Source organism: Tasmannia lanceolata, unplaced genomic scaffold, assembly GCF_043159265.1.
Source record: "Tasmannia lanceolata isolate RefF3 unplaced genomic scaffold, GAP_Taslan_0.1 ptg000011l, whole genome shotgun sequence".
Lineage (NCBI taxonomy): Eukaryota > Viridiplantae > Streptophyta > Magnoliopsida > Canellales > Winteraceae > Tasmannia > Tasmannia lanceolata.
In genome coordinates this window covers 15,517,056-15,589,144 of record NW_027518688.1, presented here as the reverse complement: position 1 = coordinate 15,589,144, position 72,089 = coordinate 15,517,056, and the positions used below count along the sequence as shown (strand labels likewise).

At 39.8% G+C, this 72,089-nt stretch overlaps 1 protein-coding gene and 1 pseudogene across 2 annotated transcripts; one reads left to right on the top strand and one right to left on the bottom strand.

Moving 5' to 3' along the window:
• Window positions 1–22,563: 22,563 nt before the first annotated feature.
• LOC143885923 (xyloglucan endotransglucosylase protein 6 pseudogene) lies at window positions 22,564–23,537 on the bottom strand (annotated as a pseudogene).
• A 4,775-nt stretch (window positions 23,538–28,312) lies between these two features.
• On the top strand, window positions 28,313–39,096 carry LOC143886478 (uncharacterized). Of its 2 annotated transcripts, none has more exons than XM_077390454.1 (3): window positions 28,313–29,071; window positions 37,484–37,801; window positions 38,192–39,096. In XM_077390454.1, the coding sequence occupies exons 2-3, from the start codon at window positions 37,487–37,489 to the stop codon at window positions 38,828–38,830; spliced, it is 954 nt and encodes a 317-aa protein (XP_077246569.1). In that variant the 5' UTR covers window positions 28,313–29,071; window positions 37,484–37,486; the 3' UTR covers window positions 38,831–39,096. The 2 variants fall into 2 exon arrangements, with proteins under 2 accessions (XP_077246569.1, XP_077246568.1); XM_077390453.1 differs by having other exon boundaries at window positions 28,318–29,071; window positions 37,484–37,804.
• The last annotated feature ends 32,993 nt before the right edge of the window (window positions 39,097–72,089 follow it).

The window sequence follows — 72,089 nt, the reverse complement described above, 5'->3', positions numbered from 1 at the left end:
TGCTAAGTACCTTTCTCGCTTATATTTGGTCAATCTGGATTGTGAAAAAAATTCCTAGGAATTTCTTTTTGTTTCCTAGATTTAGAGGAAAATGATAGTTAAGGTTTTAGCTTACGTAGAGGGACATCATTATAAATTAAAGGTCCCCCGTAAATCAAAGTTGAACTCGAATTAATAAGGGCCCGTTTGGATACCTCATATTTTGTATGTGGATTTGGAATTGAGTTTTGAATACAAAGTGAATAGATCCGCCAGCTCATGTTGAGGGCGGGGGGGGGGGGGTGTGCGCACTTTCTAGTGGAGGGGAGAGGTTGAGGAGCAAAGAGGGTAAAGGAAACTGCTAGATCTGTGGATTTCTAATTACTCATTTCCACAATATATTTAGAAATCTGATTTTTTCCACATGAGTCGCTGAATTGGAAATCCAAGAATTTGATCCGGAACCAATTTACAATGCAAAAGGGCTGCAAACGTGAGAAATCCAAATCAAAATCCTCTTGGCATCCAAACGGGCCCTTAATTTATTTGGGGAAACGATATCCACACTGCTATGTTTTGATATCTCCATGGAAGTTTCTTCTCTATTAGTATTTAAAGGGCTGTCAAAAAGCTATTACAGTCCCAGAAGCTCTTTAAACAGTGTGAGGTAGGGATGGCAATGGTTCGGTTTCGGTTTGTTTTGACCCCTAAACCGAACTGAAAATTCGATTTTGGTTCGGTTCGTTCCGCCAACTTTGCCACCCCTTACTCATAATCATTGGAAATATTTGGTTTCGGTTCGGTTTGATCCCCAAACTGAAATTTGAATCGGTTTGGTTTGACCAAACCGAAACCGAATTTTCGGTTCGGTTCCGGTTCGGTTCGGTTCGGCCAATTTTGCCACCCGTAGTGCGAGGGTATACTTTAAAAAGTGAAATTACTCTTGGTTCTTTTTTGGGCAAATGATGAAAAAAATGCAAAGCTTTTGTGAAATTGTGAATGAAGGGTGGGGTTTTAAAATTCAGCAGAAAAGGGCTGTTACGTACGGTTGGGAGAGGAAGTTTACTAAAATACCCTTTCATCCATTTAACCTCTCGTTTTACACTTTCACCATCTTTTACAATTTTGCAGTCGTTTTATACATTTTTCACTCGTTTTTTTCAGTCGTTCTCTCCCTTTTACCTCGCCGGAAAATACTATTGTTGCCGGAAAGGTTGCATACGCGTCGGAAAGTTAAGCTTGCCGCCGGAAAGTGTAGCTCCTCTTGCCAAAAACAGTAGTTCAACTCTCCCAAGGTATTTTTTAAACCATTTAATGTAGGGTTTCATTTTTTGGGTTTTCTTCTTGGGGTGTTGGATATGAAATAGTTGGAACCATTATTGAAATTTTATAAGGCTATAATTAGTTCCTGTGTTAGGGTTTGAAAAGGTTTGACTTGATTTCTAGTTTATCCATGGTTTGCAAATGGTTTGATTTTGTTGATTTTCATTTTTTTAGGGTTTCAATGGATTGAAAGAAATAAATTTTAGAAACCAAATATTTTCTTAGTTTCCATGTATTTGACTATGGTTTCGAAAGGGTTCCATTTGTTTTAAAAGATGTAACTGTGGTTTGTTAGGATTTCATTTAGGATTTGTAGGTTTTGAAGGGTTTTATTTTGGTGGGCAAGGGTTTTATTTTTGTTTTCAAAGGGTTTCAATTCATTTTGTTGGGAAAAGGACCATTATCGATTTTGTTTTGCACTCTTTTGAAAGAAGGAAAGAGGCATAACCATTTATTTTGGGATTTTTGAGACTTTTGAACCCTTGAAACCAGTAAGTATGGTTCGAACGATCCTTGTAAGCAGTGATTTTCATTCCAACTGTCTAATAGTGTGTTTCCGTAGTGGTTACGAGGTATAAAATGTGGTTCCGTAGTGGTTGTGGGGTATAAAATGTGGTTCCGTAGTGATTCCCGGGTATAAAATGTGGTTCCGTAGTGGTTGAGGGGTATAAGATGTGGTTCCGGTGTATAAAATGTGGTTCCGTAGTGGTTCCAGGGTAGAAAATATGGTTCCCTAGTGGTTCCGAGGTATAAAATGTGTTTCCGTAGTGGTTCCGGGGTATAAAATGTGGTTCCTGAGTAGTGATGGGGTAAAAAATGTGGTTCCCTACTGGTTCTGGGGTAGAAAATGTGGTTCCGTAGTGGTTATGCGGTATAAAATGTGGTTCCGTAGTGGTTCCGGGGTATAAAATTTGGTTCCCTAGTGGTTCCGGTGTATGAAATGTGGTTCCGTAGTGGTTCCGGCGTATAAAATGTTGTTTTGAAGTAGTTCCGGGGTGTAAGATGTGGTTCCCTAGTGGTTCCGGTGTATAAAAAATGTGGTTCCGTAGTGCTTCCGAGGTATAAAATGTGGTTCCCTAGTGGTTACGAGGTATAAAATGTGGTTCCGTAGTGGTTGTGGGGTATAAAATGTGGTTCCGTAGTGGTTGTGGGGTATAAAATGTGGTTCCGTAGTGGTTCCCGGGTATAAAATGTGGTTCCGTAGTGGTTCAGGGGTATAAAATATGGCTCCCTAGTGGTTCCGGGGTATGAAATGTTATTCCGTAGTGCTTCCGGCGCTCAAAATGTGGTTTGGAAGTGGTTCCGGGGTATAAGATGTGGTTCCCTAGTGGTTTCGGTATATAAAATGTGGTTTTGTAGTGGGTAGAAAATATGGTTCCGTAGTGGTGCTGAGGTATAAAATGTGTTTCCGTAGTAGTTCCGGGGTATAAAATGTGGTTCCCGAGTGGGCATGGGGTAAAAAATGTGGTTCCCTACTGCTTGCAGGGTAGAAAATGTGGTTCCCTAGTGGTTCTGAGGTATAAAATGTGGTTCCGTAGTGGTTGCGGGGTATAAAATGTGGTTCCCTAGTGGTTCCGGTGTATAAAATGTGGTTCCGTTGTGGTTCCAGGGTAGAAAATATGGTTCCGTAGTGGTTCCGAGGTATAAAATGTGTTTCCCTAGTGGTTCCCGGGTATAAAATGTGGTTCCCGAGTGGTCATGGGGTAAAATATGTGGTTCCTTACTGCTTGCGGGGTAGAAAATGTGGTTCCGTAGTGGTTCTGAGGTATAAAATGTGGTTCCGTAGTCGTTCTGAGGTAACAAATATGGTTCCCTAGTGGTTCCGGGGTTGAAAATGTGGTTCCCTAGTGGTTCTGAGGTATAAAATGTGCTTCCGTAGTGGTTGCGGGTTATAAAATGTGGTTCCCTAGTGGTTCCGGGGTAGAAAATGTGGTTCCCTAGTGGTTCCGAGGTAGAAAATGTGGTTCCCTAGTGGTTCAGAGGTATAAAATGTGGTTCCGTAGTGGTTGCGGGTTATAAAATGTGGTTCCGTAGTAGTTCCGGTGTATGAAATGTGGTTCCCTAGTGGTTCCAGGGTAGAAAATGTGGTTCCCCAGTGGTTCCGAGGTTTAAAATGTGGTTCCGTAGTGGTTGCGGGGTATAAAATGTGGTTCCCTAGTGGTTCCGGTGTATGAAATGTGGTTCCCTAGTGGTTCCGGGGTAGAAAATGTGGTTCCCTACTGGTCCCGAGGTATAAAATGTTGTTCCGTCGTGGTTGCGGGTTATAAAATGTAGTTCTGTATTGCTTCCGGGGTATAAAATGTGGTTCCGTAGTGGTTATGAGGTATAAAATGTGGTTCTGTACTGGTTCTGGGGTAGAAAATGTGGTTCCCTAGTGGTTGCGAGGTATAAAATGTGTTTCCGTAGTGGTTCCGGGGTATAAAATGTGGTTCCCGAGTAGTGATGGGGTAAAAAATGTGGTTCCCTACTGGTTCTAGGGTAGAAAATGTGGTTCCGTAGTGGTTATGAGGTATAAAATGTGGTTCTGTAGTGGTTCCGGGGTATAAAATTTGGTTCCCTAGTGGTTCCGGTGTATGAAATGTGGTGCCGTAGTGGTTCCGGCGTATAAAATGTGTTTTTCAAGTGGTTCCGGGGTGTAAGATGTGGTTCCCTAGTGGTTCCGGTGTATAAAAAATGTGGTTCCCTAGTGGTCCTTGAGTAGAAAATTTGGTTCCTTAGTGGTTCCGGAGTACAAAATGTGGTTCGTTAGTGGTTCGGAGGTATAAAATGTGGTTCCGTAATGGTTCCGGGGTATAAAATGTGGTTCCGAGGTATAAAATGTGGTTCCGAGGTATAAAATGTGGTTCCCGAGTAGTGATGGGGTAAAAAATGTGGTTCCCTACTGGTTCTGGGGTAGAAAATGTGGTTCCGTAGTGGTTATGAGGTATAAAATGTGGTTCTGTAGTGGTTCCGGGGTATAAAATTTGGTTCCCTAGTGGTTCCGGTGTATGAAATGTGGTGCCGTAGTGGTTCCGGCGTATAAAATGTGTTTTTCAAGTGGTTCTGGGGTGTAAGATGTGGTTCCCTAGTGGTTCCGGTGTATAAAAAATGTGGTTCCCTAGTGGTCCTTGAGTAGAAAATTTGGTTCCTTAGTGGTTCCGGAGTACAAAATGTGGTTCGTTAGTGGTTCGGAGGTATAAAATGTGGTTCCGTAATGGTTCCGGGGTATAAAATGTGGTTCCGAGGTATAAAATGTGGTTCCCTAGTGGTTCGGAGGTATAAAATGTGGATCCGCAGTGGTTCGAAGGAATAAAATGTGGTTCCAAGAGTCTAACTTATTGTTCCAATTGTGGTTCTAACATTCTAAAGTGGTTGTATCATTGTAAATGGTTGTTCATATATTAGTTTGTATTCAAATTTTATGAGGGTTTAATAATGGTTCATATCCTAATAGGGTTTGTGAAAATGGTGGAAAGAAGGGCGTCTTTTATGTTACACGTTGATGGGTACTTGAAGGATAAAGTATCATTTGAGTATATTGGCGGGACGAAGATGTCTTTAATTGTGAATCGGCATATAAAATTTTCAGAATTTGAGTCTCTAGTTCACCAAAAAATTCATACCACAGCAACCGGTATCTCACAATCTATAAAATGTCGATATGTCGTGGATCCATATCAAATCGTGTTGTACGACATTCGAAATGATGATGACCTAGCTATGGTGATGATGCTTTTTGAGAATAGCCTCTTCAATTGTATGAGCCTGTACATAACCAAAGAGTACAGAGTTGGAGGAATTAGTTCTGCACCGATCTCCATCCGGAGGTAAAATATTCAGTCAGGTGGAAATTTTCATTTTTTGAACTCTCATTCGATTACACTATTAGGTGATGTGAAATTTGTCATTGCTCAGGAATATGAGGGATGGAATTCAACATTATGAAGATTCTATTTTATATGGAAATATTTGTGAACCTTCTTCTCGTCCTCTTGAACCGCCATTGAACCTCATCAATAAATCCATCCGTGCAGCGTCAGCAACACCTAATCGAAATGACGTTGGTGGTCCGAAGAACATACAAATATTGGGCAAAATCCGAGAAGATACCAATATTCCTCGGAATCCGAAAAGATATTCAGTGGACTTGAACCAAGACTATGAGGACCCTATTTTTAATGAGACAAAGGAAAATACAACTCAACATATGAGCACTGCCATGTAATCTTCTAATTACTAATTACATTTACTTCGCCAGTTCTATGTTTCTCTCATACAATATTCATTCTAACGTACTCCCTACTGTGCAGGCACGATGTAGAGTTCAGCAGGGATTTCCATAGTGATATGCATGTTAGTGATGGCATTGAATGCAATGATGGAAACAGTATAAAGGGTGATGATTCATTTGGTGATGATGACTTCGTTGAGGACAGTGTGCGCGAAAGTGACTTTGGTAAGGAATGGCAATGCGAAGCTGTACGCCCCCTCGTTGGTCTACAGAACGTTGTGGGCGACCCGTTGTGTAATACGTATAGAAGGGAGCGGTTGGAAGTAGATGAGATGGTTGTAGATGAATTAAATGAGGGACGTATGTTCCATTATTACTCACTTGATATGATTTTTCTATCAAACCCATCATTTTATTGATTGTTGCATGTTTTTCTTTCCGGTGTCTCATTCGCACCTCCTTTCTTTGCTTAGGGATGGAGTTGTTGGTTTGTTTGTACAAAGTGGCATTGATTTTGGGACTCTTCATACTGCACATAAATATTTACTCACACAGAATTTGTATAAATTAATTAAACGTTATTATAGACTTATAGTATTACATTGGCTGTACAGCTGACCGTGACTGTTGTAAAAGTTATCATTAATGTATCATTGGTGTTGGCAATATCATTACAATGGACTTGTTAGAATGAATATTGTATGAGAGAGGTATTTACGTTTTGGGCTCCACTCTCCTCTATTTGTAGTTGCAAAGTAACATAATAGTCTTCAACCCTCTCCATCTGAAGGCATATAGACACGCTATAACATTGATGTCATTGATTAAATATATTATACAACTCACTGGATCTCATTTGCACGACCAACCCTATTCCCATTTATCTATTGATCATATACTCATTAGATGAGATTTTATATGGTGTAAGCCCTTAGTCCCGTATTTTTCAAAAAGGACTGCACGGACCATGTCATAGGATGATCTAAACCGTCAATGTGATGGGCCATAGTGTAAATATTTTGTGCCCAAAAAAATCATTTCCATAGGATGATCCCAGCCCTCCGATCTATAGAGAAATATAGATTGGAGTGCTGGAATCATCCAATGGAAATGATTTTTTGGGCACAACCTATTTACGCTGCTTTAACTTCCTCCTTTCTTGTTTTCACTCATCAGATATGGCAGAAGAATCATCTGAACAACATGTTTTTAAATCATACTACTTTTGAATACATGCTATAATATTTGTTCTTCGAGTGGATCCCAGCCAAGAACATGTTGATACCACTTGGAGAGGCACTATGCATGGTTGGGTGGGCCCATTATTGAAATAATTCGTCATGTGGGCCACTGGAACAGCATTTCACTCATTGTGGTTGGTACTTGGCACTTGGCTCTTGTAATGTGTGTGGGAGAGAGATAAAGCTTGTGGAATGGTACCATGGAAATCAATAAATATATTAGATAAAGCTTGTGGAATGATACCATGAAAAGCAATAATTTTATATTTGCCTACAATTATAAACAAAGTTCTAGAACCCAGCGTTGGACTTCCTAATGACGAGAGCGGAAGCGCAATATCACTTCTTTCCCGTCCGGACTTCCGACTAAACTCCGGTATAGTTCCCAACTCTACTGGATTTCCATCGGACATCCGAATATTGGTTCGGAATTCCGCCTCGGAATTCCGAAGCCATATACGGACTTCCGATGTAAGTCCAGTAGAGTTGGGAAGCTACTGGACATCATTCGGAAGTCCGACCCTTGGTTCGGAATTCCATATCGGATATCCGAACCAATCTTCGGAGTTCCGATGAAAGTCCAGTAGCTTGGCAACTATATCGGAGTTCAGTCGGAAGTCCGGACGTTGGTTCGGAATTCCGACTCGGAAATCCGAACCAAGGGTCGGACTTCCGAATGATGTCCAGTAGCTTCCTAACTCTACTGGAGTTCCATCGGAAGTCCGTTTATGGGTTCGGAATTCCGAGGCGGAAATCCGAACCAACGTCCGGACTTCCGAATGATGTCCAGTAGAGTTGCCAACTCTACTGGACTTCCATCGGAACTCCGAAGATTGGTTCGGATTTCCGAGACGGTTAAAGGTTAAAACCTAAACTAAGGGTTTTTTTGTCTTTATACATTTTCTCTCTCACCTCACACCCTTTTTTAATAATTTACAAATTACTACCCTTTTTTCAGAATTTCGAATAAACATTGCATTTTTTTCATCATTTGCCCTTCTTTTTTTAGGTTAAGAATTTTTTTTTTCGTTAAGAAGAGAGCGGTATTTCCGTTAATTTCTTATTATAAACGGGACTTTAGTTACGAGACCGGGAAAGATCTCGAAGGCTAACACGTGTCCGTCTCTTTTATTTATAATAATATTAATTAATATATTTAATATATATATATATATATATATATATATATATATATATATATATATATATATATATATATATGGGAATTGCCAGCGTCCATCGCAAAAGGTTTTCGCGGCCTCATCCCAGAGCATACTGTTTTTTCGCTCTCTCTTTGGATTCCCTCTTTTTCTCTTCCGATCCTTCAAGGTGGTATGTATCCATTTAGTCTTTGATTATTTTTTAGATCTATTTGTCTGTGTTTTAGAATCTCATGTTTAGGTCTATTTGCTTTGCGTTTTGTAGTTTCTCGGACTCGTTTTTTTTTCTTTTTTGGATTCATGGTGTTCTAGGGCTACGATATCTAATCTGTTTAGTTTTCTATGTTTTTTTTTCGTTTGGATCTGTGGTTTGAGGTGTTCTTTCTGCCATGTATGTATGCTGAGTTGCTTGGATGTTATTGAATGAAATAGGGTTTGTCCGTTTGTGATCTTTTCCGTTATTTCTCATGTTTATTTGGAGCATTTTAGGGTTTTCTGTTTACTGAGATTAAGGCATATTTCCTAATCTTTGACTCAGTATTTTATAATGTTTATTGTTTTGATGTTGACGAATAAACTAGGGTTTGTCTGTTGATCTATCTGTGATGCGTTTTTTGGTGTTCTTTTCCCTTAATTCTCATGTTTGTTTGGAAATTTTTAGGGTTTTCTGGTTGCTGAGATTAAGTAATTTGTCTTTATCTATGACATCATATTTTATAATGTCTGTTGTCTCCTGAAAGCTGATCGTTGATGCGAGAGGTTTTTTTTTGTTGTTGTTGGCTCTTGAACGTAAATTTTGCTTCGGGCTCGGTGGCTTAGGATAGGGACTTCTTGTGTTAAATGTGGTCTATGGCATGTTCTGTATTCAAATTGTAGTTCGATTTCCTATCTTTTTTGTTGTACTGTACTAGATTATTATTCATCGTCTTTCCAGGGGTTTGATTATTTATATTTATCACTCTTGTTGTCCTTGATGTTTTTGTTGCAAAAAAATTAAAAATGTTATGTTGAAGATTGTTTGTTCCAAGATTTAGAAATTTGCATTTCATGTACTTCAGTGGGTTAAAGATGTATTATTGTTTCGCCGCATCTTGATGCTTGTGTTTTAAAAAAAATCGTTATGTTCAATATTTTTTCTTCTTAGGATTTATCAGAGGGTTATAGTTGAAGTAGAATTTAGAGATTGGTGAGAAGAATGTGGTAGAGAATGCCAAGTAGAAGAATATAGTAATAAAAGAAAGTTGCAAGAGAGTTTGAAAGGAGAAGTGAGTGGGAAAATAAGGCTTAGATGGGTTTATATAGAGGTAGGGGCTTGCTGATGTCAAAAGACAAAAAAAAAAAACCTCCCAACGACTTTCAAACGATAAATAAAGTAAAAAATGTGAGTACAATTGTTAAAAACCAAAACTAGCCGTTACAGAGGCAAAATTATAATGTTTTGAAAAAAGTATTTCGTCCGAAGTGGACATAACAGAACCCGTAATGAATCTTTAAATACACCGTTTCCGTCCCATAACGAAATATTTTGTCCATTTCGGACAAAACGAAATGAATTTTATAACTTAGGGCTTTTATTAAGAGGTTCGTAGGAGGGGGAATGAAGTCGATGTTCGAGGGTGGAGAGTCGGGGTGCTAGGGGGGTTTTATTAAGACATGACATGTGCTTTTATAAAAAATGTTAAGCAGAAAAGGCGTTTATACAAGATTCACATTTTTAAAAAGGCAATGATGTGTCGTATTTATCAGGAAAAATATGATTCGTGCGGAACACGGCTACGATAAGAATCTAACATGGATTGCGCATAGGGCGCAAAGAATCCCACACGAATCCATGTCCAATTCACATGCCGAAACATGTCGACACGGATTGCGAATAGGATGCAAAGAATCCATGCAACATAGGTTGCTGATGATAGTCATGTTTGGGACATCATGCACAAAGTTTTAACCTATTTATTTGTTGGGGTCTTGAGGCAAAATTGGTGGATTGTTTTGCTCTTTGGCTGTGGCAGAAGGCATTGAAAGGGTAATTTCTGAGACAAACTATGTGTGGTTATTTATGTTTTTGGATTGGAATTTGAGGAGGAAATCTTTTGATCGTTGAAGGATAACATGTCCTTAATCATTCCATTCACGACATGCTTTCAACTTAACTTATATGCTAATAAAATAGGTCAATGTGGTTACTTTCTTTCTCATGGATAATGTAAGAGTAGATATGTCTATCGGATCGGATTTTACGTGGCCGATGTACTCAACAAGTGGTAGTGGTTGGAACGGTCGTCGTTTCATTGCGGTTGGAGTGATCGTAGGTGTCATTTTGAGGTCATGGGTAGAGCAAGGTTTTAAATTTTGGTTTCGGTGTTGGTTTTGGCCACCACCAAATCGAAGTTTTGGTCAAAATCATGTAGAACTAGTGTAGTGGTTTTATTTTTTTTATTTCGACCGAAATGTCAAATTTTAGTGTAAATTTCGGCTACTTCGATGGAAATTATAACATTTGGGTCAGCGGACATTAAAAATTTCGTGGAAATTTTGTAAAAAGGCTGTTAACTAACCAACTTCTCCAAAAGCTTAAGCTGTTGGAGAAAGGCGTTATTTATCTTTTATACTTTAACACTCCCCCGCACGTGTGGCCCACTTGGCAAACACGTGGCACATGTGGTCCCACTTTGGGCTGACCATCGCATGTGGATTTTTGCTATCTGGGAGGTTTGAACTCGAGACCTTTGGCTCTGATACCATGTTAACTAACCAACTTCTCCAAAAGCTTAAGCTGTTGGAGAAAGGCGTTATTTATCTTTTATACTTTAACAAAGGCTAAAAATGAAATTTCGCTGAAATCTTGTAAAGAAACTACTTCATCAAATCCGAAACTGAAATATTTCGTCCGTTTCGTTTTGTTTCGGCCGAAATTTAAAACTATGGGCTAGAGTGCTCGTTGGAGGTAGAAAATTTGTCCGAGAAATTCTTGTTCGAGGTAGAGCTTCGCACTGAGGTTGGTCTGAGTTTGCGGTAAAGTCGAGTTCTACCCACTTGAATATTGACATTTTTGACAGAAATGCTAGTTTTACCCTATGGCAGATGAGGGTGAAGAAATCCTTATTCGATAGGGCCTGACTTAGGCGTTGAAGGGAAAGGATCGAAAGCCATAGACGGTGACGGATGCAGAGTTGGAAGATATTGAGTCGGAGGCGGTCAACATAATTCTGCTATGTTTTTAATGTTATGGAGGAAGAATAAATGCCTAAATTATGGAAGAAGTTGGAAAAGCTTTACGTGCGAAAAGGCTTGGCCAACCAATTTTTATTTGAAGTGGCAGTTGTACGGGTTGAAGATGTAGGAAGGTGGGAATCTTTTGGAATACATACTGTTTTCAATGGGCTTTTGGATTAGCTCCACAAGGTTGATGAGAAGTTAAGGGAAGCATAAGACGCTTTTGCTTCTTAGTTCGCTATGAGATTCGTATGACAACCCGTTAATGACTCTATTATATGGTAAGGATACTGTGAAGTCAGATGAAGTCACGTCGTTTCTATTTTTGAATGAGCTGCAGAAGATACCGGTTCTTGACGGGGGAGTAAGAGCATGGGCTGGTTATTCATGGTGAAAAGTGACAAAAACGCCCATGACATAAAAAATGATCATAATATCGCAGATAAGGAATACACGATAGTCATGGAAAATTACTAAAATACTCCTATATCGAGTTTAAATGACCAAAATATTCCTAGTCATGAACAATGACGGAAGTACCCTCATAACAATATCATGATCGAAAAAAACGCCCATGACATAAAAAATGATCATAATATCGCAGATAAGGAATACACGATAGTCATGGAAAATTACTAAATACTCCTATATCGAGTTTAAATGACCAAAATATTCCTAGTCATGAACAATGACGGAAGTACCCTCATAACAATATCATGATCGAAATTCTTCATATCGAGTGAAAATGAAAAATGACTGGAATACCCCTGGGTCTTGGAAAATGACTAAAATATCCCTCTAACTCAACTCAACAAAGCCTTTGTCCCAAACTAGTTGGGGTCGGCTAAATGAATCCTTTAGAAAAATTGCATGATTTCATGAAGAGTTGTGGAATCTTGGACAGCGATTCAAGATATCTGAGACAAGTGTAAGTTTGAGTGAAGCATTGTGATTGAAGTCTTGCCAAAAAACTGCCAGACTCCTCGACAAAAGCATTCAAAGTCTTTGAACCTTAAGCAAAATAGCTTGCACGTCAAAACACCAGGAGGTTATCCTTGGACATTTGAGCTGTTATAGCCAAAATCCTAATATTATAAAATCCTTTTGTGAACCTTTTGAGCCAAAATCTAAAATCAAACATTTCTTTCAAACACATTATAAACCGGGGGTATTATGCACCCGAACTACGCGGACCTGATCCCCATCTCTTCAGGTGTACATAGGCAGTCTGATTAATTCAGATTCGGTCAACCTTGGGATAAAATCCCTTTTCTATCTTTGAAGGTTAAAGCTAAACCATTCTTTGATAAACCCCAAAAAGCGAACTACGTGGATCTGATCCTCCATTTTTGGGGTACGTAGGCAACCTTTCACAGGAATCTTTCACAAAATTATCAACTAATATTATCAACTATCAACTAATTAGAATGGTTCATTATTAGACCATGGTATTTGATTCGCCAAATACATCATTATTGTATACTCTTTCATATTATGAGAAGGGGTCATTCGAGCGTATGTAAATAGATACTATGTTTACATATGGATCCCTACGTCGTTACATTCCATTTAGGATTAGAAATAGGGGTAATCGGACCTGCTTTTTACATATCTATCGCGAGCAGGTGTGGACGAAGCGGAAGCGAGAATGTCGGCTTGAGTAACGCAAACATTGGTGAGAATCCAATGCCCCGAAAACCTAAGGGTTCCTCCGCAAGGTTCGTCCACGGAGGGTGAGTCAGGGGGCAGTCTGGCAAGACCAAATTCGGTTCAAATCGTTTGAACCAAAGATATCCTACCATTTTGAACCCAAGCCTACCTAGAAAGTCCGTCTGGTGAAACAAGCAAAGGTTCAAGGCGTATGAAGCAAAAACAGAAAGAAAAGAAAAAAATGAGAGTTTGAAGACCCACTTGGTTGAAAACCCGAAAGGGTGACCTAGACCAAAGTGACAGTCACGTACTTGCTAAGTCAACAACTAAAGGGATTGGCTTATGCAAAGTAAGGTTAGTGATTTGCTGGATTGAAAACTTGAAGAGACAATCTAGTTAGGGGCAAGGACTTCTCATGAAGAGAGTTGATGAGATGTAGAATGAGTTCCTCAGTTACGAAGAACTCCAAAGTTTGAGTGCAAGTAATGCAATCAAAAGCTTAGACAAGTGGTCTTTTAGACCGAAAGCTTGGAAGAACAATAGTTGTGACTTCTTGCGAAGAAATAAATCAAAGAAATGGAGAAGCAATTTCAAAACAGGACAGGATCCTGGAATCCGAGTAGTGTCGGCAATACTTGCTTTGATACCCTTTTAAATTAGGGGCAGAAACTGAGCAATCCAAGGGGGGTAATAACCATGACGGAAGTCCTGATGGAGAAAATTAGAGCATCTTGACATGGTTTTCGAGAGTACTCCAAGAGTGGCTAGCCTAATCATAAAAAATAATGCATTTGATCTAAGGGTGAATAAAAAATGAGTCAAGTCCTTTGAATAATCTGAGTCTTCTTTGATCGAGTCCTTGGAAGTCTGTTCCTCGTTTATATCTGTTTTTCTCTCAAAGTCCAAAGTGCCTGGCACTGGAAAAGCGGAAGTACACCTTTCGAAATGCGAAGAAAATTCAAAGTAGATCCTGGTTTAGGAATCAAGGAAGAGGCAAGACACATTTTGTTCAAACTTGCCAGAGACATCAAAGCCTCAAGTAGTGAGCAGTGAAGTGAAAGAAAAATTGCAGACTCAGCCATTGTGGATATCTTTTTACCCATATACCAAAGAAATAACCCATGCAAGCTTAAACTTTTCTACCTACCCTGGTTTTGCTCTCCTATGAATCCTGTCATGAAAGTACATCATACTAGGGGCATCTTTTATGACTTGCGTCATAAAAGATATCAAACACAAGATAATTGAGATAGATATTCTCGGCAGATAGAAACCAGAGAAGCTTGAGTATATTTTTATGAGCTAAACTTCCAAATTCCTCAATTGAATTCACTCTTTGAAAGAGTCAAAGTTTCAGAAAAATACAGTCTCCAACGGAGTCTAGAATTTACTCCTACAGTTTTCAACCTTCAACAAAATGCTTTTCCCTTGTTTAAAAGAGTCAATACTTGAAAATCATATCAATTTACTTGCGTTTAGTCTTCAGCAAAGATCATGCACTCCCATATATTCTCGGTAGGAGATAGCTATTCCACCAGTGAAATCGATAAAGATCGATAAACTCATCAATCATGTTTGCAAGGCCTTTGGGCCTAAAAAAAACTTTTTCTTCATTAAAACCCGAACAAGGGGCATTTAAAAAAAAAAAAATTTGATGGCTAGTCGGTGAAGTGCCAAAAAGTGGTTTGTCTAATTGTCATTTGGTGAAAAGTAGTTTCGTTGTGATATGAAGAGGTGAGAGAAAAGTAGTTTCTCAAGGTTAAAGAAGAGAGGAAAGTAGTTTGTCAATGGTATGAAGATTTTGGAGAAAAAGTAGTTTCTCATGGAGTGAAGAATCGAGAAAAGTAGTTTCTCGTGCAGTTGAAGATTGGGCGAAAAGTAGTTTCCCCGAAGTGTCGAGGATTGGGTGAAAAGTAGTTTCCTCGAAGTTTCGAGGATTGGGTGAAAAGTAGTTTCCCCGTGGATTTGAAGAGTGGCCGAAAAGTAGTTTCCCCATGATTTGGAAGATTGGGTGAAAAGTAGTTTCCCCGTGAATGGAAGATTGGGCGAAAAGTAGTTTCCCCTTGAATTGGAAGATTTGGCGAAAAGTAGCTTCCCCTTTGATCGGAAGATTGGGCGAAAAGTAGTTTCTCATGATTTGGAAGATTGGGCGAAAAGTAGTTTCCCTGTGATTTGGAAGATTGGGCGAAAAGTAGTTTCCTTGTGTAGTTTCCCCTTGAATTGGAAGATTGGGCGAAAGGTAGTGTCCTCTTAGAGATAGTGTTTTTGGAGAAAAGTAGTTTCTCAGATATAGAGTTTTTGGAGAAAAGTAGTTTATCAGAGATCGAGTTTTTGGAGAAAAGTAGTTTCTCAGAGATGGAGTTTTTGGAAAAAAGTAGTTTCTCATATATTGAGTTTTTGGAGAAAAGTAGTTTCTCAGAGATTGAGTTGTTGGAGAAAAGTAGTTTCTCAGAGATAGAGTTTTTAGAGAAAATTAGTTTCTCAAAGATAGAGTTTTGAAGAAAAGTAGTTTCTCATGAATAGAAATTTTAGAGAAAAGTAGTTTCCCATGAATAGAGATTTTGGAGAGAAGTAGTTTCTCAGAGAAGAAAATGGAGTAAAATAGTTTCTCAAGCATTTAAAGGATTGGAGAATAGTAGTTTTTCATGGAATGAAGAGAGAAAAGTAGTTTCGTAGGCATATAAAGGATGGGAGAAAAGTAGTTTATCATGGATAAGAAGATTTTGGAAAAGTAGTTTCTTGTGGTTATAGTGTTTGTGTGAAAAGTAGTTTCCTTTTGGTTTTGAATGTTTGTGTGAAAAGTAGTTTCCTTATGATTTTGAATGTTTGTGTGAAAAGTAGTTTCTCTTGATTTTGAATGTTTGTCTGAAAGTAGTTTCCCTATTGTTTTGAATGCTTGAGGTGAAAAGTAGTTTCACCAAATATGATATACTTTGTGGAATTAAGAGTCAGAGAGAGGGTATCTCACCAATGTTTGTATAGTTTAGGTCTTGCTGAAGTCATTTTGCTATTTTACCTTTGTAAATACCGTTTTTAGAGTAAAAAAAATCAAAAATTTGTTTTGTTTTGGCCTTTTTACTATTTTACCCTTGTGAGTATCATTTCAAAACCAAAAACTAAAATTTGCATTATTTTGATATCTAATCGGCCAAAATGTGTTGTCTTGTCAGCTTTGCCATTCACGCGATAAGCACGCTCTGCCAAAGAGGGGCATCTGTAGACACCCCATTTTTACTGAACCCTAATAACTATGTTTGATTGAAAATCTTATAAATAGGTGAATTAGAGTCCCAAATTGTACCTTAGGGTAGTTTAGGATCCCAAGTAGGTCCCTTTAAAATTTCGTTTAAATCCGTTGAGGTTTGCCTAGCAAACGAGTGTAGTTTGTGAGATAGTGTATATATAGTGTAGCAGAAGGGGGGTGATTTATCTGGTTTAAGGGTAATCTAGTTGGTGTATATTGCAGCAGAGGGTTGTCCTTGGGTACCTTAAGGGGGCATGAATTTATCCTTTATGTTTTCATTAAAATTTTTCAAAAGACCACTTTTTCTTACTAAAACAAAGTGGAAATACAACAAGAGAGGGTGTCTAATAACATTATGGGGGATAAAATTATGCCTTACGCCTATAAATAGAAGCTTGAGATTCTCTTACAAGCTAAGACAAAAAATCAGGGCCTTCTTTTGTTTCCCCAAATCCCCACGAACGAGAGTGAGAGAGAAATCTGAAAACCCTAGTTGAAACCCTTTCTTCTCCGGCTAGAATTCTGGCCAAGCTTCTTTGTTGCCTAATTCATGTCATCTTCCGCTTCTTCTTAGTATTAGTTGTGGTGATCTCTAGATCGAAGCCTTCTTCTCAGCCTTAAACTCTAAGCTTACACCTTTAAACTCTAGACTTGTGTCTTGTTCAAAATCATAGAGTTAGGTTTAATTTTGGCTTTGAAGTTTTCTGGAATGTGAAGATTGAAAGCTTTTTGGAATTTTTTGGTAATTTCTTTTAATCGGCAGCTCGGACCTTCAATTCGGTTAGTATTGAGTTTCTTGTTTTAAAAGGAACCTAAAAAAAGTAATCTGTAGGATCATGCCCTGTTTTGAATTTGATATCTGATAGATTAATCATATTGTTAGATTGATGCAATGTTTTGAATATACATATGATTGATTTGAATATATTATGAATTATGAGTGAAGAAAATCTCAGATCTGCTTGTTTATAGACCTGTTGTGTTTCTTTGTAAATGAACATCATATGATTTTGGAAATCTTTGCATTTTTAATGTCGTTTTTTTTAGAAGGTTGCAAAACCTGCTTGTCCATAGGTCTGCTGTGAATTTTCGTGGATGTACATCACATAATTTCCGAAGCTTTTGTATTTCATCATCATTTGTTTTTAGAAGGCTATAAAACATGCTTGTTCATAGGTCTGCTATGAGTTTTTGTGGAGGCGCATCGTATGATCTTTGAAATTTTGCATCTCTTCATTTGCTTTTTCAGAAAATGATTAAACCTGTTTGGTTATATGATTGTTGTGTGCTCTCTAAGGATACTGACTACATCATCTTTGAAATTTTGTGCTACTTTATCAATTTTGTTTAGAAAATAGGAGATCCGGTTGTTCACAAGCTTGAAAAGTTTTTTTTAAAAACAAGAGTGAAGAAAGAATTAGTTTTTTTAGATATAAATAGAAAAGATAGTGATTTCCTTTTTAGTGCAAAAATTTTGTTGGAAAGAAAGTTGGTACAGGTTAATGTATATGCCAAAACATTGCTGTTGTTACATTGTGCAGTTTCATTTGTTTTTTCAATTCAGTTAACCTGTAAATGTTTTGAAATCGTATTTTGGTAGTGTTATGAACAAAAGAAAGGGAGCAGATTTGCGTTTTTATTAGGTTGTAAACTTGTCCGGTTATTCAGTGTTGTATTGTGCTGAAACAAATGGATAGTGCAGTCATTAGCTACTGGTTTCATTTTCCTTAAGGAATTAGGGGCAAATGGAAGTCTACATTACCATGTGTATGCTTGATTTTCAGTTCAGCTGTGTCTATAATATCAGGCATATGCTCGATTTTCAGTTCAGTTGTGTCTTCATTATCAATGTGTATATTCAATCTCAGTTCAGCTACGTCTCTATCATTGTGTGTATTCCTGTGACCAAAAACAGAGTGGCAATGGTGTTTTATATGTGTATTTTTTTCTGTCCAAAACAGGGCAGCAACATAGTGTTTTGTTTGTGCCCAAACAGGGCAGTAGCATGGTGTGTATGTATATGTATGGGTGAGTGTGTAGTTATGTGTGTGAATGTATATGAGTGTAAGTGTGTGTGCATGTGGCTGTGTGTGTGAATGTATGTGAGTATCTATGAGAGTGTATGTGTTTGTATGTGAGTGAGAGTGTGAGGATACGTTTGTATACATGTATGTGTATGTGTGTATTTGTGTGTGTGTATGTAGGTGTGTGTATGGTGTGTATATGTGTGGGTGTGTATGTGTGTGTGATTTTGGAAATGTAATCTCTTAGAAACATTAGGGTAGTAATAATGCCTTTGTGTTCTCATGGTTTTGATGTCTTGGTAAAGGTACAAAATCTTTTGTTTTGTATGTTTGACTTAATACAGTTCATCATAATATGAAATTAAACATCATAAAATGTATATACATGTTTTGTACCTATAACCCAGAAGAGTAGTTTTGTTGTTTGTGTATGTTGGTTTCATTGCGCGGCTTTAAGAACTAGTATAAAATATCATCAAGTTTTGATAGCTATGTGTAATCAGTTTGTTCGTTGAATGGAACAGTCATATTTGTTAGGATTCTATCTTATCTCTGTTTCTTGAAGATAGATAATGTCAGTGTAATTGTGTTTAAATAATTATATTAATTGATGGTGTTTTCCGGGGTATTGGTATTCTGGATTTGGTTGGGAACTTTTGTAGTTGTGGATAATTATTTTGATGATAGAAAAGTGAATTGAAGGTTACTGCGATCTTCTTTTACTTAATTGTTGTATAGAAAGGTATGGTTGGATGTTTGAGAAAATATGGGTGTAACCATAATCATAGATTTCTGTACAAACTATCTTGGCTTACCCTTGTACAATTGTTCACAGGTGATAACAAATCAGTTTTAATTTGGATTTCTGTATAAATAATTAAGACACATGGACACTGAACACGTCTAAAGTTTCATTTATATACATATATGTATATAAATCAATAGACCTATGTGATTCTGGTGTGTGATTGTGGCATAGACTTATTGTATTCTTAGGGAATTGCTTTTCCTAAAAACCTCTTTATAGGAAAGCCATGTAGAGGACCTGATTTTGTATTTATACCCAATTCATGACAGTAGGTTCAGGTTGCACACTTTACTGGGCATTTTTAAATGTGACTATTCATACAGGGCTGATCATTCAAAAGGCCTTGCAGCCATGTTTGAATAATAGCACTGAACTGATCTAGTGTCATTGTGGAAAAATAATATTAGCTCAACCATGCTTTGTGGTTACATGTTTTCAGCTTGAATTGGTTTAGATATTACTGTAATGTGATGGATGATAAGAGTTGAATTGCTTAAACTTTGTCCCCTGTGTTTTGAATGACTGAACTGTTGTTTAATTGTGTTTGGTGTAGCCTTCAAGTTTAGCATATTATTCAGATCAGCTAACACTTAACCTGTTACCTAACTTGAAACTAGCTAGCACCTAACCTGAACTAGTTGTCACACAACTTGCAATCAGGTAGCATAACCTGAAACCAGCTAGTACACAACCTGAAATCAGGTAGCATAACCTGAAATCAGGTAGTATAACCTGAAACCACCTAGTATATAACCTGAAATCTGCTAGCCTATAACCTGAAAATTAGTTGAGACAGAATCAGAAATTGGCTAGTTCAGAACCTGAAATTACTTGGCACAGAATCTGAAATTAGCTAGTTCAAAACCCGAAATTAATTACTTAGCGCATAACCTGAAATTATTTCATATATATATACCACAAATGGTGTGTACTAATTTCAGCAGTGGATGGTCTCCTTTTGGCTGGGTAGTTACTCATTTCATTTCTGAAAACTATCAACATTCATTTTTAGTGTGCTGAATTGGAAGATTTTATATCTTGTTTTCATTATGATAAATTCAAATTCATTGTATTGGTGTGTTAATTAGTAACAATTGGATAGTCATATATATAGTCTTTGACTTTTGTTTCTAACTATATGAGTGATATTTATTTGCCTGTAATTACCCTTCATTCCATTTATTATAGAGTTCTTTGGTGTAAAGATGTTACGACATTGTGACCTCAAGGTTATATGGTTGAGTGGTACATTGATTTGGTTGGGTTTTGCCCAAAATGTTTCAAGTCATAGCGTTGCTGGTTTATTTCAAGTTTCATAATATTATCCCTTGATTAAGTGTTTTGGACATATAAGGTTTTGTTACTTATTCATTGCAAGGGCGATGAAGGTGTTAACCCAAGCCAATCATTAGGGGAGACTTGCTTAAGTCCTATGTCCCATTCTCTTTCTGCATTTTAGGAGCCTTTTCAAGTCTTTCAGATATTCCCTTTAGACATTAGATTCCCTTGTCATTGCAAGACAAGGGCGATGAAGGTGTTAACCCAAGCCCTTCATTAGGGGACTTGCTTAGTCCTAGTAGCACTCCCCTATTTTATTTTTAGACTTACCCAGTCTTTTATATATCTTTGGAGTGTTAGTAGCCTTTCTTCATTGCAAGAGCAATAAAAAAGTCATCGAGAGCCCTCACTAGGAGACACACTCTGTCTCGATAGGCAATTCTCTTTGGAGACAAGCCTCATGTAGAGCCCACCTTTAGGGAGGTCACTTTGGTCATGTTATAAAGTTTATATCTTTGGAGTGTTAGTAGCCTTTCTTCATTGCAAGAGCAATGAAAAAGTCATCTAGAGCCCTCACTAGGAGACACACTCTGTCTCGATAGGCAATTCTCCTTTGGAGACAAGCCTCATGTAGAGCCTACCTTTAGGGAGGTCACTTTGGTCATGTTATAAAGTTTACTTATAGGAGGCTTGCGTCTCCTCATTTATAGAACCCTCTCTAAGTTGTACCCCAACTTGTACCCCCTATAGTTAGAAGACTAACTTACTCTTTTAGTTACCTTAAACCCTATTTATCATTGCAAGGGCAATGATAGGGATACTTGGAGTCCACCTTTGTGTCTAGGAAACTTGCTCAGTCTCACTAGCACCCTTGTTTATTCATTTTGGTAGCGTTATTAGCGAGTCTTTGACTTATTTGCCTCCCCTCTTAGTGGTACTAGTTTAGGAGTTTATCCTTTAGTTTAGGAGTTTGTTCTTTAATGTTGTTATCACTCCTCTTTATTAGAGACTAGCACAATCTTATTAGAGCTTTGCTTACTTGGGATCTTACCATGTTTGTTTTAGTTGGGACACTAGTTTGCTTGCTTGGGATCTTGGATCATTTACTTGTTTTGGGACATTAGTTTATTCGTTGTGAATCATTTCCTTTTGATACTAGTTGCTTGTTTGGGGTCTCCCCTTTAACTTCAGGGCTTTGCCCTAGTTTGTTGTTGTGTTTGCATGTTCCCTTTAAGGGTGAAAACATTTAAAAGTAAAAAAACATTGGAACATTTTTAAAACATAAAAAACATTGAAATATATTAAAATCACAAAAACATTAGAAATTTTAAAACTTAGAAACATTTGAAAACATCAGAAATTCAAAAAATTCAAAAACCTTTGAAAACTTAAAATTTTGGCAGTAGTTAGGAAAGTTTGTTTTCGAACTACGTTGGCATGATCCTCTTCCACGAGGTATGTAGGCAGCTTGGGATCCATATCCCAAGTCCAGTCAAATTTTGTAAATAAATCATTTAACCCTTTTAAAAATACAATTTTTTTTCATAAAACATGTTTTCGAAAAGATCTTCCTCTAGAGTTAGGAGTTTGTCCTAGATAGAGGGTGTTAAAGTTAGGAGTTTGTCCTGATATACTGTGTATTTTGTTTGTGTTTGTTTTATAGTTAAGAGTTTGTCCTAGCTAGGAGTTTGACACCTCTGTTCGGTCAGTTGGCGATCCACATCGCCGACTGATGACTAGATTTATGATGCTTTAGTCTGCCTATTATTTTCCTTAAGACACACAGCCTAGTTGCACATAGATTGTAGGAACCACCTGCATTAGCTTAGGGTTAAACTTGCATTTAGTTAGGGCATATAGGGTGTCCTAAAATTCACAATTCACTTGAATTTAAATAAACGTTAAAGAGGCTTTAAAAATCAGTTCGGTCTTTTAGGTCGAGTCTAGTTTAGTGGTCTAGATGTCTTAGGCATCATAATTTAGAATAGGCGTGTAAGAACTACATTGTCTTGATTCCTGTGAGGCGGGGATACGTAGGCGGCTTTAGATGAACATCTCAGACCATCCGAAGATTCGGGCGACAACGTTTATAGTCTTAGGGTTTGTTGTTAGTGTTTTAAAGTTTATGTTTGTGGTTATCATTGTTTCTTGTGTGTTTTCTTTCAGATTGAGATTATCTCCTTACTCACATGCTTAGTTGTAGTTTTCTTTGCAGTTCTTTATTGTTTTGATTATGTGTTTAACAGTAGTTGTTACTTGTTTACCTTCATTTATTAGTTTATTTCATTATTTTTTTGAATTTTATAAATTTTTACATAAACAACAAGTCTAACAAAAGCCCAAAAGAAGAAAAATAAAAAAAAACATTGAGATCATGTCGTTGTCTACCCATTTTTACAGTGTAACCCCCAATCAAAACCCACTACATCTTTATCCCCATGATAAGAACATAACCACAGCAACCATGTTCCTCTTCTTCCTTTTCTTGTTTCCTTCCTTCTCTTTCTCTCGTTGCGGGTCACAATCTGCAGGCAAGACCGGAAAGCGCTGAGAATCAGCACAGTAATCATAAATAAGTTGTTTGGCATGGACCCACATTAGCTGATGGCTCTGATGCACGCTCAGCTCCGTCATAACTGGCTGGTCCCACCAGTACCTCGCTCTAGTGTTACTGCACCGTTTCATATTCTCCTCAAGTGATGATGACATGGGACACTCACAACCATTGATGTCGAATCCACGGTAAGTAGATATGAACGGAGCGTGGGCCCAGTTTGTCTTCACTCTACCTCCCTGAGTAGCCCAATCATCCGCATTCCAAATCGAGCTATACACCCCCATTGGTTGGTCCTTTGGAAAGGCCAATCCTTGTTTTTCCTTGTTCGCGTGCACACGTATCGGAGTTTCATCCACGTAAAAACGACATGTTGCTGGTTCCAAAGGATGGAGTAGGAATGAAAATCGGTGGTAGGGTCGAACCAGAGGTTCAAGCGCTGTTCCCTTTTCCCAACCCCGTTCACGTACACATTGGTTTGAACCAGGTAGGGTTCACCTGTGGTGTTGCCTAGGAACTGAAAGTCAAACTCGTTCTGATTTGGACCGTCCGATGACATATAGAAGGCAGTAACAGTTCCAGCGGAGTCTCCCTCAACGAGCTTAATCTGGATCGTAGTTTTTCCAAACATGTACTTGTTTTTGGACGAGAATCCGGCACCAGAAGAGTTATCGAGCTTAAGCTTCAAAACCTCTCCTTCATACATCACATGATCCGAAGCCCAACTTGGCTGAAAGAGCTCGTCGAAGCTAGAAGAGCTATTTCCAGCAGCAAGAACAGCTACAGAGAAGTAACATATAACTAAAATAATACACCTCAAAAAAGATTGAGAAGCTACAGACAAGGCCATTTGAGCGAGCTTGGAAGAAAAAGAATGTTCCTTATATATATATATATATATATATATATATATATATATATATATATACATATATTTTATTGCTGCCTATGCAAGAACTGATATGAATTAGGGCGCTATGTGATGTCTTAATTTATATTTTATTAGGGCGCTATGTGATTCCCTAATTTATATTTCATTGAGGCACTATGTGATGCCTTAATTTATATTTCTTTAGGGTGCTATGTGATGCCCTAAGTTATATTTTATTATGTCTTTATCTGTTTATTATCTCTTGTTCATTCTTTACTTCATTTACTGTCTTCTCATTTTATTTCTTGATTATCTGTTTAGCTGTAATTCTTTACATACTTTCCAGTTTATTATGCTTTGTTTATTTGCTAGCAGTGGATTTTATCAGTTTATCATATCTTGTTTGTTTGTTTAGTTATGATTCTCCGCTTACTTATATTAATCACATGCTTAGTTGTAGCTGCTTTACTATTTTCTTGCTTATCATATTTCATTATACTTACTCCTTTATTTACCTTATACCTTTAGCTGTAGCCTGCATGTATTTGCTCACCAGAACTTAGACATCAATTAGGCATGACACTCATAACCTAGCTATGCTTAGGTGACACTTCTTTCATTTATTTTATGTATACTTATTATTTCTATCCCCGGGTCATGCATGCTTAGGTAGACGTCTTCTCGGGGATATATGATCCCATTTTATATGATTTTCACCCAAAACTCTTCAAAGTTAATAAATAAATAGCATAAGAGACCGAGTGCTCTTCGGACTTTCCTCATTCATAATCAGGCACGGACCCATATATATTTCTGGTTATCCATTGCACATAGGATTTGTTTTTTTTTTTTTTTTTGTTTCTTGGCCTATCCATGGGTGGCGACTTTGAGTTATTTTAGGTACGTCTTAGTTTCGAGCCCTGGCTCCGGATCAAGATTTTTATCGCCACTCGTGCTATGCTATAAGGGTGGCAACCGTTTTGAGAGTTCCATGGTAGAGCTCTCCTTCACGTGGTTGATCTAGAGACCGTCGGAGGCTCTTCCCTCGGCATCTTCTCGGATCGGGGTCCACAGGTGCTCTCTCATCTTCTCCTCAATTGGTGCCACCCCCACCTTTTTATGAATGTCTTCATTTTTAATTCTATCTAACCTTGTGTGGCCGCACATCCATCTAAGCATTCACATCTCCGCTACACTTATCTTATGCACATGCTGCTTCTTGGTGTGGCCTAACATTCTGAGCCGTACAGCATGGCTGGCCTCACAACCGTCTTATAAAACTTTCCCTTCAACTTGGTAGGGACTAAAATATCCCTATGGTATAAAAATGATCAAAATATCCCATTGGATTTGCATTGGGCATATTTTAGTGATTTTTCATAGGATAAGGGCATTTTGGATTTATAAGATTTCAAATCCAAATTTTATTTTTAAAAGAAGATTTCAAATCCAAATCCAAAAGGCATCCAAACAACAGATTTTTTAAATTTAGATTTGAAATCAAAATCTTTACACGCACGGTCATCCACACGACATTATTTATAAATATGTAAAATTTAAAATTATAGATTTCAAATCCACATATTTTAGAAGAGGAAATGGTTTGTGAGCAGCTGCTCAGATAAGCTTATCTGAGCAGGAGCTCACAAACACATGTGGCCCCACATTTTTCGGGGGATCCAAAGCATTCATTTGGAAGGCCCTTCCATTGATAGGGTGTGTACCAAAAATCAGCCCTATAGAATCATTCTGACCCTGCGATTTGTGGAGGGAAAAAATGGCAGAAACAGTGTCTGTCCATTTTCCCCTCTACCTTTGATTGGGTTAGAATGATCCTATAGGGCTGATTTTTGGTACACACCCTATCCATGGAAGGCCTTTCAAATGAATGCTTTGGATCACCCCAAAAATGTGGGCCACATGAGTTTTTGATGCAGCTGCTCAGATAAGCTATCTGAGCAGCTGCTCACAAACCACATTCTCATCTTAGAAATTCAACTCCAACTCCAAATCCATGGTTTATCCAAATGTGGTTTTAATGAATTTGGAAAGGTCAACTTAAATGGGCAAAAAGTAAGCAACATAAACAAAGGCCATTGATATTGGCACTACCATGTTTTAATAATTGCACAAACTCGGCATGCCTTTCTTTTTTTTCTTTTGAAAATGATAGCCAATTTATTGGTGGAAAAGACTGAGGTGGTCAAAATACAAAGCAAATTGCATCGAATAGAGAAGAAAGATACAGAAAAGAGAGATTAAGGGTGTGTTCGGCGACCCTTCTCATTCTCGCCAAAAATTTCGGGCAGAAACGGGTAAATGAGAATCGGGAGAAACGACTTGGAGTCGCTTCTCAAAATCCTATTTTTAGCCGTCTAAAACTGTGAAAACTTAGAAACGGACCTTTGCGGGTCGGGATGCCAAACACAAGATTTTTGGGACTCTCAACTGTTTTCATTCTCCATCCCTAAAAAATAGCAAAATGCATCATCGAGATGGTTACTGAACACACCCTAAGGGGGAAGAAAGTAAACAAAGAGCGAGATCATCTTTAGAGACTCCCTCTCTTGCTTGATGGTTGGCCACTTGGTTAGCATAGCAACGGATATGGAAAAAGGACCAAGGAAATCAAGCCATCCAATCAATCATTTCATCAAAAAGGTGATCAAAACACCATGGAGGCTTCTTTTAGATTTGTTTTTGCTTTTGATCTTTGTGCTTCGGCAGTTTTGAAGCAAAAAATGGTCCAAGAGTGGGTTCCCTCGGCGTTGGATACAACCAAATTTAATTTTGATGGCTCTAGCTTTGGAAATCTGGGCCCAGCCGGCATTGGTGGGGGTCCTAAGGAATAGTGACGGAGCGGTATTGTGGGCCTTTGATTGCCCTATTGGGATCTCTGATGCAATGTCGGCGGAGGTGAGAAAAGTACATCAAGGTTTGAAGTTGTTGGCAAGAGACCGGATAGAAAATCATTATAGCTGTCTTTCCTTTTTAATAGGTTTCTGAGAGCTTTAATAACGTTTTTTGGGAATGTAATAGCATTTGATGGCTGTTTGAGAAGAAAAGACAAACTTAGTTTGTGCATTTATTAAAACATGGTAATTCCAACATTAGTAACTGTTGAAGTGTAGTTAGGGGTATTTTAGTCATTACTGTGTATGTGAGGGGTATGATTGTCATTGTACTTGGTTGCCCTAGTTGGGCCTTATATATACATCATTTTACATGGGAGCTCCCTAGTGGAGACTCTCCATCTCTCCATTCCTCGTCTTCTTCCTGTCTAACCCTAATCTCATTTCTAACATGGTATCAGAGCTAATGATCCTAAGGGAAAGAAAAGTGAAGAAGAGTCCCTCTCTTATCCATCTCTCATCTCTCTCTCTCTCTCTCTCTCTCTCTCTCTCTCTCTCTCTCTCTCTCTCTCTCACACGTCGTATCCCTCCCCCTCTCTCGTGCGCTACCCTCACCCCAAAGCCCTAGCTCTCATCTATGTCCTCTCTCTTTTCCCTATCCCTTTCCCTTTTCCATCTTCCCCAAACCCTCCAAAACCGAAATCCCTAAACCTTAAACCTTCATCTCTAAACCCTAACCTTCAAGCCCTAACCTCCATCTTGTGAATCCCTAAACAAAAAACCCTTTTTTGTAAATACAATTTGTGAATCTATCCATCCCAAAGAAAGAAAGACAACCCAAAAGATCCCTACTTGTGTATTCTTTTCCTTCTTCTTTTTTCCTTCATCCATAACATTGTATCTTGTTCTTTTATGGTCCTAAATCCATAAATTTCTTTTTTCTTTTTAGTTCTTCATCCCAAACTCTCATTCTTCTCTAAGTCCATACGCTTTTTGGGTTCTAGTTTCTTTCACCTCTCTTTATGTTTTAGATCCTTTCTTTCTTTCATGTTTTGAGTCTCTTCCTCCATCCATTCCATCCATTCCATCCTAATCTGTCTTTTCTCCTCTAGAATCGTGGTCTTCTGTCTTTTGTGTTGTTCTTCAAGGTGCACACCAAGTGTTTGGTGAAATGTCCGAGAGAGGTGTAGTGCCTTGAAGTCGTTCTTTTTGTTGAAACCCTCATGTAGTTCCATGGATGGAGTGTGACGTATCCTTGTCTAGTTGTTCTCTTGTTGTTGGCTCGTTGTTGCCTTACGGTTTTCTTGTAGTCATCTCCTTCTTCCCATTGTATTCTTATAGACACCCCATTTTGACTGGACCATTTTCCCCAAAATCAAATAAATTTTTGAAATCGAATAAGATCCCGAAGTCGAATAAAATCTTGAAATTCCCGAAGGAGCAGGCCCTAAATGCCAGGAAAATCTGAAATTTTGGCAGCCTGTTGTGCTCATGGAGAGGTACAAAGTTCCCGGAATATGACCATTGTTCCAAGCAGAATGATTGCAAATTTTCACCAAAATCGGAGAAGAATTGCCAAGTACGACAAATCAAGTAAGTGCAAATATCAAGATAGGTTGTGTAAATGTCATTATTCTTTTGGAGAAGGGGAGTGAAATATCTCAGAGTGGGTTGTTTAAGATGAAAAAAAGGGAATCAAAAAATTAGTGAATGTTTATTTCTCCCTCTTCTTGCCCTAGCCACCCAGAAATGAAGAAATGTTGTTATGGTATTCACCAAAAGGGGCTGCCTGGAGGTGCAAAAAGGGGTAGGAAAAATGAGCATTTGCTTACAAAAGAAGCAAAAGAGCTCGTGAGAGGCAGGGGAGTTAGGGTTTTCTATCCTATTTTTAGAAGCTGCCATAGAAAGAGAGAGAAGGTGATGAGATTTGGGTTTTCTTCTTCGGCCATCCGATCTCCAGCCTCTCCCTCACCAGCCATCTTCCCTGCAATCGTTTCCCATTTCAAGTCTTCCAAAACCCTCATCTATTACATCGGCCACCATCTCCTTGAACCTCTTCCTTTAAACCTAAACCCCAACTCCATTACCACTAGCTACCCCTTGCTCCATCTCTTCCACCATTGATATCGGCCATTTCGCTGGAATCCTACCACCGGAATCCGGCACCACCACCAACAGACCTCATTTACCCTTTCATTTCTCATCTCCATCGTCTCAATTTCTCATCACCATAACCTATCACTACCATTTTCAGCCAACACCACCTTCCCCTTTCTTGAACCCAAATTCATCATCTCGACCACCATTACCGCCATACCCATCACCATCATCAACAAATCACTACCTCCAACCCCTTACTCCTTGCAGCCATCTCCGTTAGATCTAAGAAACCCCATCTTCTACCTCAATTCCACTTTCATTACTTCCTTTCTCAGCCATCACCATTCTTCTTCTTCCCCTTTTACCTCCACCTTAACTCCAAACCTCAAGTTCCCCATTTTCTTAACCCTAGACCTTTGGTTTACCCTTGTCTTAGCCCTAATCGCTAGATCTAATCTTCTCCAATACAGACTTATTCATCTTCATCAAAGTTTTGGTCAATTTCGATCAAGATCGGCATACTCCCTCTCACAGCTGAGTAGAAAAGCATCAAGAGAAGAGGTAATTATTCGTGTTCTTCTTCTTACACTATCAATGTTGTTACTCTTTCATAATTTGTGAGGATTTATCCCTGATGATCATTTAACTAGTGTACGGTGGCTGTTATGTTTAAGCGCTTTGGCAATTCCTCTGTGATTTGTGATAATCCCTCTAGGATGTTCATCTAAAGGTGTACGAATGTGATGATAGTCAGAACTTCTAGTGATCCTTCATGGGTTATGAAAATTTGTCTATGTGATGTTCATTTGAAGTTGCATAAAGGTGATTTTCCTTGAATCCACAATGGTTTTTTCCGATGGATTATGATAATCTTTCTGTTGATGATCCATTTAATGGTGTGTGATCACGATTTTAGTTGAGATCTACAACAATCTTCCTTGGATGTGCATTTGCTTGTATGAGGTTATTATTTTGCTGAGAATCAATAGTAATTCTTCAAGTTTTATGGAAATTTCTTTTGAAAATTCATTTAATAGTGTATTACTGTGTTTTCTTTGTGGAGCTTGTAGCTATCACTTCAAGATCGGTAGTAATTTTCCTATTTGGAACTCGCTCATGAAGTTATAATATGCTTGGAATTGGCTATATTTCTCCCTTGATTCGTAAGCAATTGTAGCTTTATTTGGAATTTTCTGCAAATTTGTCATGACTCACAGGGAATTTCCTTCAGTCACTAATTGATAGCCTATGGTTATGATTTTATTTGAAGAGGGTAGTATTGGTTTGTGTGATATGTAAGCATGTTCATTTGATGAGCAGCTGGTCATGTGTAGATACTACAATTCTTCTGTAGATACTACAATTCTCCTGTACGTTGGTTTTGGATGTTAAGCTTGACATGACGTTCCATGGTTATACAATGTAGTTGTTTGATCACAACCTTTACTAAATTGCTACTGACTTTAAATTTTGGGATAGAGTCATGCCAATTGATTTCATTACATACAATAGAGTGGTCGTATATTGAAGATATGAGTTAGTTTGTGAAGTTTTACTTCATGAAAATGTTTCCAGTAGTTCTTTCACACCCGGGGATTTCAAAGGAATTTGATAATGCTCTCTATTCATAAACCAGGGTCAGCTTTAATGACTCCCTGATTCTCCATTTGGTTGTTTAAAATCAGTATTCTAAAGTGGGTGTAAATACTTTCATAGATTTGTGTGCATTCTCTTTCAAAGGAATTGTTATCAAGGAGAGCCTGACCATTTCATTTGATTCTGAAGATTAAGTACTTTTTCTCATTATTTGGATTTCTTGTGGGCATTTTTAATTGGATCATGATGGTCTTAGCGGGGGTATGGCAATAGAGATATAAGGTTTACAGTTATCACAAAGTTTATTTCAAAATTCGTCTGTTTTGTTTTGGGTTTATATAGTATCTTTTCAGCTTAAGAGTCAATTTTCTAAGGAAAGTTGCAGGAAATGTCTTCTATGTCCTGGTTGGAATCGAAAGTTAGAGGGAATGCTCTTTGTGTTGATAATGATTGGTTATCAGGTTGAATTTGGTAAAGTACCATTCTTAAAAATATCCATCCAAGATACAAGGTCTTGATGTCTTAAGATATCTTTGTTGTATTGTGGATATAATGAAGATCAGACATTATAAGAGATAATGGATACGCTTGTAGAATGTTTGTTGGTGCAGTCAAGCCAATACATTTCCCTTAAATGGATAATTCTACATGTATGCCTAAACACTTATGTGACTCGACCATCTGTCTTTACTTTGATTAGAATGCATGAATTGAGTCATATGGTATTTTCATGTATGTTTCAACACACTAGCCAATGATATGGTTGTTGTCATGCACTGAGAATTACATCCTCTGTTTGATTCTCCATTGCCGCCTATTTCTCCACCTCCACACGCCTGTCACCAACATCTTCATCATCTCCCCAACACTTCCAGATCCGCCCACCCTCTTCATCTTCATTTCTCTCTGTAATTCTTCAAACCCACGTCCACAAAGACCCAAGAACCCATTGACCCCCCTTTCATTTTGGCTATCCATTACCTCATCAGCCCATCATCACCACCGGACCTTATTTGATCCTAACCCCAAATCATTAATCCCCACCTATCAGCTCCATCTCCGACCCAACCACATTTCTCTAGGATAAGGTTGGAAAGAAGACTAGAGAAATCGTTTTGGATGTGCTACTATTCCACGCCATTTTCAAGGGCAGTAACTAAAAGGGTTTCAAAGATGGGTTTGGGGTCTCTATTTGAGGGTTTAGCTAATAGAAGAAGAAGAAGAAGAGGGAAAGGAGAGAGATCTGAGATCTCTCTTTGTGGAAATTGAAGAAAAGGAGAAGAGTTTTCTTGGGTAGAAGAAAGAATTTTCTTGGACATTTTTGGGCGAAGAGGAGAAGACATGCCCAGGAGGTAATTTCAGTTCTATCTTCTCCTCATAAGTTCATTTCCTGTTTAAGCTTGTGTGGTTAATCATGTCATTGATGTTTGCTATATTTAGCAATTTGTTTCTTTACAGCTTCTTGAACTTCTGTTCCAAGAATTTTGTGTGATTGTTGCTTGGATTTTTGGAGGTGTTTGTATGAGACCCATTTTTCTCTTGATTGTCATCTTTCATTTACTCCCTTCTGATGAATTCCTTAAGTTAGTCTTAACTGTTAAGACTTCATAGTCATTTTCTATATGCCATCGTATACATTTCACTCCCTGTTTTGTTAAATTTAGGTAGATTTCAAGAAAGGACTATGTAAATATACTCTCTCTGTTGTGTCTAGTATTCTATTGGGTCACAATTGGATATCATAATCCGTGCAAGGCATCAAAGTTTTCATCCTTGGTTTGGAAATGAGGGAGTGTGATCATTGAAATACGGGAAGGCCTTCGTTGCTCAAATTATGATGATGTACAGTCCAGATGCTGTTCAAAGTTTCTGCAACATAACTCATATACAAGTAAAGATGTTGTCTGTTACCAGTCCATTATGGACTGTTGACAAATCAAAATGCGTTCACTTTCAAGTGTACCTCAAATGCTTATTTACACTGTATTGTCTTGCATTTTCTTTGTCTCTGTCAACTTCGATACCCTTCATTCTTTGCATGGGCGGATATCAGTATTCCATTTTATAAATCTTTATATTTCAATCGTGACTTCACATATTGACCTGTATTCGCTCATTTGCTTATTCCTGTCAATCTGTTATTGCAAACATGGGTTAGAAATCACTCGATTGGTTACACCTTGATACATCAGACAATTTGACTGACTTAGGAATCTTGGTTGTTGCATAACATAGATGCATATTTGAATTGTCAGTAAATGACAAGAATAATTGCTCTTTTGCCAGAGATATTATTGAGGTTACCCTTGAAGCACAATCATAGTGAGGCTACTCGGAGCCCCCTCGTTTCTTTTCTCCATCTCTCCCCTTGGGTTCCTTGTCGATATCCAAATTTCGTTTTGGAGTCCTAGAACTTCCTTTTGCTGTCGGGATCTTCATTGGAGTTCAGGATAGTCATCAGTGTTTGACTTTTCCATCGATTTTTCAGGATATTCTCTTCAAGCCAGACGATGACAGAATGTTTCTTGAGCCACCCCTCTGCCCTTCATGTCTCTTTTCTTATCTCGTCACTTCTCATAGGGCTTAAGGGTCTCCTCTTCTTCGTGGTCATCATTTCTTACAAGGCTCGGGGTGTCTTCTTCGGGTTCATTCTCCTCACGTTCCTAGGAATCCTATTCGAACTTCGGAATTCCATCGATTATAGGGACATTTCCTCGGGTTTCTTCTTTGTTCAGAGTCATTCTGCTTATGTTCCTCATGATTCTCTTCTCATTTCGGGGTCCCTTCAATCATGGGAACACTTTGTCGAGTTTAGGCTATGACGGACGGCAACCTCTTGAGCCAAAACCCCTTTCAATCAAAACGGATAAACAAAAACACATAAAAAATACAAAACAATAAAAATCACAAAACAACAAAAAACTTAAAAAACACAAAAAGCGTTTTTCGAAAAGCTGTTTCGAACTACGTCGGCTTGATCCCTTTCCACAGGGTACGTAGGCAGCTTGAGACCGGCATCCCAAGTCCATTCAAACCTTTATGGTAAATTCTTTCAAACCATTTCAATAAACATTTTTACATCTTTTCAAAAATTATTCAAACCTTTTTAATAAAGCTTTCTCAAACCTTTCAAAACAAAAAACTAAAAAATACAAAAACTAAAAATGGGCAAGGATGGTGATTGCCAGGTCACTCGGAGCCCTCTCTTCATTCCATTTTCAGTTTTGATCGTGATTTTTCGGTTTTCATCTGTTTTCCGACGTTTTATCGGGTTTTAGGACGGGCGATGACGTAGCGTGGTCCCTTTACAGGGATTGTCCTCGCTGAGCCCAACGATAGGCTATGACGACCGCGAGACTGAGATTTGTCCGATCTTTAGCGGATCAGGATTGCTAGGTTTCCCCATCATTGGTTGATTATCCTCTTTTGCCTTTCTTCTTCTCTCCAGGCAACGGTTTCCTCATCTACCTTGTCTCCGAATGTTTCCTGATCGGCGGTTATCTTCTCTTAGCTTTGTGCTGCTTTGCCGATGATCGTTGTGCGCACCTTTGGTGTGTCCTTTTTTTTTTGCTCGCTGGACCGTTGTTTTTCCTGCCATTGTGACTCCATTGCTCTTGATTTGCAGATCCGTTCACATGTTTTTGCAAATGAATGGTGGCCCTACCCTGTTTTTGCAAATGTGTGCAGGTAACTTACCTGCACACGTTTGCAGGAACCATTATATATATATATATATATATATATATATATATATATATAATGGTTTCTACACACTAGTGTAGATAAGTTATCTACACACTAGCCTAAAATACAGTGGAGGGCATATTGATTGGGTGATCCAAACCATTCATTTGATTGATCCTCGAATAGATAGGGTGTCCACAAAAAACAGCTCCATAGGATCATCCCAACCCTTCACAAATCTATCCATTTTTTGCTTCCACAGTTCGAAGGGTTGGGATGATCCCATGGAGCTGATTTTTTGTGGACACCCTATCTATGTGAGGCCAATCAAATGAATGGTTTGGATCACCCAAACAATATGCCCTCCATTGTATTTTAAGCTAGTGTGTAGATAACTTATCTACACTATTGTGTAGAAACCGTTCTCTCTCTCTCTCTCTATATATATATATATATATATATATATATATATATATATATATATATATATATATATATATATACTAGTAAAAAACCCCGTGCGATGCACGGGCCGACAAAGAATTGTACGGACCACATCACCGGTTGATCCAAACCGTCCATGTGATGGAACACAACATCAATAGGTTGTGCCCGTAAGATCATTTCCATAGGCTGATCCTAGCCCTCCAATCTATAGAGGTTTCCATAATTAAAAAAGCATAAAGGAGGGGGGTAGAATTGAAATTATGTGGCTTTAATGGGTGCCTTTGTTAAAAAACATAAAGGGAGGGGGTAGGATTGAAAATATGTGGGTTGAATGGGTGCCTTTGTTAAAAAAAGTCAAAAACTGATGTGTAATTCACATAGAATTTTGGGAAAAATTCAAATAATTCTCTCCTTTTCTCTTCTGCTATATATATATATATATATATATATATATATATATATATATATATATATATATATATGAGAAAAGGGTTTATGCGCTCGAGCGCAAATAAGCTTATTTGCGCTCGAGCACAGAAACTGGGGTGGGCCATATTTGGGGTGGGGGGGGGGGGGATCCAAAGCATTCATTTGATGGGCCCTTTTATGGATAGGGTGTCCACCAAAAATCAGCTCCATTGGATCACCATAGGGTGTCCATTTGTGGGGTGAAAACTGGGCACATTAGTGGACAAACAGTATCTGTCCATTTTGAAGCCCACAAATGGACACCCTATGCTGGTCCAATGAAGCTGATTTTTGGTACAGACCCTATCCATGATGGGGCCGCCTTCCAAATGAATGCTTAGGGTCCCCCCCCCCCCCACACACACACACAAAAAATGTGGCCTCACCCCTGTTTTCAGCACTCGAGCACAGATAAGCTATCCGCGCTCAAGCACATGAACCCTTCTCTCTCTCTCTCTCTCTCTCTCTCTCTCTCTCTCTATATATATATATATATATATATATATATATATATATATATATATATATATATATATATATGAGGAAAGTGTTCCTGAGCTAGAGCTCAGATAAGCTTATCTGAGCTCTAGCTCAAAAACGTGTGGCCCCACATTTTTGGAGGCATCCAATTCATTTGGAAGGCCCTTCCATGGATAGGGTGTGTACCAAAAATCAGATCGATAGGATCATCCTAACCCCATCAAAGGTGGAGGGGAAAATGGACAGACACTGTGTCCATGTTTCTGCCCATTTTTCCCTCCACAAATGGCAGGGTTAGGATGATCCTATAGGGCTGATTTTTGGTACACACCCTATCCATGGAAGGGTCTTCCAAATGAATGCTTTGGATCACCCCAAAAATGTGGGCCCAAATGAATGCTCAGGAACACCTCTCTCTCTCTCTCTCTCTCTCTCTATATATATATATATATATATATATATATATATATATATATATATATATATATATATGAGAAAAGGGTTCCTGCTAACGTTAGCAGCTAAGCGTAAAACAAGGGTGGGGCCGCATTGTTGGGGTGGTCCTAAGCATTCATTTGAAAGGCCCCATCATGGATGGGGTGTGTACCAAAATTTAGCTCAATTGGATCATCATAGGATGTCCATTTGTGGGGGTGAAAATTTAGCTATATATATATATAGCTAGAGCTCACAAACACAGGGGTCCCCACATTGTTTGGATGATCCAAAGCATTCCTTTGAGAGGCCCTCATATAGATAGGGTGCGCCCAAAAAACCAGCTTCATAGGATCATCCTAACCCTTCCATTTTTGGAGGTTAAAAATGGGCACACAGTAGTTTTTGGGTGGGGTTAGAGGTGGTTAGAGGAAGGTGACGGCTTCCTTGTGCGTGTGAGATGAGACTTCAATGCCAAATGTTTTATTGAGCAATGTTTCTAGTGTCAGAATTCTGCCTGGCATGCCGGCGTTCTCAAAGTTAGTTGATAGAAATGCTCTTGTTGACTTTGCTTTGTTTGGGGCACAAAAAGAAGAGTAGATTAGATTGCTTCCTAATTTGCCATGCTTGGTTGGGTTTGGTCAGGAGCAGGTTGCCTTCGACAAGCCATTTCTGATCAGTGTCCCATCCTTTTGGACCCGAGGATGAATTCTTGAGTTAGCTGGGAGTTTTTTTACTAGGACTTGGGAGAGACCCTTGTGGGCACACTTATCAAATAATCATCATTGTTCAATACTTCAATTCCGTCTGGCTAGATCTGTAGTCGTCTATTTATCAACGGATCTGATCACATCCAAGTAGCACACACACTCCCACTATGATACATGGAGTCCCATCTTTGACTGATCGTAACTGCTCATTTCATGGGCCTTTAGGGGTGCAACTTGGGTCGGGTTCAACCCGATTTCTGCTCGCGTTGGGTTGGCCATATGGTAACTCGGGTTGGGTTCGGGTTTGGGTTCGAAAAAACCAACCCGATTTTATTTCGGATTGGGTTCGGGTTGAACACAAGATAACCAGACCCGACCCGAAACCCGGCCACGTGTTTGCAAGAGTACCAAAATTTAAGTGTTTCAATGGCCGGTTACATTACTTTTCAGATTGATTTAAATTTTTGCATATTTCCAATGCCATGCGCCCCCCCCCCACCCCCCCACCACAAAAAAGAAGAAGAAAAGAAATCAATTAGTTATGCAATTGTAACATCAAACAACATGTACTTTTTCCCTTGCTGAGCATTGACAGTGAAAAACTATATAAAATATGGTTCAAATTCAATGACTAGAAGTAAAGATTATTAGATGGTAGAATTGTTGATTTCTTTGTTTTTTGAGCCATAGGTGGTTCCAAGTAAAGAATATCAGATGGACGGTTTAGATAGGTCAAAGATAGGACTCACTCGGCTTTATTGGGTTGAGGCTGTTGCCTCATTGACAATTCAATAACAAATTTCCTCCAATTGAAGGGTTGGGATCATATGATAGATGACGAGACAATCCAGTGCAAAACACGGCTAGTTGTTTGCTATGGAAATAAGGAAATTGAACGACCACTATCAACTCTTTCTCACGTTTAAAACCGGTTTGATATAAACTGGAAGAAATCTGTCTGTTGAAAATTAACCCAAACGATTTTGGGTCCTTTATTTATTTATTTTTTCTGTTTCATGTTTCCTATTGTCTTTGGATAGTTAAATGATTAGGTTGCTTTGATATTTCTTAGCTATTTGATTTATTATCTCCTTCACTGTAAAGCACGTTACGAAGCGAATCTAATATTTCGTTTTCTTTTTCTGAATTCCAGAGAATGGATGCTTCGTCTGAGCAGAAGGCTGAGTTGGTGAAAAAGGTCCGACGGTTGCTGTCGAAAGTCGAAGATGATATTTATCAGTGTCAAATGGAGGCTCTTGAGTTGACAGAGGAGAGGTGTGAATTGTATGGAATTGCATTGCCTGAAGAGAAAAGGTGGTCGAGTCTCATCGAACACGAGGATGCTTTGCGCAATAGGGTGACTGATCTTCTCAAAAGGGTAACTGTTCTGCGTCGGGTATATGTTCATACAGTAAGGATGAGCCCAGGAGAAAGTGATGGTGGTGTTAAAGCAGAGTTGAATGCTGGAAAGGTGGTAAGTTTTGGTGTTCAAACAGAGTTATGCAATTGTAACATCAGAGAACATGTACTTTTTTCCTCGCTGAACATTGGACGGTCGAAAACTATATAGAATATGGTTCAAATTCGATGACTAGAAGTAAAGATTATTAGGTGGTAGAATTCGATGACAACAGATTTCAGTGATTTTTGAGCGACCAGTAAAAACCAAAAAAAGATCTTCTGGGTCAACCAAAAAAAGATCTAGGAGCTATTTTTTCTCTTTCATGTTTCCTATTATCTTTGGATAGTTAAATGATTAGGTTGCTTTGATATTTCTTAGCTATTTGATTTATTATCTCCTTCACTGTAAAGCACGTTACGAAGCAAATCTAATATTTCTTTTTCTTTTTCTGAAATCCAGAGAATGGGTGTTTTGTCTGAGCGAAAGACTGAGTTGATGAAAAAGGTCCGATGCGTGCTGTCGAAAATGGGAGATGTTGTTTATCAGTTGACAGGGGAGAGGTGTGAATTGTATGGAATTGCATTGCCTGAAAGGAAAAGGTGGTTGAGTTTCGTCAAACGTGAGGATGCTTTGCGCAAAAAGATTACTGATCTTCTCAAAAGTTTTGCTGATCTGCGTCCCTTATATGTTCATATAATGGGGAGGAGCGGATGGGAAATTTCTAGTGGTCTTAAAGCAGAGTTGAATGCTGGAAAGGAAAGTGCTCGTGCTAGTCAATGTCAAACGGAGGCTCTTGAGTTGACGGAGAGTTCTGAATTGCATGGAATTGCATTGCCTGAAAAGGAAAGGTGCTCGGGTCTCATGGAATGGCCTAGTCATATAGAAAGGAGCTTCCTAGGAAAAAGTGCTGGTGGTGTTAAAAAAGGAAAGGTAAATGTTGGCATTCAAGTAGATATGGAGGTTGCAGAGAAAGTAGATCTTACTCATGCTCGTGCTCATGCTGAGGCCGGACAGGAAAGTGCTCGTGCTGAGGCCATAGAAGAAAGTGCTCGTGCTGAAAGAGAGTTGGGAAGCCGGAAGAAACCACGCTTCGAGTAGGTCAATCAATCATAAGCTACTATGGATACCCATAGGTTACAAATTCAAGGACATAGTAGGTCTATCTTTCAAAAAAAAGGAAAAAAAAATCAAGGACATAGTAGGGCTGGTAGATGCCAAAAGTTTAAAGTAGGTTTGTGTTGTGATGATATAGCAGTAGTATTTTGTGTGCAAAACAGCTTGAATCTATCCATGCAGGATGGCCAATTACAAGAAAATGTAAGTGTCGAATGATACAATCCAATATCTTGTTATGCCTACGGCAATTTCTGGGGTCACACAAGTTGCTGGTACTATTCTAAGCAAATGGCTGCTAGGATAATCAGTGCTGGATAAGACCCATGTCGGGCAACCACTAAAAAAATGAGGCGTGGGGAAAAACCCATTTTCAAAATAGATATTTTCCATTTCATTTACAGAAGAATTTGAGATTCTTTGAACTTTTTCATGAAAATTTTCTGAAGGATTCATTAGCCGACCCCAACTAGTTTGGGACAAAGTCTTAAGTTGAGTTGAGTTGTATTTCCAGAAGAATTTGAAAACCTTAGGGTATGTTTGGATTGCCAAAATCAAGTGATTGAATCTGTTTCCCACTACAACAGGTGGGAAATAACACTGATGTAGAAAAATACTGTAATCTGTTTTCTGCCTTCAGCAAGAGGAGGCATTCTCATCATAACCTTAGGGAATTCAAAATAGGAATCAAAATAGAATGCCAATTTCAATTCCCGATTCTTGCAATCCAAATGTAGCCTTAGGCTGCATTTGAAATACAGGAATCAGTATCGACGCCAAATTCCAATCCTATTCTAATTCTTCCAATTCTAGTGTTCAATTCTATTCGGATTCGGTAAAGTCAATGCAAAAAGATAAATCAGTATAGCAATATAAAAACTAACAGCTGCATTCTCATAATAACCCTAGCTTTCAGAGAGTGTTTAAAAGAATAAACACAATTATAAATAGCTCGGTTACTAGAAGAGAGTGTTCTTTCTTGGATCCTCTCCAGGGAGTTTCAAAATGGCAAGATCCATTTGTTAGCTCAAGGGTTCAACCCTACCTATGTTTTGATGACCCTCAAACCAAAATTGATTAACTATACCAATGTACTTTGCATGTGATGTGTATCAGACAGACAAATCATGAGGACATCACTTCTTGCACAAGTTCCATAGCCCAAGCTTGAAAGATGAACCTATGATGTGACTCATTCATGGAACCAAAGTGAAAGTGTTCGGGAATGGTGGACTCGCATGCTCAACTCTAGCCAAAGGTTCACAAGCACATGCAAGAGTCCAACAGGGAACCATTCAAGCCAAGACAATCAAGAAGACAAGTATTTTTACATTTCTTAAATTTCTTAAATTGTATTGGAGATCGCTTTTTAAATGGTTTTTGCACTCTTTCAAAGATTTTTATCAATTTCTTTTGAAAACCATTTTGGAAGCCTCCATGCTTTGACTCAAATCATTTTCAAAGGTCCCAATTATTGTGAAAAGATAAGATCAAGACCCATGGACAAAATCTCAAAGATATTAATGTTTAAATTTCAAATTTTGTAATTTCCTACAGGGCCGGTGGATTCGAGTTGAAGCCCTGGAAAAATCAAAATTGGGAATCCGTGAAGGGCCGATCGACCAAGCGATTCTTGCTGTTCAAAAATAAAACGGCCAGAGTGTATTGGCCGGTCGACCGGACCTACAAAAATATAGCCGTTGCGGGCTATAACGGCTAGTTTTCTGTTTGGTCTTTTTGCATCAATCTTGCCCATTTTACCCTCCAACGGTCATATTTCCTAAAGGCCTATAAATATGGACTTAATTGATGCATTAGCAACCTTTTGAACAATTGGAAAACACACACACACACACACCTACTTGACCTTTCATTTGTGCATTTAGTCATTTGAGAAGATGATCTTAATAGGTCTTTATTGTAATTATTTGGAGAGGTATTGTGAGCTTACAAGTTGTACAAGCCTTCAAGAGACATCAAGCTTTCTTCTTTGTTTCTATTCAAGCAATTGTACGAGGGTCATCGATTCGCCCCATGAAGAAAGGTGAATCAAGCATTGTAAGAGGGTTTTCGATCTTGCCTGTTTTCAATTCTAAACTTAACAAGGGGTGGTTGCAATTTTAAATTATAAGTATTAGCCTTAAATTTTTATAAACCCAATCTACCCCTCCTCTTGGGTTGCTTAATGGAATTTCACCATTGAACACGGCCGAAATGATTTACATATCCAACAGTTCCTGCCTGTTCTCACCTGAATAGAAACCGTTTGTTCTCAATCAACCATGAAAGTTGCTATTGGATATGTGGGTCTATTGGTATGAGGAGACTGGTTTTAAACCTAATCCTAACCTGCCATTAAAACTGCAACTAACCCTGGAAATTTCCATTTAAACCCCAAACCACGAAAGTTGTTATCATTCCTAACTCTAACCCTAACCTACGCTCTCTTTTTTCCATTTGAGAACAAGATGGGGAAGAAGAAGGAGATTTTTGGTACTTTGGCATGCGAAAAACTGTTACTAACTCTAATCCTAACTTGTTATTAAAACTGTTATTAACCTTGGAAAAATGCAATCAACCATGAAAGCTGCTAATACAACCATGACAATTGTATTAACCATAACCCTAACCTTTTCTTTTTTATTTCTCCATTTTAGAAGATGGAGAAGAAGAAAAGAATTTTTTTGGATATTTTGGTACGTGAAAAAAAAAAAACTGCTATTGTTGATGCTATAGGTGTTGTTGATTATTTGTGTTCTCAAGAACAACATTTGCACAAGCACATGGAAGGGTGCTTGGAAGGCCCACTGGCATTTAAACGGAATCTGGAATTTTACTAATGCTCTGTTTGGTCACCTTTTTTGGAGAAAAATACCAGGGAATGTTATTCTACTGATTTGCTTAAAGCTGTTTCGGTTTGGAATTTAGCAAAAATGGGGAGTTTGACCACTGGGGTTGTCGGGCGCTTGTCTGCTGAAGTGGAACCCTGTAAACTCCCTCAACGCATTTCTCCAAAATGAAGAAAAAAGGGGAGAATTTCTCAGGCAAATTCTATTTTCCCATAATTGTCATAATCTTTTAATTTTCATTGTAGTTTTTTTTTGGTAATTGTCATATGTTAGCCCATCCTGTTGGTATTTTTTCACAATTTTCCAACTTTGCTTCCATTTTTTGGTAATTTTTCATTTCAAACTTGGTACTTCTGTCACAAATCGTAATGATTACCATTTTTTGGTATTACATTTTTCGTTTTTGCTAGCCACCTTTTCACCATGTTACTTCTGCCAATCTTTGCATCAAAGGATGGGCCACAAGTGCACAAGTGGCCTCGGCGAAGGTGGGTAGCAAATTCCTATAAAAAAGATCTTAAAAAATAAGGCAAAAAACCTCCTTCACATCTCCTAACGCAACCAAACAACGTCTGGGAGATTTGCTCTCAATCTCCCCGTCGACTGATTTCCTTTTGATTTGCTTTTAATCTCCCTTTGACTTCTTCTTCTCCAAATCCTCCCAACATCTACCAGCATCCAAATAGAGCCGGGTGTGTTCAAGTGAGGGTAAATAGGGGGTAAAACATTCGTTTACCCCCAATGCAAAAGTGGTGGTTGTTCCATGAGCTCTAAATTAGGGAAATTAGCGCATAAGTTGCTTCCGCCCCGCCATCCGTCTACCCCAAAACGGGGGAAGTCGCATACACTCCAAAAGATAGTGATTGGTTTCATAGTCGGAGTTGTCGGGGGCTTCCGAGTCCAAGTTCGCTATGGGTGGGAAAGCGGCGTACAAAAATTGCAATTTTTCATTTGTCTCTCTCTCTCTCTCTCTCTCTCTCTCTCCGTAGGATTTGATGGTCTTTCAAGCCAGATCTTGGCGCTAGAGAAGAGAGAAGTGGTTTTTTCCTCATGTTTCTCATTTCTCAGACATCTTCGTTTGTCCTTCCCATCTTCTGCTCCTCTATCCCTTTTCTCTTTGCAAACCCTAATTTCTGCCATGGCCGAATCTCAGAAAGAACTCCCCTCAATCAATTCCGTTTTGCATTGAAGGCGCTGATTTTCTTGAAACTCTTTTCACTTAAAACCCCTTTTTTTGCAAGAGAACGCAATCATCTCCAACAGCAGCAGAAACCTTGGAAATTAGGAGAAATTTTAATGCATGTTGTTGTTCATGATGGCGAATGGATGCTGAAAATTCATGGTAACTACGAAGGTTGTGTTGGGCGTTAAGACCCGCCACCAATAACATCTGTCGATCTACCACCGGTGAACACATGGAAATATCCAAGATCTTGGACAACAAGATGGAGAAAATATGTGCAAATAAACCACAACCACAAAAAGGGAGCAAATCATAAGCAACCACAAGAAGACAAGAATATGCGTGGTTCACCACAATGGACTATTTTGTGGACAAGGCAACACAAAAATCCACTATTTAGAACCAATAGTACAATGTTACCTCTATCGGTAAAATCCACTGATAAAACCCTTCTCTCAAACCTTTTATGCAACCCCGAAGCGACCCTGAAATCTCTACACCAAATATGAGGAAAACCCTCAAATACAATGCTTCTCTTGCAAAGAAGAAAACTCTATGGAGAAGAAGAGCAATGGAACAAGAAGATTATACCTCCAAGAAGAACCTTGCTTTTGCTTGACCACAAAAGCACTCCAAGAGCCCCCAAGAGAAAACCCCTCTAGCCTTACTCTAACCTTTCTTCTCACCCTCAAGATGAAGAACCTTTCTTTTGTTTCACCACAAAAGCCCTCCTAGAGCCCCAAGAGAAAACCCCTCTTCTTGCCCATATTTTCTCCTCTTACCATTGAGTAAAAGAACCACCTTGATTAACCAAGAATAAGGAGAGAGATCTTTTTTCTTGTTTCACCACAAAAATCCTCCTAGAGCCCCAAGAGAAAACCCCTCTTTCCTTGCTTTAGATTTTTCCTCTCTTATCTTCACTTCTCTAAACCTTTCAAGTTCTCTAACCCTTCTTTTAAACCCTATTCTTGCCTTTATGTATTTACAACATACCCCACTCCAAGACCAAGTGGGATCTGTTGGGGGTAAAATCGGTATCTACCGTGGATGAACGACACGTGGCACCTCCAAAGAAAGAGGAGCCGGTTTAAGAGTTTCTATAAAAAGAGGTAACAAGATCTTATCGCCTCCGCATAGATAGTGACGTCCAAATTGGGAAACCGCACCTCATAAAGGCAATCTACCCTAAGGCGGTAACTTTCTACCTATGAGGAGCCCCATAATAGTAACTTGCTCGTTAAGGGACATTGGATATCTATTGGAAATAGATATAAGCTTATCTCCCGGGGGTGTCGACCAATTCGGAAAGACTCCTAAAACAGCAAGATTCTAACTATTATGGACTCTGTTCTCTATAAAAGGGATCCTCATATTCATAATGGAACTACGTTAGACTTGATCCTCAAAAAAAGGGGTACGTAGGCAGCTTGGGAAGACCAGGTTCAGTCAAATCATCCCTCACATCTCCTTCGTTGATAACACTTCTGTACTTAATCTCCTTCCCTTAAATTTACCTGAGATTCAAATTTCTAGCTTAAATATTGAAGTATCATAATTCTGGTACCCTTAATACCTCTCTGTGAGTGCAAGTGACTTACAGGGATAACTCTATCACCGCTAGATCGTGTAAAGCAGATTTTGGTATCATCAGATTGGCGCCATCCGTGGGACCATGACGAACTCGAAGTCAAAAACTTCGAAATCTGCCGCAGTTAACCCACCAGGCGAAGGAGTGCTGACTAGAAGTCAAGCTCAGGCGGTGATTCCCGTGGATCAAGTGCTGGAGGAAACACCCAACGATGACGACACTACTCAAGTTATTATGACCATGTTCAATCAACTTGCATCGCAAGTAGGTCACGTTTCGACCACCCTCCACGACATACTGCAACGCCTTCCGCCCCCTCCCCCGGTAGTTCGAAAGGCCGATCCTCCCCCAATGATCGTACAAGTGCGAGATCAGCATTTGGAAGAAGACCAAGTCGAATCTCCGGAGGGCAGAAATCCTCGCAGTCGAAGGCCCGTGAATCACCGACCGTCGGTCTCGATCACTAGCCCCAGGCCGGATCATGGGAATAATGATGTGAACGACCGACGAGCGCCGGAATTAACTTTTCGGCCAATTACAACTCCAAGCAACGACCCTCAGAGGGTTACTGAGGCAAGAAGACCCCACCGATCACCGGATAACCCGCAACGTAATTCAAGAGGCGAAATTCATACCCCTGACTCGGCACTCCTCGCTGAGCTTCAGAGACAGGTAAAGGAGATGCAGCGTCATGTTAGGAAACCTTATGAACCTGACCTCCTTACCGAATGGGAGAATGAAATCCAATCACCATTCACGGAGGCCATCGCTCAAGCTCAACTCGTGCCCAATTTTGACTTACCAAGACTCGATCTCTATGACGGTACGTCGGATCCCTTAGAATACCTCCAGTCTTACAAAAGGGCGATGGAATTCAAGGGAGCTAGTGACGCGATCACGTGTCGCGGTTTTTCTTCATACTTGAAAAAAGGGGCGAACAGTTGGTTCAATCGCCTTAGACCTAATTCCATATTCGTGACATATTTCGCCAATAGCCGACCGCAGAAAAAACTGGCCGACGCACTCCTGGCTCTTCGCCAAGGGAAGGATGAGACCTTGCGTTCTTTCATAGGTCGGTTTAGGACCGAGTTATCCCAAATCAAAAATCCTAACCACGAAATGGTGCGCGCAACAATGAAATCGGCCATTCGCGATCGAGATCTTAAGGTCGCCCTTAATATCGACCCTCCCCGAGATCTGCAAGAACTAATGGCGGTAGCAGATAAGTATGTCAACAATGAAGAATCGTTCGCTATGGAGAGAGAATTGGAGCTCGCTAAGGTCCCGGAGAAGAGGAAGAAGGATTCCATTTCGAACAATGGCCAGAGCAAACCCCCTCGGTCCGATAACCGACAATCACAACCAGATACCCGCGTCCCCCCGCAACAGTTCGACAGGTGTAACTACACCCCATTGAACACATCTGTTGCCAATGTCCTTTATGAAATCCGGGGAAAGGAGGATCTCCAATGGCCACCAAAGATGAAGGGCACTGGTCGAAAGCGTAATACTGGTAAATACTGCCATTTCCACGGGGATCATGGCCATACCATTGAAGATTGTTATAATCTCAAAAATGAAATCGAACGATTAGTTGGACTTGGGCGCATTGACCGGTATCTGTCGAACCCGAAACATATCGGGCCTTCTTATAAATTCGAGGTTCTAAAGACCTCTGGTCCCCCCATCCCGACCCAATTGGCTGCCGGGAATGATCAAACTAGGCAGATATCCGAGGTCCAACAACTCCCGGATGTACGAATCGCCGCTCCCCTCACACTCGCAGGGAGCATTGATGTAATCGCCGGAGGACCAGCCTCGAGTGGCCCGACGGTTTCTGGACAGAAAGGTTATGCGCCCAAGTTCATACAGTGGAAGGCCCTGCAAAGAAATTACGAGGGCAATCTCCCGACGCTGAGGGGCAAATTGTATTCTCCGAAAAAGACTATGGTGATATTTTGCTCCCTCATGATGATGCGATCGCCGTTCGCCTTATTATCGCCAATTTCAGTGTAAGTAAAGTGATGGTAGACACCGGAAGCTCTGTCAATATCTTACATTACGATGCTTTTAAAGAAATGCACTTGGGCTTAGACAAGCTTATTCCGGTCGAGTGGTCCATTTATGGCTTTTCTGGCGGATCCATTAGCATCGAAGGAAGAATAGACCTACCTATAACTTTTGGGACCGAACCTCGCCAGAAAACCATTATACAAACGTTCGTGGTTGTGAAGGTCCCCTCTACTTATAACGCCATTATAGGACGCCCGGCTCTGAACAAGCTTGAAGCCGTGGTTTCGACACCCCATCTGAAAATTAAATTCCCAACAAAAGCGGGAGTCGGTGAAGTTAGAGGAGATCAGGAGAGGGCTCGGAACTGCTATGCTGACTACACCAGAGTAGTAAAGAAAGCAAAAGAAGCTTTCCAGATCGCTGGCACTGACCTCCGTCCCGATAATTACCAGATGCGCGGAGAGCCGATGGAAGAGTTGACCAAGATACCACTGTTCGGGGAGAATAATGAAAAGGTGGTCCAGATCGGCTCCCTTCTCATCGGGAAGATCCGAACCACTTTGATACAATTTTTAAAAGATAACGCAGACGTGTTTGCATGGTCTGCTCTAGATATGCCGGGAATTCCAACAGACGTTTCTGTCCATCGGCTCAGCGTCGACCCCTCTCATAGACCGATCAAACAAAAGAAAAGGAACTTTGCTCCCGAACGACATAAATCAATCAAAGAGGAGGTCGATAAGCTTCTCCAAGCGGGGTTTATCCGCGAGATCCATTATCCGAACTGGCTCTCTAATGTAGTAATGGTCAAGAAAGCAAGCGGGAAATGGAGAATATGCATCGACTTTACCGACCTAAATAAGGCCTGTCCGAAAGATCACTACCCGCTTCCCCGAATCGACATGTTGATAGACGCTACATCAGGCCATGAGATGCTCAGCTTCATGGATGCTTTTTCTGGATACAACTAGATACGTATGTATGCCCCCGACATCCTTAAAACGTCCTTTGTCACAGAACAAGGTTTGTTTTGTTACAAAGTCATGCCTTTCGGCCTTAAAAATGCGGGAGCCACATATCAACGGTTAGTGAACACAATTTTCGCTACACAAATTGGTCGGAACATGGAAGTCTATGTTGATGATATGCTTATTAAGAGTTTAAACAGTACCAGCCATGTTACCGACCTCCAGGAAGCATTTCTAACGTTACGGAAATACCAGATGAAGCTCAATCCCTCGAAATGTGCTTTCGGGGTAACATCCAGCAAGTTCCTCGGTTTCATGGTAAGTCAACGAGGGATAGAGGCTAATCCCGAAAAGATACAAGCCATCCTCGATATGACCCCACCACGAACTGTATATGAGGTACAACGACTTACAGGAAGAATAGCGGCTCTCAATCGCTTCATGTCCAGATCAGCCGAAAAATGCCTCCCGTTTTTCAGGATATTGCGGAACGTGAAGGATTTCCAGTGGACGACTGAATGACAAGAAGCTTTTGAAAAGCTCAAACAATACCTCCAATCTCCTCCGGTATTGATGAAACCTCTCCCCAACGAAGAGTTATATCTCTACCTAGCGGTAAGCGCCTTAGCAGTCAGTGCCGTCTTGGTTAAACTGGAACAAAAAACCGAGCACCCCATATATTATGTCAGCCGAGTACTGCATGATGCCGAGACTCGATGTCAAAATATTGAGAAATTTGCTTTCGCGGTGGTCGTCGCTGCTAGAAAATTGCGCCCATATTTCCAAGCCCACACCATAGTCATTCTCACCGACCACCCATTGCGTAAAATCCTTCAGAAGCCTGATACTTCTGGACGCTTGATTAATTGGGCAATCGAGCTGGGCGAATTTGACATACAAGTACGGCCCCGCCCTGCCATTAAATCGCAGGTACTCGCCGACTTTGTCGTAGAATGCACGGTTCCGGCCGAAGACTCGGGGGGGGGGGGGGCAGGAAGAAGTAAAAGAGCAAAGTCCAGAACAACAATACCAATGGATATTGTTTGTCGACGGATCAGCCAATTCAGAAGGAAAAGGAGCGGGCCTAGTCTTGACTGGACCCGACAAGTTCCTGGTTGAATATGCTTTGAAACTCGACTTCGACGCTTCTAATAACGAAGCCGAATATGAAGCACTTCTAGCGGGCCTCTCTCTCGCGCATGAGTTGGAGGCCGACAGATTGAAAGCCCATAGTGACTCTCAACTCATCGTTGGACACATCAACGGATTCTATGAGGCAAAGGATAAAAGGATGATCAAATATTTGGAAAAAGTAAGGGAAAAAATCTCCCTTTTCCAGCAATTCGAGATTATTCAGATTTCAAGAACTCTTAATGCGAGAGCCGATGCCTTATCCAGGATGGCTTCTTCAGAAACCACCAGCTGGGGGAATGTATACACAGAGGTTCTCTCCCGCCCTAGCATAGAAAGAGATGAAGTCACTCACCTGGACCACGAACCATGTTGGATGGATCCCATCGTTCAGTACCTCAAAGACGGCTTTTTGCCAGACGACAGAAAGGAGGCAAGGCGAATTACAGCCAAGTCCGCCCCATATATCCTGAAAAACGCGATACTTTACAAACGATCATTCTCTTGGCCACTTCTAAAATGTCTCCGGCCTATGGACGTCGACCGAGCTATGACTGAAGTACATGAAGGCATATGCGGAGATCACTCGGAGGGCAGAGTCCTGGCTCACAAAATCCTTCGCCGAGGCTTCTTTTGGCCTACCATATTAAGAGATGCTCAGAACTATGTAAAGAGGTGCGCGCAATGCCAAAAATTCTCATCAGTACCTCGACAGCCAGCAACCCAATACCACTCTATCTCTAGTCCAATTCCCTTTGCGATGTGGGGAATGGATCTATTAGGTCCATTCCCACCGTCAATCGAGGGGCATACAATGTTATATGTTGCAATAGACTATTTCACCAAGTGGGTAGAGGCCAAAGCGGTTAAAAGGGCCACATCGAAGGCGACAGAGATCTTTCTCTATCACGACGTCATATGTCGGTTTGAAATTCCAAAAGTTTTGGTTACAGATAATGGGCCACAGTTCGCCAGTGAACAATTCAGAACTTTCTGTGAAAAGCTCGTGATTGAACAAAGATTTACCTCGGTTGGACATCCACAGGCTAATGGACAAGTCGAGGTAACCAACCGGATTCTCCTCCAGAGTTTCAAAAAAAGAGTTGAAGATGCCAAGAACACCTGGGCATCTGAATTACCAAATGTCCTATGGGCCTACCGAACTACCCCGCGCACCGCCACGGGCGAATCTCCATTCAATTTAACCTTTGGTGTCGAGGCAATTATCCCTGTTGAGATAGCCATTCCTTCTCCTGGAGTTGAAAGCTTCAATGAACATACCAACGAGGAACTCATGAGAAGCAGTTTAGACCTCGTTGAGGAAACCCGAGAAAAAGCACGAATCAGAGTCGCAGCGTATCAACAAAGGGTCTCTCGGTATTATAACCATCGGATACAAGGAAGTGCTCTTAAGGAAGGAGAGCTGGTACTCCGATGGGCAGAGGTTTTAGACCCGAGGAACACCGGAAAACTCGCCCCTCATGGGAAGGACCCTACAGAGTTATAAGGATCCTACGCCCAGGAGCATACCAATTAGAAAATCTGGATGGAACATCAATCCCCAGGGCATGGCACATGCAGAACTTGAGAAAGTTCTATCAGTAAGTTTCGTTAATTTTTATTTATTTATTTCAGCTATTATGTCTTGTTCTTTTTCTTTAAAATGCAGGAATAGGTAGAGACGGATCTCAGAAACGATGTAATAAGGAAGTTCACCTGATTAAATAAAGTTTAGTTTTATTTCAATAAGTGTTCCTATTCTATTTCCATGAATGATTACTGTTTTTATATATGTTTAAAAAAACTTTTTGAAATATTACTAACCTTTCGTCAGTAGTGTGTATAAGCTGACTAAGACAAGGAAAAATGCTTATCCTTGAAAAAGGAGAAACAAGCTCATACACACATATATTAAGGTTAGATAATAAACAAACATAAATAGTTATATGCATATAACGGTTAATTTACAAACGTTAACCGACCGAGCATATAAGCCGGTCGAGTAAGGTAAGACGCTTGTCCGACCCAAGACAGGAGGACTCGATGTCATTACATCAATTAACCTTTTAAGGTTAATGCCCACCAATCGCGCATAAAAGCCGGTTGAGTAGGGTGAGGCACTCGTCTGACCCATTAGACAGGAGGACCCGATGCCCTGATCTTTAGATCAAACCAGATGATGTGTAAAGTGCGACCGAGGTTGATCATCCCAGATACCACTAAAAATATCACTGGATATGAGTTCCCTCCTCATAAAGGAGGGCGGGTCAGTCGACTTCGAATTGATCAATCGAAGAAAGACGACCGACGTGCAAAGCACAAAGGGAATACCCAGAAATTATTACCTTTATAAAGGAACAAGAGAGCGTATCCCTAAAGATAAAAGGGTATAAGACTAAACGTCTGGCCCACGTCTCATAAAAGGGTATAGGACCAAACATCCATCCCATTTTCTTATCTGGATCTCTCCTCTTTGATTTTTAAATAAGGAGAGAAGAAATAACCAAGATAATAAAAGAAAAATCACATCCCTTTGTACAGGCAAGATTGGAGGTTTATAAAATCAAAAGTATAAGTCTTATTCCCCCATAAAGATAAGGAATAGGACCTATGCACCGTATAAACATAAATAAAATGTGCTGAAAAGTATCAAAAAGTACTAATAAAAGCACATCACGACAGCGTATATGCCCATCACGGGGCAAATATTACAACCAAGATAAGTTTAATAAAGTGTCAAGTAAGGATTTTAAATATCAGCAGGAGGATTCAACTCAGCAATAATCGGGGAATCGGTAGCAACGGTATCGATCTTGGGGGCGGCGAAGCGGTCTACCGGAAAATCGGGCATGATCTGTAGGACCTGTTTCTTACACTCTTCAAACCCTCTCACTTCAAAGTCAAGAGCATAGTATGCCACTGCAAAACCAAAATCCTCGCTCTGCTTGAATTGGGAAATGGCCTCCGCCTCGACTACCGACCGATCTCTAGTAAGATCCTTAATTACCTCCTCTGACTTTTTGAGCTTCCTCTGTATGTCCTCTAAATCATTACGGAGCTGGGCAGTGACCTCCTTATTGGTGTTCTCCTTCCCCTCCAATTCTACGATTCGCTCTTGCAAAAGGCCATTCTTTCCCTCTAGACCGCCAACCGCGTCTCTGAGTTTTAGATTGTCTGCTAGAGTATCCATAATACGGTTGGAGGCCGTGGCACTGAGGTCGTTCATCTGATAAAGGGTGACGGACGTAAGTCCAAGTAAATATAGAAAGAAAAGGAAAGAAGAAAGACACGGTGATACATACTATTTTCTGTTGATGAAGAAAGAAGCGGCTTAGTGCCCCAGCACTCAATTTTCGCAGCTCTTCCTTATCATTCGGGAGCATGCTGTTCAGGCACATCTCTACCCCCACCCGAGGTTTATGCATAGCAGAATCCTTATCTTCGACTTTCCAGGAAGGGGTAAAAAGGCCCCCTCAGATCTTGTCGTCTCCCTCGGGAAGGTCAACATGATGAAAGAGAAGCTGTGTTCGCATACCCCCGTCCACTGCAGAAGAACGAGGAATACTGCTGGGGCCTCCATCGGTTAGAACATCAGGAGTGCTCTCTCTGGGTTTCTTGCCCGGGCTAGGCCTCGCCCCTCCCGACGGTTCTGTAGGCTTCCCGAAAAGGGTTGTTAAGGGAGGAGCAATACCAAGTTGTTGCCCTCCCTATTTGGCCCTCCGAGCCCTTTCCAGAGCCACCACTTATATTACTGGCATCGTTCGTGAAGGAGCCTCACCTTTCTCAGCAACCTTACCCTGTTCGGATTCTTTGCTCTTTTCATGAGTTTGGATTCTTTCCGGGGCCTTTTTTTTCTCGGGACCGCCCGTCTGTTGAGACTCCATTCCTGCATAAAGGAATATAATTTTTAAAGATCTTCAACAAAGACACGACTAAATGAATAAGAGGCAAGAACAAAAATTACCGCTTTTTGTGGATTCGATCCCCTTGATGGAAACTTTGGGGCGAGCTACCTCGCGGCACAAACCATATTCTACAAGCTTCTCCTGGTCCTTGAACTCCCGGGTATCGATCTTAAAACCCGACGAGACAGACCTGAAAATATTATTTGCCACGTCTCCTAGTTTCGGCATAACACTCAATCTGTCGGTTGAGGGTTTTCTCCAATCAAGAGGAAACTCCCACCCAGCGTTCGTAGGAGGCCGAATGAAGACAAACTCATTCTTCCGCCCCTTGATCGAAGAGGGGGTTTTTTATCCAATCATTATGTTTCGCCGGTGTGTGATGGTCAGCCATTCTCCGTCATCCACCAGCTTGAAACATCGACGGAAGACATCGACCGATACTCTAGCATTCAAAAGTTTGCTTTTGGCCAAATAGGCCAGTAAATTACTTACACTCATTCACATTGGTTCATCCTGCAATGCCCCGGGCCTTTTGCTCTTCTAACGTCAAAGGTGGCCGGCCATTCGTCAAGGCCCAGGAATCCGCTGGACATCTCAGCGGCGGGATTTCTCCAACTATTGGGGAAAACTTGGGAGGGTGCAATCCCATAAAATTTAAAGATTTGAGGAATTACCTCGGCCATGGGGAATCTTAAACCCCCGCGAAAGACCTCCAGATAGAAGGTCGTCTCGTCCGCGACCGAGCTTTCGTAAGCCCGCTCGGTAGGATTGGGCATCCGAATAAGATAATTATCGGGTATAGCGAATTCCCTACGAATGTCATCTACGTTTTTTCCTATCAAGGTACAAACTTGAGTTGTAACTATCTCCGGTCTATGGGGTTCGCTAGTATCTCCCATAGCCTCAAAAAAGTCGGCCAACTCTTTAATTAGGGAAATGTTTTGCTCCCTTAAGGGTGTTTTCATTTTTAGACTTAAAGGAATGTCATCAGGTTTGTAGACCTCACCGGTGGCCCCCGAATCGGTTCTAGTCTTCTTTGCCAATTTCGGGGCCCTCTCCTTACTGGTGGGTTTTCTCTTCTTATAAGATTTCGCTGGAGCCGGCGGCTCACTAGCGCTGGCTTCGTCCCTAAGATTTTCATTTGATTCTATTTTATGAGGAGACTCTGAGTTCTCCATGTAACCCCCGCTACCGGAGATATTTTGAGAATCTGTGGCCTCTGACATGGTAAAAGATAAAAATGAAGGGGAGAGGTAACGTGCAAGGAGACTTACTGATTCTTGAAAGAATGGAGTACAAGGTAAATCTTCCAGAGGATAGAGAAGTCTCGTCAATCTTCGAGTGTTCTCTTTGAAGTGAAAAACCTGTGGTGAAAAGTAAAAGGAGTTTTTGCGTGAAAAATGAGGAAGGTAAAACACTTTATATATGGGGTCAAACCCTTAGGCGGGAAAACCCAAGGTTGCCATTCTAAAAGGAAACACGTGTCACGCCTCTAGGCAGTGACGCCTCCCATCTCCCATCATTGCGCCGAGAAAAGCGACGGTTACCTTTATGGATACCAATATATCATTTCCAAGGTGTGGGAACCACCGAAGACAGAGTATGTGTGCAACTCGGTGACAATTATGTACCCTCAAAAAGGAGATAGGTCAGTACCGAGCTCCCAGTGTCAGTGATGGAATCAGGATATATTGATCCGAGTAAATTTATGACTCGGGCAGTGTACATTCAAACTGATGCAAACAGAAACAAGAAATGGAACGGATCGATAGATATACATAAAATAAGTTTCCATTAGATTGTTAAGCTGTTTACAAGTAGAAAGGCTTCGCGGCCAAAAACTATACAAGACAAAAAGCAAACAAAATTAGGACCCGGGGCACCCAGAAGTATCACTCGGTAGGGAGCATCCCGGAAGGGTTACGCGAGGGACCGGCCTCTCCCGTCAAACTCGCTAAGCGAGCGCGCAGCACCGCGTTCTCTTCCTCCAGTAGGGCCGCCTTCACCTCTAAGTCGCTTAGCTCCTCCGCCATCTCTATAAACCGGCGGGCGAACTCTATGCTTCGGTCCTTGGCCCGTCTTACCGAGTGCCGATAGTTGCGAGCGAATAGCCTCATCCCCTTCAAATTAGACATTTCGCATTGAGCGTCCGATTGACCGGAGGAAGAGGGTCCCACCTTCTCCGGCGCTGTTCTAGTTGCTGGGGGAGGAGAGGTTGCAGCAACCTTGTCCTCCCCTCTTTTCCCTTTCTCTACCTCTTTTCCTCCTAAGCCCCTCCTTGTCCTTTTAGCCACTGGTTCTACCGACGGCTCCGGAGAAGATACAGGAATAATATCCCCCTCCGGGATGGCTTCAACGTCGATGGTATGATCTTCGAAAAACCAAGGACTAGAAAGATCCAAATCCTGGTTTTCGGCCATGGCGATTGGGAAGTAAGGAAAAGTAGGAAGGGAAGAAGGAGAAAATATGTGTGAAAGATTTAGTAAGTAAGCGTTTGAGAAAAACTTTCCTATTAATAGAACTCAAAAGGTGGTGAAAAGACACCCCTTGGGGTTCCCCCGCTCTCCTGACGCGTGTCATGATACCATTTGCTTCGAGAACAGTGTACTAAGGTCATTATGAGAAAGGTTGCCATCTCACAGAAGCGTGATTTGACAATTCTTAAATGGCTGAACAGTAAATCATGGGAGATTTATGATGACCAGTTTCATTCAGTCGATTGCGTATTAATTGCTCGGTCGGTACTGAAGTTAATTAGTTTGTACCGAAAGACAAGTTTTAATCTACATATTTGGTTATACTTCCTACCTATTCGATGATGTGCTGCAATGTAGTGCTAGTCTCACAACCCAGCAAACATGTAACATTGAAGAAAGAAAAGCAAATCGAAATATTACGAAACTCGGTCATCACTGGGAAAATAAATCTCTTCATTAAGGCTTTCAGGATGTGTACATATGTATATAAAAAATAAAAAAAAAGGATGGCGGCAACGGGCGAAAAGAAGGGACTATGTAGAGTTCTTGGAGAAGTAACTTCCCTAGTCAGACCAGTCACGAGGAGAATTCTCCTCGTCGGTATCATCCTCGTTGTTGAGTCGGCGAGGAGGGGAAGCCTCCCGGGAATCAGTCTCGTATTCAGCCAGTTGTTTGGTGAGCTTGTCTACTTGTTCCTTCAAGCTCAGGTTGGCCGCGCGTAGGTAGGCGTTCTCCTTCTCCAGTGCCGAGACCCTCCCACACATCTCCATCCCTTCGTTGTGTACAGAAAGGAATAAGGAGCGTTTCTGAGAAACATATTCCCCCGTGGATTCCTCTTTCGGGGAAGGTGGTTTGCAAGGATGAGGGGAGAAATTGGGCGGAGAAGGGGAAAAACCCTTAGCCCGTGAAGAGGAAGTGCTGGGAGATTTCGACATTTTGAAAAAACAAAAAGAGAGGGAGAAAATAAGTTTCTATCTAAGTACAGAATCTGGAGATAGGATCCTTATATATAAGTGGAAAGGGAGAGAGAAGGAAACTAGGGACTATTAAGTGTCCTTTGGGTTTCCCCTCCTTGCCACGTGGTATGCAGCCACCGATCCCAGGAAACGATGTCCATTATGAAGGGACCCTTTCTGTTACGTAATTATGAAAGGAGCCGCCGTTACGAATACCAAGACTGATTTACAGATTCCCCGTAACATCCAACAATGGATGCTGGAGTTATCAAAAATGACGCATTGGTGCCGTCTAAAGAGACCGACCGATTACGGTTACTTGGATTAGTCACTACGAAAGTAAACTCGTCCGTCTATCGGTACCGAATAAACCCTTACATACAACGTAAAATCCTTAAACTACTTCCTCGACCCAAACACGGCTCGAGGAAGTGGGGGGCAATATGTTGGGGGTAAAATCGGTATCTACCGTGGATGAACGACACGTGGCACCTCCAAAGAAAGAGGAGCCGGTTTAAGAGTTTCTATGAAAAGAGGTAACAAGATCTTATCGCCTCCGCATAGATAGTGACGTCCAAATTGGGAAACCGCACCTCATAAAGGCAATCTACCCTAAGGCGGTAACTTTCTACCTATGAGGAGCCCCATAATAGTAACTTGCTCGTTAAGGGACATGGGATATCTATTGGAAATAGATATAAGCTTATCTCCCGGGGGTGTCGACCAATTCGGAAAAACTCCTAAATCAGCAAGATTCTAACTATTATAGACTATGTTCTCTATAAAAGGGATCCTCATATTCATAATGGTACTACGTTAGACTTGATCCTCAAAAAAAGGGGTACGTAGGCAGCTTGGGAAGACCAGGTTCAGTCAAATCATCCCTCACATCTCCTCCGTTGGTAACACTTCTGTACTTAATCTCCTTCTCTTAAATTTACCTGAGATTCCAATTTCTAGCTTAAATATTGAAGTATCATAATTCTGGTACCCTTAATACCTCTCTGTGAGTGCAAGTGACTTACAGGGATAACTCTATCACCGCTAGATCGTGTAAAGCAGATTTTGGTATCATCAGGACCCACTCCTAGAAAGAAACAAGAAAACAAAAGAAATACAAAAAAAGGTGGTGATTATACATCACCATTTCAACAGGTTGTTCCTCTGAAGCTGCTTAGTTCTGCAAGCGCTCAGTAAGCTTCTCACCTTACAATTGTGGTGAAAAAGTGTTATTGAGTGTTGAAAAAACTTGAAATATACACTTCCTCCATTGTATAGATATAAGAGAATATGGGAAATGATAAATGCGCCTGAAAGATCCCACATAGGCTATATATGTGAATTTCTCCTCTCCTTGTGTAGATGTGTTTTTAGCATCTCCAAGGGGCAGGCTCAGAGGAGTAGGTCGGGCACGATTAGGGTTACTGGTCTATATTGAACAGAGCAATTGCCGTCATGTGCCCAGATTGATATCCTCCTGTCCATACCATGGTCTTAAATTTCCACAAAACTGATACAAAACGACCAAAATATTTTCATTTCCATCCCCACCGAAACGCATACCGAAAGAAAAAATGCACATGGAAACAAAAACCATAGGTGTATTTGTGGTTTACCATACCCAATATTTTGAAAATCTTATGATTTACTATTCAAATCCTACGATTCAAATCAAATCTTATGGATTTCGATTTAAATCTTATTTTTTAATCTAAATTTGTAGGAATCTTGTGATATACGATTGAATTGTATGATTCATGTGATTTATCCTAATTAAGTTTTGTATAAAAGGAAAAAGGGCTTTCTTTTGAAAATCCCCAATACCCTCATGTGTTAAAAGCGGCTCTCAGAAACCCTCTCTTGAGGAGAAGAAAGAGAAGTAACACAATCACGTTATAATTTTCCATGCAGCCACTCCTTTCGAGCATCTTTTTTCTTAGACATAATCCCACTGTCCCCTTTGTAGTCCAGGTCACCAATCATCCTTAAGGGTCTAGAAATGTTTCCATGGATCCTATTAATGTGTCTAGATCCTGTCTGTTTGAGTTTGGGTTTAAATTTGGATTTGGATGGTCCGTCAGACCGTCTTATTCCATTAACAACCCTAACCTCCTCCGTCAAAACTTTATATTTCATTGGCTTTTATTATTCCCAAACTATAAACATCAACAAATGGATGAAATTTAAATGGGACTTTGAAAATTTATAAAAAGAAAAAAATCATAAAATACCCATGGGAAATGACTACAATACCGTTATTTAATGGAAAAATGATAAAAAAATTGGAAAAAATTCCTTAAAAAGAAACAATCCTAAAATACTCTTATGTCATAGAAAATGACCAAAGTACCTTATCTAATAGAAAAATAGAAACAATTAGAAATTTTTTTTTTTTTAAATCCTAAAATACCCATATATCATTAAAAATGACAAAAATGCCATTATCTCGTATAAAATAACCATAGTACCCTTATCTCATGGAAAATAAAAAAATGAACAAAAGAATGACATTACAAAAAAATTCTAAAATGCCCTTATTTAGGTTGGGGCCCAACAAATGAACAGTTTAGATCATCCTATGAAGTGGACCCTGCTGTACTTCTTGAAAAATACTAGACATCACGCCCACTCACGATATTTAGGTTGTGGCCCAACAAATGAACGGTTTATCTCTATATGCAGGGTGAAAAGAAATAAAACCTACCAGCCCAAATTGCAAATCTTCATTGATCTAATGAAATAAGGATTATCTTTCCTAACCACATCTTTATTTCTCCATGCACATCCTTCTAAGGTTTCTATTTAAGCACTGGCTAGTTGTATTGTAGTAATCAACCAAAATTTCATTTCAATAGAACTTACTCCATGAGGCCCACTAGATGAATGGTTCTGATCAGATTACGGGTTGTTTCCATTTGATTTCATTTTCCTTACTCGAATTACTAATAAGTTATTAACCATATCTATCTTAGGCTACTGATATTGGCACGACCATGTTTTAATAATTTCCCTAACTCATCATCTTGGACGTTCCACTTACCGCTATCACAAACTTTAGCAGAATTCTGACTTTAACTTGACAAAGAACGTCAAATTCTTTTATTATATATTTAATAGAATAATTAAGCACCTCCTGCATTAAAACTTTATATTCCATTGGCTCTTATTATTTCCAAATGATTAACAGGAACCAATATGCAGTTTAATTTAGAAAGTCTTTGAAATCGCAGTGAAAATCATATTCAACCACAAAAGAGCGCAAAAAGAAATCTCAGTGTTGCGGTCAAAGTCTTTGAATGACAAAGCTGGAGATGAAGAGTGAGTAGGCAGCCTCACTTCTAACCTACACACACGAGAAAATGGTTAGAAGACCAACCTGGAGGGGGTTCTCCAGGAAGGCCCTCCGATGCTTAAGTCAGTGATAACAACAGATAAGGAAAATTCAATAGGAATAGTAAGTTTTGGGAATTTTCCTTATCTGTTGTTGTCACTGACTTAAGCATCGGAGGGCCTTCATGGAGAACCCCTCTCCAGGCCGGTCTTCTAACCGTTTTCGCGTGTGTGTAGGTCAGAAGTGAGGGCACCTACTCACTCTTCATCTCCAGCTCAGTCATTCACAGATTTTGACCGCAACACTCAGTTTCATTAAACTTACACGCTTTATTGTGAAAAAATAAATATTCATTAACACTATAAATCAAATTCAACAATAAAAGAAGTAAACTTACAACCTTTACAATCAAAGAATAATAAACCAAAATTAATAAACCCTAATTAACAGATTCAATACGACTAATCAGACGAAGTCGGCACCCGAAATCTATAACTGGGACACATATTGCTCTTCTCCAACCACTCGGTAATGTTTTGTAAAAATGTTTGTCAGGCTAGCACAGGCCTTGTTGTAAAAATGTTGTAAATATTGGTCAGACATATAAATAAATAAAATCTTTGTTCATACTTGCCCAAATGTTGGTACAACTCTTCCACCTTGCATGGATAAAATTTAAATCTACTGTATCTTCACATCCGCAGGTAGAAAGTTTTTTTAAAAACCAATGCATCCAGAAAATTGAAAACCAGGGTTCAAGCCCGACACAGAGATAAGCTTCAACAGGATTTGTGCAGGGCTCGAGTACTGTGATCATAACAATGGTCATGACAGGATTATCTTCGTACCAGAAGACGGGTTTGTTTGGGCAAAGCTTCGCCGCCATGGACTAGGAAGATTTATCTCTGTGTGGAGAGATAACCTTAAAATGGGAAATGAGATGTTTATGTAAATTAATTGCACCCATAAATCATTCCAATGAGATGATCCAAACCATTGAATTTATGGATCCCAATGTGAATTTCGATCTTACCAATGGTTGCACTTCTTGCATCATTTTTGTGGGCTGATCTTAACCGTTCAATCGATGGTCAACAATGTAAAATTATTTGCACCTCACAAATCACCCCGGGATTGAATGTTTTAGTTTTCTCAAATATTTGGATACCCAGATGATTAGCAATGAAGCGCCACGATTTGGCTTGTCTAATCGTCGCTCTGCAATGTAGTGCTACCTAATGAATTAGGAGTCAGGTATATCTGCGAGGTTCATATGGAGCTGGTTTTTGCAAAACCATATGAATCTGAATTTATATAGAACTAGTTTTGGTTACTGTCCTTACGACGAAATTCGAGCCGCAATGCTCATTTCCTTGAAAGGCATGGGTCCTAGGCCCTAACCTAGGTGGCGACTCTGAATTCCCTATCTCATGAAGTTAGGACCTCGGTCCCGAGTTCGTAAGATACGCAGATCAAATTACACCCCCTTATAACTCGATGTGGTGATCCCTTGCCGTCTAGAAATATCCAGATGATGTCGTCTCCGGTTAGTGCGGTGTTTCGTCCCGTAGGCCGGTTCTCAAAAACTTATAATTTTCTCTATTTGCTTTAAGCCGTGGTCCTGTGGACCCCGATCCCGAGGGCAGTGGCGTGGATACGAGATTCACGTCGATCCTCTGAGATCTCCACACGTGAATGAGAGATCTACCAAGGAACTCTCAAAAGAGTGCCCCTCACAGCATGGATGGAAAATATAAGATGAGATACCTCTTGATTCGGGGACTAGCCCGGAACCGAGACGTACCTAAAACAAAGAAGAGTCGCCATCCAAGGAAGTCGGCCCTGGATCCCCATGAAAACACTCTGTTGCAATGGATAACCAGAGATTCAAAAGTCCGTGCCTAGTGACGAATGGAGAAGGTCCGAAGAGCACCCCCAAATCGCCCAAGTGCAAGCACATGGTCTCTTATGCCATTTATTTATTAACTTTGAAGAATTTTGAGCGAAAATCTTGTGAAATGGGAACGAAATATCTCTGAGGTATCGTCTACCTAAGCATGCATGTCCTGGGGATAGGATAATGAAAAGAAAACAACTAAGTCCTAAAAAGAGTGGATATCAGTGTCATCTGACATTGGAATCAATACTAGAATCCGTCGTGTCTTAGAAAGAGGAGAAGAAGACTAGAGTCAATCCAATATATGATAACCCTGCTACTTGTCTCCGTATATCACATATCTAATATCCATGCCTAAAGAGAGTTAGTACAAGTTTCATCTATCATTAGAACGAGCACTAGAATCCACCGTCTCTCAGAAAGAGGCGGAAAAGACTAATGTTGATCTAATAACAGATAATCATGTTACTAGTCTCTATCAATTATATCTAATCCTAACACAACATATCTAGAAAGCAGTAAACATACACATGCATATCTACAGCTAAGAAAGTAAACATGCACAATGAACAAACGTCAGTAGATGATAGTAAAGGATAATAACCAGCAGTAATAAAGATAAAGAACTATAGATAAGCATGTGAGAACTACTCTTAAACATGTGAGAACTACAGCGAAGCAGATAAGAGATACAGCTAAGCATGTGAGCAAGCAGTAAACTAGATAAAATAAACAAGCAAATGCTACAGCTAAGCATGTGAATCATCTAAAGAAAGCAATCATTCAAGCATACAAACTAGTATCAGACCACAAATTCCTATGACTCTAGGACAATGACCCCTAAAACTCTAATGTGAAACTTGACTCGGACCAAGATGGCCATCCATCCCGACTGCTCTACGTATCCCGGCCTCGGGAAGAATCAGAGTCAACGTAGTTCGGTGGCTTATTCTAAACTACGATGCCTAAATATGCCTAGACCACACTAGACTCAACACGACACGACTCGACTCATGTTTGAGTATTTTAGACACACCTATATGGTCCTAAACTAATGCAAGTAAACCTAGTCTAATGCAGGTGGGCCCTACATCCTATGTGTAACTAGGCTGTATGTCCTAAGGAAAATAATAGGCTAACTAAGTGCTTCCTAGTCTAGCCATCGGCTCGGCTAAGTGTCTAACCGACCACGACTTGAGGCCTCCTAACTCAAGGGACACTCACACGACAAGACACACAAAGCATCAACATAACCAGGACAAACTCCTAACTCTAAGACATCTCAAAGATCTAGGACAGATTCCTAACTTTAGGGAAAGATCTTTTTGAAACGGTTTTGAAGAATTTTTTATTTTTTAGGGTTTTGAATTTATTAATGATTTTTAAGGATTTTTGGAAGGTTTGAAATGTTTATTTTTTAAGGTTTCACTGGACCTAGGATAAGAATCCCAAGCTGCATAGGTACCTCGTGGAAGAGGATCAAGCCAACGTAGTTCGGAACAGACTTTCCTAACTACACTCCTAATGACTCATGACTTTTGAAATTTTTTTATTTTTGAAAGTGTTTTCACCCTTTTTAGCCAAAGGGAACCCATATGTCTGCACCCCGTGATCCACAGCATGGAAGAGTGTCAGTGCTAAGGGCTAAATCCATATAGCTAAAAGGGAACTCCAATCTACTGGACAGACTCCTAAAAAGGAAATGACAGACTCCTATCATCATAAGGGTAGGACAGACTCCTGTATCGAGCAAAAGTTTGCAAAGGTTGGACAGAATCCCATGACTTATGAAAGGTTGGACAAAATCCTAGCTTCCTATGACAGTAGGACAGGCTCTTGAAAGACTGACTTTCTAACTAAGGACAAACTCCTATGCTAATGGACTGACTCCTAAACTGGTGACTCTAAGATGGGTGCTAATGAGACAAGGCATGTCTCCTAAAACAAGAGGATAACTAGGGCAAATGAGACAAAGCCTGTCTCCTATGGATGAACTAGATCTAGTGAGACACTGAATGTCTCCTATGGAGGGCTCCAAGTAACCTTATCATTGCCCTTGCAACGATAAATCAGGATATAGGCATCTAAAAGACTAATTTAGTCTTCAACTGATGGGGGTACAAGTAATGATGAGACTAAGCAAGTCTTCTAATGGGAGTGACTCTCTAGTGAGACAAAGCATGTCTCCAAAGGGATTTGGCTTTTCTACATAAGACATAGCTTGTCTCCTAAAATGGGCTCTAGATAACTCTTTAATTGCCCTTGCAATGAATGGGCTTCTAATGTTCAAGGTTCTTATCTAAAAGACTATATTAGTCTTAAAACAAAAAAAAGGAGAAAGCTACTTGGACTGAGCAAGTCTCCTAAGGATGGGGTTGGGAGGACTCCTTCATCGCCATTTACAATGAGGGAAGGATTCTATGGTTTAAACATATCCAAAAGACTTAACAAGTCTTCTAAATGAGAGAAGGGAGAGCTACTCGGACTAAACAAGTCCCCTAAAGATGGGCTTGGGCTAACGCCTTCATCGCCAACTAGGCTAAGTATGAATGAAACATCAAAAGCACGCATTTGAATTCTACATGTAAGCTGAAAATTTGTATTTAAAATTACACTATCCAAATGGCAAAACTAACAAAAGTGATACACATTTTATTAGTTATACGATTCGGCCGGTTCTCGACGGAAGTGGCCGGAAAATAGCCATATTTGGGCTGATTTAAGAATTCATTTATGCAGTTTGACTTTTCAAAAGTTCTGATTCTGTTTTGCAAAACAAAGGATCAAAAATACATTTTCAATAAAAGTGTTCAACTACAAAGTTTTAGAAAATTGACCGAATAAACTTTTCTCCGTTGACAATTTTTCCTAGATCTTACCGGAAGTAGCCAGAAAACGGTCATTTCCGATCAAGTCCAAATCTGGAAATGTAGTGCTTTTCGCTGACATTTTAAAAGTAGCATAACTTTTTCATTTTTCATCGTTATGAGGCCTATAAGATACCAAATCGAAGATGTTGAAAAGATATACAATTTTCATGTGTATCACTTTTGCTAAATCTAACCGAATTTCAGTAAAAAATTAAAAATAAAATTTGGATAACATGTAATTCAACACAATTTCATGACATTTCACATCAAAACTTCATTCAAACATAAGATCTACGGGAATTTGACACAAATATATGATAATACATGCTAATTAGGCTTAGATCTAGCCATGTTAGTTTCAGTTTTGAAGAGCTTTAAGGAATTTTCACAAAACGCACAGATTCATCATTTTGCACCGAATTTTGAGCTGAAATCTTAAAACGGCCATAACTTCTTCGTTTCTTGGCCAATTTTGGGCCATTATATGCCAAATCGAAGATCTCAACGAGCTCTACAACTCTTATGTGAAGCACAACACTCAATTCTAACCAAATTTTAGTGAAAAACTCAAAAATAATTCTGGACAGCTATATTTTTGAAGTTTTTCAACATCATACAAGAATATTTCACATCAAAACCCTACATCTATCATGGATTTCACTAGATATTCACATTACACACATATTAACACATAAATTTTTGAATTTCAAAGCCAAACACATCAGATCTAAAGATTTTCACAAAAATATCCAAGAATTCACCATTTTAACCCTAATTTCAGCTGAAATCTTAAAATTGGCATAACTTCTTCGTTTCTTAGCCGATTTTGAACCATTATATACCAAATCGAAGATCTCAACAAGTACTACACCTATTCATGTGAAAGTTTTACAAATTCTAACCAAAAATTGATGAAAAATGGTAAAAACAAACCTGGACAGCACTTTATTTTGCCATTTTTACATCAAAATTCAACTAGAACTCAAAATCTAAGGTAAATTTCTTTAGATCTTTATATGAGACATGTTTTTAAACATATTTTGGTTGATTTTAGTCCTAGGTTGCTAGATTTAACAATTTTAAGCATTTTCCACTTAGATTTCCTATTTTAGGCTAGATTTTCAAAGAAAACTCAAAATTTACTAACATTGTACTCTTCTCTTGGATCTCTCCTTGAAAGCTTCTCTCTCTAGATCTCCTTCTTTCTCTCTCTAGATTTTCTTTCTTTCTTTAAATCTCTTTCTTTCTCTAGATCTCCTTCTTTCTCTCTCTAGATCTCATTTTTCCTCTCTCTAGATCTCTCCTTCTTTCTCTCTCTAGATCTTCTCTCTCTAGAAAACTCTCTCTTTCTCTCTAGAAAGCTCTCTCTCTCCCTCTCTCTAAATTTAGATTAAAAGCCCTATTTATTTTTTCAAATGAGAGCCCAAAGGCTCTATTTATAGAATTTTTCCTTAATTTTTGTCCCCCATTAATTTATAGGACAATCCATTTTCAAAAAATTTGCTTTGGTTTTAGTTGCAAAAGCGTGATCTAAAGAGAAAATTTTAAGTAAAAAATTAACATAATTTTATCCCCTTCCATTACCTTAAGACACCCCTCCTATGTGTTTTACATTTGATTTTGTTGAAAATGGGTGGTCTCGGGAAGAAACTGGGCTAAAAATTAGTGCAGGATAACTCACCCCCTTTAAAGGTTGTTTAAGATCTAAGCTAAGTTTTCTTAGTGTAATTACCTAAATCACCCCCCTTTCTCTCTAGTGTAAAAGCTGACCAAACCACTGGCTAATTCACTTCCCTATTTACACTACAATTCTAACTCGACTCGTCTTATTAAGCAAATCTTTACGAATTTAGACAAAATTTTACAGGGACCTAACTAGGACCCTAACCTACCTTAGGGAGAAATCTGTGACTCTAGATTACTGATTTGATAGGGTTTTTATTCAAAGTGACAGGTTTAGGGTTCGGTCAAAATGGGGTGTCTACAGGTCCTTACAGATATCTGGGTAAGGGTTATGGTGACAATCGGAGAAGGTGTTAGGCACCCCTCTTCCCTGGACAAATCCGGTCTCTTAACTTATATTGGCATTTTTCGAAGAATTTGAACCAGGATAATTTATCTTTTTATCTTTTATTTTGGTTATGCTTCGTTCCAAAATGTAAATAAAGATGAATTCATATCCCTATACATCTATTCATCCATGGTTTTACCAAATTCATCAATTTTTCTCATCTTAAACTCATTTTTCATTAAGCTTGAGACTTTATCATACAATGATTCATTTTGTGGATGATTAATTTTGTGGATCCAAAGATGATATCATCCACTTAGGTTTTCATAATAAGGATGTTTTCATCTTTCTTCTTGATGAAAAGTGTTTGTCAATCTTGCCAGTTTAAAATACAAGAAATGTGTTGAACATTTCATATCAAGCCCTAGGGGCTTGTTTTGATTCTTCCTTTCTTTACTTTCTGTCATTTACAGATTTCTATATTTTCCTTTACAAAGTAAAGTATGAGGTGGTGACGTCACAAGACTTGTTTCACTCGACCGAGTGCTTATGGCATAAACCCCTCTACTTTACTTTTACTTTATGTACTGTCTTTTCCGGTACTGTCTTTTCCGTTTGATTTACGGAGAGGGGGCCTACTTGGGATTAGTTGCAGTTCTGGAGCTTTTCTTCTTTCCCGTATTCCTCATCCTTTCGAGCCAGCGTATGGGCTCTCTGTGCCGAATTTCGTACAGAATATTGGACATTGTTGTGTTTAGCGGGGTGTAGTTGACTTTTCAAACGGGGAATCGGGGCTCGATTACTCGATCAGTCGTTATGTCGCGCTTGTTTGTTATTCGGTCCCGATCTAGAATCATCTTTCCGCGTCTCACCTCCCCACGCGATTTGAAATCTCAAAGCGAAAACGAACGAGAACGAACTGAAAATGATGAAAATGAACGTTGTACGGATATTTATATCCGTACAATGGGAAGTTTCAGGACCCCAATTTCGCCCCCTACATCATCATGGGGGAGATGGACGTTCTTGTAGTCTTCCTCAGAGAAGATTATTACCTCATCGTCCTTTGGAGATTCCGAGCGTGATTTTTTGACAGGACCTCGATCGAATGGATTTGGGCAGTGTAAGCTTTCTGCCCAGAGATGGTCGGGCCTCCTAATGTTGATCCACCCGCCGGTGTTATATCGACAAAGTGAAGAATCGACTCTGAAGGGGATGTAGAACATCCGCGAATAGTGGTCGTGTTCGATCAAGTTTTTTGATGAATCCGTTGACAGACGGATTGTACATGCTGGGATCTTTATCAAAAGGTGATTGAAAGGTCTTCGCATACTTTGACTCTGCTAGGATTTATTGCTTTCACATCCGACCCAATTGCCCTCTAAACAAACAAGAGGACAACTCAAGAAGGAAGAAGGAAAAGAACAAGAGCTTCGGTGCAACTTGGGACGGCCTTAGTTGCTCATCCGCAAGCAAGTCAAGCGAAGAAGAAGATCCTAATGTTTGCTTCATGGCACTTGAATCTCATGAGGAAGAGGTATTTGTCGAACCCTTTAACTCCAAAAGTGAATCAATTGAAAATGACAAGTTCTTTGCCTTTTCTTGCATTTCCTTTAGGGAATCTGCGGATATGGCCATTTTATATGAGCAGGGTGAGAGGAAACTGGTGCTGCAAATGAGTGAGGACAATTAGGTCAGACTCCTATCATGGAATTGACAAACACTGATTTTAGTATGAGACAATCTCATGGAAATGTTATACACAAGTTGAAAAAAGAGATAATACCAATACATCTCTCCCTTGGGTAAGAACCAACACATAGCAATAGTAAGAAGGGTCATGGTAAGTAGGGGTGTTCATTATTCGGTTTTAACCGAATAACCGAACCGAACCGAATTGGTTCGGTTCGGTTTTTTGCTAATTCGGTTCGGTTTCAATTTTTATTTTTGGTTAATTCGGTTATTCGGTTTCGGTTATCTTGGGAAAAAATATGATTAACCGAATAACCGAAATTAACCAAAATAAACATTATTTTTTCAAAAAATGGTGTATGGGCACTCCGTAGGATGATCCAAATCGTCCATTTGACTGATCACAACTTCAATAGGTTGTCCCTAAAAAACCGTTTCGATAGATTGCTCATAGCCCTCCGATCAAACTGTCCAAATAGATTTTTTTTGTCTTTTTCTATCACTATTCGGTTATTCGGTTATAACCGAATAACTGAATTTTTAATCGATTCGGTTTTGGTTCGATTTTCATAAAATTCGGTTTGGTTTCGGTTTCCAAAATTTGCTAATCGAAATTATTTCGGTTATCAAATTTCGGTTATTTAGGTTCGGTTATAAGCGATTGAACACCCCTAGTGGTAAGGTAAACGCATGGTTTATCAATAACCCTAAAGGATAGCGGTCACACTGAATTTTCTTGAATATAGGTTTGAATGAGGAATTTGACTCAAAGAAATGTGCTCAAGCTCCTCTTATCTGTATTTGTTGAGAATAATTATCCCAACTATCTTTGCGTTTGATATCTTTTATGACCTGGCAAACCAGGTCATAAAAGATGCCCCTAGTATGATGTGCTTCCCTGACAAAGTCTTAAGAAAGCAAAGCCAGGTAATGGATGAAATTTTGAATTTGCATGGGTTCTTTCTTTGGTATATGGGTAAAACAATCTCCACAAAGGTTGAATCCGAGAATTCTCTTTATCACTACCCACTGTTTGAAGTTTGATGTCTCTGACGGGTTCAAACAATATGTCTCTTGCCCTTTTTTTTATTTGTCCGATGTTGTGTTCCCGATCATGAGGAACAATCGATCCCTATCCTTTTGCCATGATTAAGCATGTGGTGGCCATTTTAGTGCAAAGAAAACCACCCACAAAATGTTGCAATGTGGTTTCTATTGGCCGAGTCTTTTTAAGGATTCTTTTGAGTTTTGTAAGGTGTATAGATCTTATCAGTCGTTAGGTAGAGTTACAAAGAGGAACATGATGCCCCTCAACCCAATCTTAGTGGTAGAGATCATAAGCATTTTTTGGTCCGAGTAACTCATTTTGGGGCCGAGTAAGCATATTTTCGGACCGAGTAACTCATAAGCATTTTTGGGTCCGAGTAACTCGTTTAGGGGGTGAGCAAGCAAATTTTGCATCCGACTAACTCATTATGGGACCGACTAAGCATTTTTGGGTCTGAGTAACTCATTTTGGGGCCGAGCAAGCACATTTTGGGTCCGACTAACTTAGTTTGGGACCGACTAAGCATTTTTGGGCCCGACTAACTCATTTTGGGGTTGAGTAAGGATATTTTGGGACCTAGTAACTCATAAGCATTTTTGGTCAGAGATCAGGGGGTACAGTGGTGTGCAATGCAAGCATCATGGCCAATCCCAGGGATAGATTATTCGAGGATTTCTCTACCCATGTAGAGGACTGCCTATTTTTGTAAAAGTAGAAAGATAAAGGACCAATTACCAATGGGGGGCAAAAATTAGATGTAATTATCAACAGGACCCATGCTTTTCTGAAATTATCAACGAGGGACAAAATAGGTCTTGTCAATAAAAGGTGGACGAAAATGCCTTTCTTAAGCAACACGTTTTGCTTTTTCACTTTTTCCTCTTCTCTCTTCTTTCCGTCTTTTTTTTTTTACTTTTCCATTTTCAACTTTGTTTTTTTACCTCACCAGTCATCTTCTTCGTCGTTTAGCCACCCTTGGAAACGGGAAAGCTCGAAAACTTGAAACGTGACTTCATTCTCATCTATCTCTCTATATCTAGGTTTTGTTTTTCATTTGTTTTAGGGTTTTGTATTTCTCCTTCTCCCTTTCAATGGCGGATGGGGAAGATGAATCGTAGGGTAGAAAGAAAAAAAACGGTGAAAATGAATGAGTGAAAAAAACAGGAAGTAAAAATGTGTTCATAAGGGACTTGTAAGCCCATTCGGAAAATTGGTAACCCCACTTTAATATTGGATAACCCCAACCCTAGAGACTTGAAAACCCCCTTCCAAAACTCCAGTACCCTCAGCCAATTTTAAGGGACTTGATAAGCCCATTCATAAATTGGTAACCCCACTTTAATATTGGATAACCCCAACCCTAGAGACTTGAAAACCCCCTTCTAAAACTCCAGTACCCTCAGCCAATTTTAAGGGATTTGATAAGCCCATTCATAAATTGGTAGCCCCGTTTTGATACTAGATAACCCCAATCCCAAAGACTTGAAAACCCCCTTCCAAAACTCAAGTACTTTCGGCCAATTTTCAGGGACTTGATAAGCCCATTCGGAAATTGGTCACCCCATTTTTTATACTAGATATCCCAATCCTAGAGACTTGAAAACCCCCTTCCAAAACTCCAGTACCCTCGGCCAATTTTCTGGGGCTTGATGGCCTCATTTGGAAATTAGTAACCCAATTTTTATACAAGATAATCTCAATCCCAGAGACTTGAAAATCCCCTTCCAAAACTCCAATATCCTCGGCCAATTTTTAGGCACTTGGTAAGCCCATTCAGAAATTGGTAACCCTACTTTTGAGAGTTTCTAACCCCCTCTTTCAGAGAGTTGATAAACCCCTTTTGTTTCAAAACCCCCTGCCTATAGCAACTCTTCTAATGGCATTATAATTCTGCTCATGATAGAAATAACAAAAGAAATGGATGTTTTTTTCATTAAATGTGCTTTATGTATTACACCCCAATTTGTGCATTACAAAAAAATATAAGCATATAAAAAATGTGTAGCCATCCATTCATGTATTACATCAAATTTTTTGTATACAACTACTTATCTTACAAAAAGTGAGTTAAGCCATCCATGCATTATCTCTAGAACAGACCCTAAAATACAAACCGCTTAAACCCTAAACAAGATAAATCAGAAACATAGGAATGAAAAATAGTGCAGAACCCTACAAAAAAGAAAAACAAAACCTGGATACAGAGAGACAGATGGTAAGAACTCAACATTCAAGTTTTCAAAACTTGCCAGCAACAATGGTGGCTGAACAAGGAGGAAGATGACTAGTAGCGTAAAAAAATCAAAAAAGTGAAAATGGAAAAGTAAAAGAAGAGGGAAGAAGGAAAAAACAAGATGAGAACATGTTGTAAGTGCCAAAGGGCATTTTCATCTTGCTTTTACTTTTACTGACAAGACCTCTTTTGTCCCTCGTTGATAATTTCTGAAAAGCATGGGTCCATTTGATAATCCCGCCTAATTTTTGTCCCCCATTGGTAATTGTTCCTTTTGCAAGAGCCTTCTAGTATGACAATTTGCAAATAGAGTTATCACATTTGAGTGAATTTTGTGAATCGGGTCATGCCTTCAATTTGTGATAAGGTCCCTGACTTATCTATAAGAAAATGTTTTGATAAGGTTCGCGTCAACTCAAACAGTCATACCCATGCATCAAGTGGGGCCTACTATTTTACACCTCATGTGTTTGATGGAGTAGGGCTCTTTTTTTTTTACACCCATGCATACTAGTAGGAGACTAGGGGTGCAACTCGGTTTGGGTTGGATCGGGTTGACGCCAACCCTAACCTGAGATAGCATTCCCTCAACCCTAACCAGACCCAACTCGAGCCTCGGGTTGAGGATGGTCAACCCTAACCCAACCTCTCTCCCAATCGGGTTGGGTTGGGTTGGGTTTGAGTTCATCAAGGGCTTCGGGTAGGGTTGGGTTCGGGTTCTAGGGCCAAACAGAAAAATACAAGAACAAAACACAACCCAAAGAAAATCATGATAAATTAGAGAATGGTGGTCGGGTTCGGGTTTGGGTCGGGTTGCCCAGGCATCAATCCTAACCCGACCCGAAATTAAATCGGGTGGGCTTTTCCCAACCCAACCCAAACCAAGAATATGCCAACCCAACCCGAGTCAAAATCTGGTTAACCGGTCGGGTTCGGGTTAAGCCCGACCCAAGTTGTGCTATATATAGAAATGATATTTCCACACCATTATTCATTCCGAGCTTCTTCTTTTTTTTTTTGATAACGTAGGGCCACGCCCTTCGGGAGTAGGACTATTCCCTACGGATGCACGCAATCGCCCGTAAACCACGT

Excerpts from the sequence above, each read along its gene's own strand:
- LOC143886478 (XM_077390453.1), top strand. The coding sequence starts at position 37,487 with ATGGATGCTTCGTCTGAGCAGAAGGCTGAGTTGGTGAAAAAGGTCCGA. Across the intron at positions 37,805-38,191 it reads AGTTGAATGCTGGAAAGGTG|AGAATGGGTGTTTTGTCTGA; the intron begins GTAAGTTTTGGT and ends TCTGAAATCCAG.